General features: G+C 34.6%; 4 protein-coding genes across 5 annotated transcripts; 2 read left to right on the top strand and 2 right to left on the bottom strand.

Annotated features, from left to right (window-relative positions):
• LOC18613222 (GABA transporter 1) lies at nt 6337-9464 on the bottom strand. 2 transcript variants are annotated; one of them, XM_007050342.2, is made up of 7 exons: nt 8979-9464; nt 8563-8685; nt 8268-8362; nt 7961-8147; nt 7693-7823; nt 7380-7595; nt 6337-6895 (listed from the first exon to the last, which is right to left on the bottom strand). In XM_007050342.2, exons 1-7 carry the CDS (start codon nt 9298-9300, stop codon nt 6503-6505), a joined length of 1467 nt encoding a protein of 488 aa, XP_007050404.2. In that variant the 5' UTR covers nt 9301-9464; the 3' UTR covers nt 6337-6502. The 2 variants fall into 2 exon arrangements, with proteins under 2 accessions (XP_007050404.2, XP_007050403.1); XM_007050341.2 differs by having other exon boundaries at nt 8563-8784; nt 8979-9053.
• LOC18613221 (signal recognition particle 9 kDa protein) lies at nt 9898-13299 on the top strand. The gene is made up of 4 exons (XM_007050338.2): nt 9898-10162; nt 10327-10395; nt 12369-12462; nt 12980-13299. The coding sequence occupies exons 1-4, from the start codon at nt 10091-10093 to the stop codon at nt 13054-13056; spliced, it is 312 nt and encodes a 103-aa protein (XP_007050400.1). The 5' UTR covers nt 9898-10090; the 3' UTR covers nt 13057-13299.
• LOC18613218 (probable WRKY transcription factor 21) lies at nt 29136-32002 on the top strand. The gene is made up of 3 exons (XM_007050335.2): nt 29136-30534; nt 30682-30807; nt 31496-32002. Exons 1-3 carry the CDS (start codon nt 29744-29746, stop codon nt 31635-31637), a joined length of 1059 nt encoding a protein of 352 aa, XP_007050397.2. The 5' UTR covers nt 29136-29743; the 3' UTR covers nt 31638-32002.
• LOC18613217 (40S ribosomal protein S15-4) lies at nt 34705-37470 on the bottom strand. The gene is made up of 4 exons (XM_007050334.2): nt 37307-37470; nt 36987-37135; nt 36826-36883; nt 34705-35150 (listed from the first exon to the last, which is right to left on the bottom strand). Exons 1-4 carry the CDS (start codon nt 37307-37309, stop codon nt 34902-34904), a joined length of 459 nt encoding a protein of 152 aa, XP_007050396.2. The 5' UTR covers nt 37310-37470; the 3' UTR covers nt 34705-34901.

Here is a 67056-nt window from a genome sequence, read left to right as displayed (position 1 = left end):
AAGGTAAATCACTAGCAAAATCAAAGAAATTTTACATTTGCTTGATCAAATCCTTGAATTCCAACACTTTCTCTTTGATTTTTCCCACCTAGGGTTTGTTCTTCCTTGGTTTCTCTTCTCTTCTGGTTTGGCTGATCACTATGGGAGAAATGGGCTGATTTTTTACCTTTTTATAAAGAAATAATAAAATAATAAAAACATGACACATGGCATTTCCTTATTGGTTCAAATTTTAAATATTTGATTTTTAGTTCTTTAATTCTCCACCGCACATTTCTCATGTTTATCCATTTCTATGATGAATAAAATCCCTTGGTCTGGACAAATGTTGAGGTGAAAATTTACCGATTTACCCCCGGGGTGGTAAAATTACCATTTCACCCATATACTCCAAATTATACCAAAATTAAAATTTTTCACTTCTAAACCTCAAATCATACTCCAATACTCAAATCATACTCCAATAAGTCAAATGGGGCCAAAAAAAATCTTTTTCAAAAATTCTCATTTTATCCCCAAGTGACAAATGACCATTTTACCTTTGGATAATGAAAATTTCGGTTTGACTCCAAATTGATCCTCGAACTCCGAATTACTATTTTGAGTCATCCCTGAACCGTGAAACTCTTAATTTCATCTTAAAATTCCTATTTGAACTAGTTGAGGCTTAATCGACTTAATGATACCATTAGGGGCAATATCGTCTTTTAACGATTTCTCAAACTTCCTAAATATGTAACCATTCTATTGAGCATATAAATGACGTCATAATTATTTTATAGAACAAGATTTGACAAATATTAAAGTCAAAGCTTAATGATTCTTTCTTTGATTTAATTTGCATAGGAATATAATGAATTGGTTAAGGGAGATATTTGTATAAAAACATCTTAGCATACTTATAAATAAATTAAAACTTTAGATTAACAACTCTTTCTCTTTAGTAAGTTACGAGAGAGTAGAAAAGATTCAAATGAACTGTTAAGTGAAATTGTAATCTTAGGCTTTTTCTCATTAATTTCTTAAGTTTAGATTGTCATTCTTATTGCTAGTTTAGATTTTTATTTTACTCCTCAATTAAAATTGTGTGTTTGGATAAGATTAAATTGTTTTAATTTTAGTAGTTAATGAATTTTGGTAATAAATCCTTAGGGGAACAATAATCTACTTTTTACTATATTACTTGTTAATAATACGTGCACTTGCGCAGTAAAATCAATAATAGTTTTTATCTCTAAAAATTAATTTAAATATGAATTTGCTATCATATAGTATATATTATATTTTATCCTTTAATTGGAAAGTGAATTTGCTATTATATAGCTACTAATGAAAAATCATGAACTCTTTCAATTCCTTGAAGCGAATATGATATCATTTAATAATTATAGTCATGGATATGAAAGTCGTGGCCGTAATAATTGCAATGGTGGTTATACTAATTATTATTCTAATTCTAAGAATACATTTATCCACTAGAAGTGGATGGATACTTTTTGACTCACTAGAAGTGGATGAATACTTTTTAACCTATAAAAAGTTGACAAATACCTTTTAAAAGTTGATGAATAATGAAGAGATACAATAACAAAGCCAAATGTTAGCAAAATAAAAGGAATATGGAAAATATCTTGTCATCACTGTGGCATGAAATGCCATTGGTCATGTGCTTGTTATACATCTAAACTAAAAAGAAAAAAATGATGAACTTTATCAAGGATCACTAAATGCTAAAAGGAAAAAATTATCGAAGTAAATTTTGTTCAAGATGATTTTAACCATGACTAGTTCAAGATGTTGTAGATTTTCTTGTCCATCATGAAAGAGGAATTAATTATTTGATTGGTAATGGAAATATCCAAGAATGAAATTTTTTAATAGTTTGTTGGTTTGTTTTAATATAACTTTATCATGAAAATATTTTTATATGTTCTCATTACATTTAAATAATATATTTTATCATGTGATTTAATTAGTAAATTATATATTTAATATTTTCTTATGTCAACTTGTAAGCTTCTTATTATGTATCTTATCTTATTGAAAAAAAATATTGACATTCATCTTGTTGGATCCAAGGTCAATGATGCAAATATATGTCTAGCAGACATTGCTACAATGCATACTATATTTAAAGCTAAGAAATATTTTTCCCACTTGAAAATGGAAGTGTGAAACCCCAATTTTAATCTTGTGAAAATTTGGTGAGAACTTGAAATTTTATGATTTACATGTTGGTGATGATTATCTGAGAAGATTTCTTAAGATTTGATGTAAATCTCTCCATATTTTTGTGTTATATTCATGTATGAAAGATGGTTGAAAAGGATGTCAAATAGATGAATTTTACAAGTTTAGACTTGGAAGGTTGAACCCCAATGGGTAGGAATCGATCCAAGAACAGAACACTAACCTGGGAACTCAGAAAACATCAACATTCTGGTCTAGAGTCGACTACACAAGGTCAGTAGTCAACTATAGCTGAGAAAAGGAAGCCGTAGTCGACTATCAAGGCTACAAGGTCAACTATAAAGCTTTAGATTTGACAAATAAAAGCCCAATTCGAACCTTAGCCCTTATTTTTCACTCATTCAGCTTCCAAACACTCCCGAACACTCTCCAAACCCTCTCTCAACCTCTCAAGGATTAGGATTCAACTTTCCAGACTCGAATCTAAGGTAAGATTTGTCATTTTTAGATTTTAATCACAAGATTGTGTCCTAACTTTAGAAATTATTATTTTTAGCTTGTTTAGCTCGTTTTGAGCAAGGGACTTGGGGGGGTTTTTGTTCTTCAAGAAGGTTGTTGAGGTAAGAACGATTAAGGCTTCATGATATATGATTTAGGTTGAAGTATTGTGGAGTATTGGCTTAAAACAAAAAGTATGGGTTTTATCGGTTAGTTTTGAATAAATGGGTTTGTTGGAAAAATAGGAAATTTATGTCAGAAATCATTTTGTTAGGTTGCGTTAAGCTCATGAATCATAGAACAAACAAGGTTTGACAAAGTAAGGCTTAAAAGAACACTTTTGTCAAGGTCAATAGACACACCATTTTCAAACTATTTTGGTATGTAAGGTTGAAGCATGATTTTTTATGAGTATGGTTTCTCATAAATGTTTTGGTAAGTGAAACTATGTTTGTGGATGATAAATTATTTAAAATGGTTTTCAAAGCTACTATGTATAAGTTAATATTTTACTATGTATTAGTTTTCAATAAGGGGGACAAGTCCTTTTAAGTGTTTTATACTCAAACCACCACTTTATGAGATGTACATGAATGCTTGAAGCATGCCAAATTGCTATGATTATGTGATGATAATTCCACATTTTAGATGAGTTATAATGACTACATGATGTATGTGTACTGAGATGTATGTAATGTTGTTGCCACATATCATGAAAAGGAGAATAAGCACTTGATATAAACATATTAAATGCCACAATGCTAGGTGTATGATGTAAATTCCATATACTATATGAGATGATTAAGAATGCATGATAAATGCCTTGATGCTATGTCTATGATGTAATTTCCATATATCACATAAAATCAAAAAATTTTCTAATTTAATGAATTCTTATGTGCTGCTTGCTCTGATGGAAAATTAATCATAAAGCAATCACTATCTAAAGTTGGGACTGAATCCTTCACTTTTTTTCAAAATATTTAGGGTATACTATATGGATTCATACATCCACAATGTGGACCATTTAGATAATTTATAATTTTAATCGATGCATCGACTAGATGGTCACATGTGTGTTTATTATCAACTTGCAATTTGGCATTTGCAATCATTTGTTTGCAAGCACATTTTCTTGATTATGCAATCAAGACTATTCGTTGTTATAATGTTTGTGAATTTACATCTCAAGCTTTTAATAAATATTGTAAATTAGTTGGAATAACTATTTAATAACCTATTGCTCATGTTCACACACAAAATGGTCTAGTAGAATCATTCATTAAACACTTCCAACTTATTGTAAGGTCGTTCTTTATGAAATCTAAACTCTCAATTTTTGTTTGAGGGTATGCCATTTTGGATGCAGCAGCACTTGTATGCTTCAAGCTCACGAGTTATTATAAATTCTCTCTTATGCAATTGGTTTAGGGTTAAAAATCAAATATTTCTCATCTCAGAATATTTGGCTGTGCACCAGGTGCGGAAGTGCGTGTTCCAAGCACAGAAGCACACAAGGGAGTTCCAAGTGAGGAAGCACCTAGGGCGTTCCAATCACGGAAACGCCTAAGGGGTTCTAAGCGTAAAAATGCCCAAGGGAGTTCTAAGCATAGAAATGCCCACAGGAATTCCAAGTGCCTAGGGGGTTCCAAGCGCTTAAGGGGTTCCAAGTGCAAAAGCGCCCATGGGAGTTCCAAATGTGGAACCGTCCAAGGCCGTTCCAAGCACAGAAGTGCCCAAGGGCATTCCAATCACGAAAGTACCCAAGGACCTTCCAAGTGCGGAAACGCCCAGGGACGTTCCCAAGCATGTAACACATAACAACAACAACAACAAAATAAAATAAAAAAATAAATGCATAAATTTGTAAGCTATTTTTATTTTTATTCTTTAAAACAAAATATATAAAAGCGTTGCCTTGCTTATTCTATGTGCATCTTCTTATTTTATGCATAACACTCCTCATAAGAATTTTTATGCAGAGGCAAAATGTAGTTGCCCAATTTTGCCTAACAATTATTTTTTGAAGTATTATGTTACAAAAAAAAAAAAAACTACACTAAGGGTGTTACGAGCATGGAGGCTCCTAGGGGTGTTCCGAGCTCAAAAGCGCCTAGTGATGTTTCAAACGCAGAAGTGCCCCAAGTCGTTCCAAGTGCGGAAGATGGAACAACTATTTATACAGGAAAGTGAAAGTAACGCAGAATGAGTGGCAGGGTTTACGAGTTATCTTTACATTTGGGATGTTCTAGAGAACTTAGCTTAGTGGCTTAGATTTGGAGACAATTAAGAGGACTTCCTTTTAACATTTCCTTGAAGTATATGTGCTTTACCCTTTTTTTTCTTTCTTCCTTAAAGGTATACATGGTGTATTATCAAGTGTCACTACTCCACTATCCAAAACTAATGCCCATTACCCAGTTACTTGGTCATTCTCTTAATATCCCATAAGCCATTTTTCAGCATGTTTTTCCATGATAAGCATGTTTTCCATGATTGAGCTTCATATCCAATAAGCTATTCTTTAATGTGCTCTTCTATGGCAAGCACGTTCTCCATGATTGAATGTATTCTCCCAACTACTCTTAAGAAAGTATTTCTCCTCAGCATAAATATGAGAGTCCTGGAGGTTGGAGGGCAAGGAGAAAGAATCATAAATTCAGCAAAGACTATTCTCAAAATTCTCTAAAAGCTCTTCCAACTATTCTCTCTACTCAGCTCTTATCATCCTCCATCGCTTTCTTTACCGTCTGCCACCAAAGCACTTACGCTTCGAAGACTGTTCCAATCTTTCTCTGTGTAGCCTCTAACACATTTCATTTCACTTATTGCAACATGTCTTCTCTCTTTAACAGAAGAACCCCCTGCAAGAACAAATAGTCACTTTTAGTTGGTCATTAGTAATAAGGTCTTCGCTTCCCAGTGGCCCTAGCGCATAGATGCAACATTTGGCTAACCTCTAAATCTGGTGTGTTCACTGCTGCTTCCACTTGGGCTTAGTTGAGAACCGTGAAGCCTGAAGTTGTTTGGCATAGGTTGATCTGGTTCTCCTACTATATTCCTAAGCACTCTTTCATTGCTTGGCTTGCCATTACTGGATGGATTAAACACTCTTTCTAGGCTCAGTTCTTGGGGATTCCAAGTTGAGAATTTAAGGTGCTGTGGTGTAATGAGGAGGTGGTCTCGACAGATCATATCTTTTATGCCTGCAACTTCTCCAGGCCTATATGGAAAAGAATATTTGCAGGTTTATTTTGTTCAGAGATAGATTGAAGACTGGCCAGCCGAAGTATCATGGGCTGTTCAAAATTTCAGGGGCAAATCACTTGCTTCTCTTCTTCTTCGACTTGCTTGGTCTGCTATCCCATTTGGAGAGCTAGGAACACTTGCAGGCATACCAGCACAGTGCCTTCCCAGGAGTCTGTTTAAGCAAGTAGTTTATGACATTCAAATTAAAGTCAATAGATTGCCTGCTACTGATGATAAGACACAAAATCACAGTTTGTGTGATAGGAGGGGTTTTGCTCTTAAGCTTTAATGTTTACAATTGGTTTAAACACTGATTATGAACTTCTATACTCCCATGGCAGATTTTTTTTTTGTTGTTTCCTTGGGTGATGGAATAAAAATTTCATTATAAAAAAAAAATAGAATTGAAGATAGTGAATCATTTTTTCACTGTAAACCATCTAACAAAGCAGTCAATAGACTTTTTCGTCTAAATAGATATATAGTAGCATGCTTTTCATGCATGCTTATATGCATTCCCTTTTCATAAGTAATAATGGATTGCAAATAATGCAAATCCAGGATTTTACATGTCATGGAAGAACTTGTAAGTCTTGACATCTTCGACAACAAATCTGATTGCACCAATGCAACCCAAAACAGCAACAACTGAAAACCAGGCGGCTATTGCAATATTAAGAAGCTGGATGGAAAGGCGAAGTTCTCTGTTTTTGGGCATTTTCCCAGCTTTCAGGAATGCTAAAGCGGGGAAGACAAAGTCCAGCGGAGTGAATCCAATGGCACCACAAATGGACACAAAATCCACGAAAAAAGGCATAGCCGCAGCAACAAGAGTTACAAGAACAATGTAGATGGCGGTGAAGATAAGGCGGGCAAAGTGATTTCTGAAGGGAAAACTGTTTGTTCTGTTGGAGAGCATTCTTTCCTCAAAGTAGGCATAAGTAGGCCTGCAATATATCTAAACAGAGAAATTGTTCAACACTTATTCGTTATTAAACGAAAATAATTTATCCAAAACAACAATTTATATCCAAATTAAAAGGTTGTCTGACTTTTTTATCTGAACCCTGCCACTTTATGGAAGATCCTGCTTGGCATAGCTTTGAACATTTGTTTATGTATTTTTGCGAAGTACGTTGTTCTTAACAAGCAGTTGTCTGAATCTTAAACGGCATGTCAAGAATTAGTACTTTCTTTTTCTAGGAAGAAATAATCTTATGGGTACCTGGTAGCATCCTGATATCTGAATCACAGCAATGATATTGGCCATGACAATTTTCCCTTCATCCGGAGCAACAATTCATTTCCAAAAATCCAAATCAAATTTTTTTTCTTGATTTCTTATATGAGTTACACCACTTTCCCTTCCATTCTGATCCACGTAGCTCTGAATATTAACATATGTTTACTAAAAATTTAGAAAGTTATGCTTGAAAGGGTACCTGGTAGCATCCTGATATCTGAATCACAGCAAAGATATTTGCCATTACAATTGTCCATTTTGGGACAGTCAAAGAAGCCAAGATGTAAGGCTGGACTTCTGATCCAAATGCCCAGTATCCACTGAAAGCTAGTTGCCAGTAAGTTAAAACAATAACACCATATGCTGTTGACACACCTTTATACATATTTTTCACTGCAGGTTCCCTCACTGTATTCTGGCAAAAATTATCAGTGGTCAATGATTGCTAAGCGTGAAATGAATCAAAATTTATCCATACCACTACAACCCTATGAAAGGTAAGCCTGTTAAACCTGTATTTCTGGAAGCATTGCATCTCCAAATGAAAAAGCAATTGCACCAAGAGCATTGAATGCTGCAAATCTCTTAGCAGAGGAGCTTCCCTGCAAACCATAACTGACCGACTCCCTATCAATCTTTTTACCTACACAAGTATGAAAACTTTACTATTGGTACTAGAGGTAATATCAGGATCAAGTTTAGAAACCGAATCAGCTCATAAATGGATATCTAAAAAATAATAAAACAAAAACAAAATGAAGAATTAAGTCCCAAGTCTACCATTATATATTGTGACGCCCATGGTTGTGCCAGCAAAGCCAATTGTGCTTAAAGTGCATAACGCATTGACCCATCTTAGAGAGTGGATGTCAGGGAGCTGAGAGAGGAAAAGTTCGAAAGCCCCAAAGAATATGATAAAGTGTTGCAAGGTGAGTGTGCCATCCTTATGGTAGTGTTTGTAAACCGCCTGACCAATAGAAAAAATTTAAAGAAAGGAAAAGAAAGAACTTGAGAAAAAGAACGAAACACATATGTTATTGCCTTATTGGTAAGATCCCTGAAGAAAAATCAGGCCAGACTGACTGACCTTGAGGCTGCTACCAGCAGCAATTTGAATGGCAATATTATTTCCCAACGAAGCCACCTGCTGAAAAAATGCAATAGACCAGTAACCCCAGAATCCTTCAAGAATTAAAAAAAAAAAGTCAAGCAAATAGCATAACAGTGACCGGTCACTTTCAGCAGGGCAAATATCTAACTGAAAAGAAGCCTATATAAGTACCTGAATTTAAATAGTAACAACATTTACATAAAAATCACAAAAAGTAAAGAGAATGCAAGAGGAAATCAACAAGGAGAAGCAAGTATAGAAAGATACTGACCAAAGATACTCTGTGCAAGAAGCCGATATGTGACATGCTTCTTGCCATTCCACCTCCACAAAGAGGCAACTAGTAAGCTAGAATACCACGTAGCTAGAGTTGCAGCCACCAAACTACTTACACCTAGAAACCATCCCGCAGCAAATTTATGGTGATGACTCATGGGAGATTAGTAGAGTCCTCCTTATTCCATTAACCTTTTGAAGAAATACAACTAAAATTCTTTTTCAATAACAAAAGCAGCTAGTTAAGAGTTGAAGATGCGGATCAAATTTAGTTTCATCTTGACAGTATCAATTTAAAGAACTAGGAAATCAGAGCTGATCTTATCTAAAAGAGTAATTACTTTTAAGACTAGGAATAATTAAGAAAAGAGACATAGTTGAAAGAAGTAAGGACTAAGGAGATGTACTTACCTAGAGGCCAGCCGAGAGAAGCGAGAGCAAATGGCAGAGGAGCATAAGCGGCAGGGGTAGCAATGGTCGTGGCAACATGGAAAGCTGCGTGTTTCCATGTTCCTTTCCCAGCGGCTTCATGGCTTTTGGAATCTTCCCCTCCAATTTGCTTTTGTTCGTCTTCTTCGTGGAAAGCTGTGGTTGTCCGGTTTTCTGTCTTCGATGGGAGTGATGCCTGGTCTGAACTCATTTTAGGTTCTCTGCCTTCGCTAGCAACTGAGTTAGAATATTCTTTGGTGTTGAAGTTAAAAACAAAAGCAATACGACTTCTAAGAGCTTCCATTAATTATAATAAATTAACTATGAGAAGTGAGAAGGCTAATTTTTCTTCGTTTTTAATTCTGGGTTTGACGATTCTCTGGCATGCTACTGTACTAGAACCGGTGGTTAGTTAGTACTGGGTGCTCTCTTTCAACGCCAATTGCGGCTTTGGAAGGAAAACTTTCGCTAACTGACAAACTTAGCCAGCAACCTCACTAGCTTCTAGCAAACCTTGTAAAACCGGTAGTCCTTAATCAGTAATACGACACCGCATCATGCGCATTCCAAGTAACTCGTGTCGATATAAAACCGCAGCGTTTTGCTGATTTTCTACAATTGAAGCAGAGCAGATGACATAGTCTCAAGTCACTCACCTACTCACACTTTCGATTTAAAAAAATATTTTTATTTATAAATTTAAAATTATCTCATTTTTATAAAATACTAAATTTATGTTATTTTCACCCATTTAATTATCTTATCTTAACATCAATATCTCCTATAAAAAGTTTCACGAAAAATTAAATAAATTTTAATAATAATTATCACGAGCGCATGCTTTTAATCTAAAAATAAAAGAAATTTACTTATAAACTTGAAATTCATTTAATATCGTTTCAACGGGAAATCCGTCTTTCCCTTCGTTTCTTCGCTGTCGTGGCGAGCTTCTATTGGCATAAAAAACACCTTTGACCACAATAGTCTTAGTGCATAAAACGGTTAAAAAAAACAACTCTGCTTCCCTTAGAGTGTGACGACGCTCCTTTTGCGGATTCTCATCGAAAATCGGTTCTTCTTCGATTGACGGCGCAATGGTTTACATCACATCGTGGGACGAATTCGTGGAGCGAACCGTACAGATATTCCGTGCCGATCCTGAATCTGTAGGTTAACTGTACTCTCTCTCTCCTACTCTATTGTCATTGTTATTAAATGGAAATTGAAATTCTGGTCTGATTAACAGTTAGGGTTTGTTATATATCAGTCATGATTGTTACTGATTTTTTTTGAGGGTCTATTTTTCTGGATTTGGATCGGGGGGACCTAGACTCGGTATTGCATGAAGTACCGACATTGTGATGGCAAATTGGTTTTGAAAGTTACCGATAACAAAGAGGTATGAAATGCATTGCACTGTTGACTTTATATGATTCAATTGTTGTACTGAAGTGTTAATTGATGTTTAGTAGCCAACAAATTCGGTTAGATTTGGGGATTCATTAAGAAATTGTCTGAGAATTTGAGCATCTGTTTACCTTCAATGGATTTGCTCATATGCATATGAATATGTGGATAATGTACTTGAGATTGTATCCGGTTTCGCTCTCTTTTGTGTTTTTTCTGTTGATATGTTGTTTCTTAGTTTTAAAAGTTGTATAGGGAAACATTCCTCTTTTGATAACAGTTTAGATTATTACTGTGCCTTTTAGATTCAGAAATTTGATGGCATGTTGTTGAGGGAAGTAGAAACTGGGAAACTCTGATCATAGATTATGGAAGAGCAAGGTTTCTTGAAATAGCCTTATGAACCTGATCTCCATAACTCCTTGGTGAAGTTGGCACAAACATCTTGTCTTGTTACTTTCCTATCTTTTTGCAGTCAAGTTATCTAGAATATAAAGCACAAGTAGCAATTAAACTGATTTTTTTTTCCTGTTTCTGGCCCCAAATTAGAGAAAATGCTACTAGATTTGACTTTTTTTTAGTAGAAAAAATGCATGAGTAAATCTTGCCAGTGCCTGCCGTTATGCTATGTTTGTCAGTTTGTAAAATTCGTCGAAGGAGAAGAAAGGCAAGGGAAATTGCATAAAAAGAACTTTAAGGAAGCCGCTTCAATAAGGTTATCGTTAACTGGTAAAGTGATGCAGTTGGCCATTTATCAAATTCTCTATTATATGGAGAAAATTTTCCACATGACTCTTGCCTTGTTTTGGGATCTTTTAAAATTCCTCAAGAATTATGCTTGGTTTACATGAAAACTTAGTTGCTCAGTTGTGTTTAGATAAGTTTACACAAAGTGTGAAACTGATTTCTTTAACTCAAAAATTTTAGTCTACTTGAAACCATGAATCTAAAGGTGATGTATGGCATAAAAGTTTTTTTTTTTTGAAAATCGAATGGCATAAAAGTTTAACCCTGTCAGTTATATCCGACCTACGTGTCATTAGGTGATCAGTTCATAGTTTCAGGATTCAGGAACCTATATGCTTTCTCCAGCTGTTTGATATGTTTCCTTATTTTATTTGGGTGGATTTTTGGCTTAATCCTTTATATACAATTTTTTTTTTTTAAAAATGCAAGTACAAATTGTGTCATGTTTGGGCACTGTATTAACCAACTCATTTAAGAATCATTAATCGATATTATTGTCACTTTGACTTGGAAGAAGTACGTACTATCAATAATTGGCACATCTTATCAGAATATCATTATAGCTTTGTGGGTTTGAAAGGTTAGTGAGAATTTGATAATTGAGGAAAGATGGCAGAGAAGGATCAATCTTTAAGTCAATTTGAACTTAATATCTCAAGCGTCAGTGATACAAGAGCATAATTAAGGCCTAGACCGTGGTGCTATTAGGATAATGGTTGAATGGTGAAGGATGTAATGAATAAGAATCCTGCATTGCTTGGATATCTCAAATTTGATTGTAGAAGAGCCTAATCGGAGCCTGCACCTAGCAGCTAATAGCTTCTGGACAGCACCAAAGGCCCAAAGCAGTCTAGGGGTCTTATATAAAAGTTAGTATAGTCAGTTTGTTGGGATAATATGATACATCAGATGATCACAATTAAATCTCAGTGCTGCTTCTGCCCCCCTCCTAATGTCTTACAATAGTATCTCTGCTACCTAAATAAGATATTCATACCTTGTGTATGTGCACGGCCTTGAGGTTTTCTTTTTTCACCTTCTACTGTCTTTTTAGCCTTTAGATTTCTCAAGGAAAAGAACTGATCAGTTGTAATTTTGGGACTTTTGAATGGGAATCTATGACATGGATTTGAAGTTATTCTGCTTCTTTTATGTTATATGTTGTATGCTATCGGGGTTTGCTCATGAAGTTACTCTGCTTCCTCTAATTGTTATTAGTGCCTTAAGTTCAAGACAGATCAAGCACAAGAGGCTAAGAAGATGGAGAAACTGAACAATATATTCTTCACTTTGATGGCTCGGGGACCTGATGGTATCATTCTTTATTGCTTTGTATTCAAAATCCCTCATCTGTGTTCAATAAGTAGCAAAACGCAAGTCATTATTATTCGATGGCAATTAAGTACATTCTATTCTAACTTATTCCTCTATAGGAGGTCAACAAAAAAAAGAGGGAGCTGGGGAAGAAAAAAGAATATTTTTATTTCTGTTTTTTTTTTTATGACCAAAAAGAATATTTTTCTGTTTAAGAATGCAAGGAGTTTTCTAGGATGTCTATACTCCTGCAAGGAATTGTCTCTTAAATGTCTTAAAAGTTAAAATGATACAAAAATTTATGGAGTTTTTGTTTGACATGCAATGAAATCCAAAATCAAGAATCTAATTGGATAAAAGAAACCCTGTCAAATAGGTACAATTGAAGTTTGGCCATGGAGTTTACTTACTGTTATGAACTATTTTTTCCAACATCTTTTATATCATTTATCGGTGTGTGTTTTGGTTTTCTATCTGGATGTTTTAACTAGTTAGCATTCTTGCTTTTGATGCAGTGGACTTGTCAGAGATTACTGGGAAAGAACAGATGGAAGCACAGCCAGCAAAGAAGGGAAGGGGAAGAAAACAGTAGCTTGATATGCAGGTAGACATGAGGTTTTTGAACAAATATGATAGGACCCAGTGAATTTTAGAGAGAAATTTTGTGACTTATGGTTTGAAAATGCTCAGATTGTCAAAATTTTTCTGAAGATATTAAGACGAAATATTATTGATTTTCTGGATTCCCTAGAATGCAGATTCACTTTCTGTACAAGTATATCATTATGTTGCCTTTCAAAAAATAAGATTATGTTCCCTTTTGGGTTGGATACAAGTTCTCAATCCTTCACCAAACACCTCTGGAAAAGGAGTGTGGACTGTGGACCATCTCTGTTTTTGCTTATTATACAGGGTGCAGAAATTGTCATGACCCTTGAATTTTACACGATTCTCCATCTGTAAATTTGGATATTTACTTAAAAGCGTGGCATGGAGTAATGCCAAACCCTGGGAAACAACTTGCACCCAATAAATCTGCAAAAGTGCCAAAATCTCTTTTCTTTTCAGTAGTCACACAGTAACTGTTTATTCGCTGTACTCGAGTGTGAATGTGTTGTCAAATTGTAGGCAGCTTTGGATTATCCTTCTTCTGAGAAACTGAGTTCAGACTGGTAAAACCTGACTTAATAATTATGAATCGCGTTGTTGATTGATGGTGCGAAACTCGAGGCATAAGTGACGTACATGAATTACAGGGCACAGCCTCCACTAAACTTGCGTGGTGGGTTCTGCCTCTGCAAGATAATTGCGAGACTCGTACCCAAAACAAGTTAATAAATTACAAGGGGTTGAAAATGAATAAGAACTGCCCCTGTGACACGGCCTGCGAGTCCAACCCAACCAATCATCGGGTTAGCATGCAGACAGGGGTTTCGGCAGGCATACACGCAGTAGCCACTTGGACGACACAGGTGAGATGCTCCGCAAGTATCTTGCGCACTGGCGCCCCAGCGGGCCTGGCACGTTAAACCTGGCGTGCTAAGGCCGCGCCCGCGATGGCCGAGTGCAGGTCTCCTACGCGTAGGCAGGTCGCATGGACAACTGGGCCGCGCATGCTTGAGCGCCTCGCACAGTCGGGCCGCACGCTCAGATGGGCAGCGCGTACTTGCGCTTCCCGCTCATCTGGGCCGCACGCCTCCTGCACCCCACCCGTGAGGAAACCCTAGCGCCTAATCTTTAAGTGCTGCTTGGAAGGGTGCCGCGCAGGCAATGTAGCCCCAGCGCCTAAATTATAGGCGCCACTCGAGGGCTTGTTGTACGAGCCGCACATGCTGGGTGCACTTAAGACTGGTGCGCCCCGCGCTAGCAAGCTGCGCATCTTTGGCACTCGTGAGCCGCGTGCCTCCGCGACCAGCACATGCCGTGCACCGGTGGGCCATTCCCAGCGCACCACAGGCTGCCCATGCGGGAGCTGATTTTGTGGAGCCGCATGGGCTGCAAGGGGGCCAAATTCCTTTAGATTGAGGTTAAGGTTGGATACTTACTCAGCAAGTTAGGAAATATTATTTCTTCAACTGTATCTTTATTCTTTTGCAAATTAAGGAAACCTAAGCTAGTTTATTTTTTTGTTTTAATTTACTTGACACCAAGTAGACCATAGGCTTTAAATAACCACTTTAAGTAATTTTTTGTTTTCATCAAGTAATTTATTTTTGTATTTAAATTTTAAGTATTTTATTTTTTATTATTAAAATAATAATACTTATTTATTCACTTTAAGTTTGTTTTCATATTTATTTATTTCACGTTTTTGCATATTTAAGAATTCCCGTTAAGACTTGTTTAGTCGTGCATACACAAAACTAAATCGTCGTACGGAACTTGACTAAATTTTTAAGCTCATGATACCGTGCCCTCCCCTGGCATTTGGGTGAAATTCATACCAAAATATCCCTCCATGCAATCATATTTATTAACAAATGGACAAAACATATTCAATGTCCCATCAAATCTTGTTACTACCAGCAATTACAATCGTTATGTTTTGCATGGGTGGGAGACAGGCAAGCCTTGTTGTTCCCACGGTATCTCGTCCGGTTTCACTAGCAAGTTCATTACAAGAGCAAAGTGAGAATGCAAAGAGGGAGGCTAAAGCCAAAGCCCAAGCATGCAAAATAATTCAGCAAAAATTCTAATCATGCCGTACCTTTAAAGCTCGTCTCTCCTCAGTCCTCAGATCCCTATGCATTTGTCCACTACTATACTTTGCTTTTATCTGGCTAAAAAAGATAAAGGCGTTTAAAGTTCATGTGCCAAGAAAAGCTTGTGAAATCCCAGTACTTTTGTCCCCCCCCTGAGAATAGTACTACTATTTGCAAAAGAGAAAAAAAAAAAGAATTGAAAGTTCGTGGAAAAATATTCTCCAATTAAAGAGACAGATGGACAGAATGTTTTTGGTGGGTATAAGCAGAGACAAAGTGCATTATTTCTTTATCAAGGGGGTATGTTGAGAGGTCTGGTGGGGCTTCCACCTTCCAGGAAGCTCTGGTTTGGAGTCCAAAAATATACTATATTCTCCTAATTTGGTGATTTTATTCCCATGGTGACACTCACCTGTGACTTGTGAACATGTGGGCTAAAGGGTTTTTGTGTCTGCTTCAATTCCTTAATCTATAAAAAAACATTGAAAAGGAAACAGATTTCGACCAGGATTTGGATGAAGATTTGATTAGTTGTACAAGGAAACAGGCTTTTAACGAGAATATTATGCTTATCGATATAACCAAAGGTGATCATTTCACGGTGCAATACTGCTCAAAAAGGTGTTGAGGTCATGGTGAACTCGTCGATTTATGTGTTTACTAGCCGATGATAAAAGATTTTCTGCTTTCATCACTGTGCTTTTCTTTTGTTTTTCCCCACAAAGCTATTAGCACAGCGCAAAGTTAAAAACTTTTGTAATTAAAAGCAAAAACGGTTGCTTTAAGTCCTTGATGTAACTCGTGTGAATTACCCCATGCTTTATTGCTAATGATTATATGCTTTCTTTCCTTTTCTTCTTCTGTGTGATCCTCAAAAGAATAATGCTATCAACATGTTGCGATAAAAGTGTTGATGAGTTTGAAAATTTTGATATCAGATCATAGCTTTTGCCTTTAAAGCTATGCAAAAGATGAATTTATCACTTTGTAAGGACAGTTTTCTTGACCTGATAGCACCTCATAGATTCTAACTCCGTCTCCACTGCAACGTAGGTAAGAGAAAAGCCAAAAATAAAAAATTCCTTCAATTATGAACACTTTTCTCAATTGATAAGTTCTTTACTCTTTAATATAACTAAATGACTTTTTAAATCTTGATTTATTAAATAAGGTCATAAACGTATACATATAAACTTTTAATTTAATGAAAAATTAACAATTATCAAATTCAATATTATTTTCTATCCCGTGATTTAGTTATATAGTTACATGATAATTGATTTGATCTTTTATCTTTCTCATTTTCTTTTTTTGCTCTCATCCTTCCTTAAAACAACATTGTGTTGAAGAGGTTATATAAACCTTCCTATTTTCTTCTTCCTCTCTATTCGCGCCTTCCTTCTCCTTCTCTCTCTCACCTTTGCTGCTTTGTTGCAGTTGGGACTGATGATCAACATCGGCTATCGACAATTGATCATCGATAATCTACAATCAATGACCAACAATCTTGAAAAAGTTGGCTCAATCACTTACTTTTACTTGATATGAAAGGTTCTTATAATACATACAGCCTTAGTAATTGTTGCTAATCAAAGAAAACAGAAGAGCAAATCTCATTAGTTTTCAAAATAGCAAAGAATTAGGAAACAAAAGAGATTTCAAAATAGCAAAGAATTAGGAAACAAAAAGGAGAATCTCGGTAGTTTCCAATATGCCTCCTCAAGTTGGAGCATGGAGATTTCGAATGCCCAACTTGCTAACCAAAAACTGAAATTGTTGTTTTCCCAATGCCTTGGTGAAAAGATCAGCTAATTGATTGTGAGAGGCAATGTAGCGACTGACAATTAAACCTCACTGAATACAATCACAAACAAAATGACAGTCAATTTCAATGTGCTTGGTACGCTCATGGTAGACTGGATTATTAGTAACATGCATAGCTGCTTAATTGTCACAATATAGCTGGATAGGCAAAAAGTGAGAAGCAGTCAAATTAGAAAGTAACTGGTGCAACGAAAGTAACTCATAAGCAGTTGTAGCCATGGACCGGTATTCAACTTCGACGGAAAACAAGAAACAGTGATTTGTTTCTTACTCCTCCATGAAATAGAAGATTTGCCAAGAAAGATAAAATATCCACTTAATGAACGTCGAGTGATGGGGCAACTGGCCCAGTCAGAATCACAATATGCTATAAAGGAAAGATTACTCTGGAAGATAAAATATTCCTTGGCCTGGTGCAAGTTTAAGATATCTCAAGATTCATAGAGTAGCTTGTCGATGCCCTTAACAATGTTGGTGCATGAATTGAGATAAAATATGAACTGAATAGCAAATATCAGGCCTAGTGATTGTCAAATAAATCAATCTCCGAATTAATCGACGATAAGGACCAAGATCGTCAAGTAAGTCGTTATCATCTAAAGCTAACTTATGATTTTGTTCAATGGGAAAATGTACCAGCTTGGAAGCAAGCATACTTGCTTCTCGTAAAATGTCCAATGTATATTTTCGTTCAGACAATGCAATACCATCACGACAATGAGCAACCTCCAATCCAAGAAAATATTTAAGGTTACCAAGATCTTTGATGGGAAACCAAGCCTTCAAATATTGCTTGAGAGCTTCTGTATGTGAGATGTCCTTGGTGGCAATAATGACATCATCCACATAAGCAAGAATAGTCGTGAATGAATTGCCCTTGTGATGTAAAAATAGAGAAGTATCAACTTTGGATTAAGTAAAACCAAACCGTAGAATGGCAGTAGTAAATTTGGCAAACCATTGTCTAAATGCTTGCTTTAAACCATACAGAGACTTACGAAGCCGACAGACACGATCATCACCTGTAGATAAATAACTAGAGGGAGGCTTCACGTACACTTCTTCATTTAAGTCACCATGGATGAATGTATTATGGACATCAAGTTGATGAAGAACCTAATGTTTAACAGCTGCAACTGTTAAAAGAGTGCTCACGGTGGTAAGTTTAGTAACTGGTGCAAAAGTCATAGTGTAATCTAATCCTTCCACCTAAGAATATCCTTTAGCCACAAGACGTGCCTTGTAGTGTTCAATTGTCCCATCAGATTGATATTTAATCTTATATACCCATTTACATCCTATAGCTTTTTTTTCTGGAGGTAATTTTTGTAGTGTCCATGTCTGATTTTTTTTTTCAAGAGCTTCAAGTTCATGCTGCATTGATGCTTGCCATCAAATATCTTTAAGAGCTTGTTTATAAGATATAGGCTCATCATGTTGAGTGATGGCCATAAGAAAACAAGTGTGGGAGGGAGTGAATTTAGAGTAGGAAACAAAATGGGATTAGGGGTAAAGAGTACCTGAAGAAACTGCCTTGGTGTTGGTGTAGGATGGACCTTTACTATTTCCTGGAAGATCAACATGAAAATCATTGAAATGAGCTAGAAACATTTTAATGTGGATTGGGCGAGATGAGCAGTTTTGAATTTGTTGTGTTGGATTCTTTATGGGGTCTACAGTTTCAAAAATTCAGGTTGAGGTACATTATGGATGCTAAAGAGTTCAAGTCTATTTTCAATACTTGAAGGTGAATTTAGAGGCGAAGAGCTATTCTTATCATTTTGTATTTCCTGGTCCATGATGGGTAAGGGAATAGGCATGGCAGTGAAAGGTTCTTGAACTGGCACAATTTGCATTTGATCATGGAATGGAAAAATATTTCATGGAACACAACATCATGAGAGACAAAGATTTGATGGGTTTTCAAATCATAGACTGTAAAGCCTGACCTTATAAAATACTTATTATGACATACATGTGATGGACAGTATGTTTGCATACTAGGAGAGTCTCGAAAATTTACAAAAGTCAGTATTGTACCTAAAGGTACAATAAAGTTGATTTAAGCCTCGAACTAGATCGAATAGAGATTTTATGGTGAAATTGAAAATTTTACAATTCAAGAATGATTTAATATGGTGATTCGGAGTTCGATGATCAATTTGGAGTCAAACCGAAACTTTCACTATCTAGGGGTAAAATGATAATTTTGCCACCTGAGGATAAAATTGAAATATTGGAAGAAGTTTTAGATCAAGATTGATCACATTTGACTCATTGGAGTATAATTTGAGGTTGATAAGTGAAAAAGTTGTAATTTCGATATTTTAGAGTATAGGGGTAAAACAGTAATTTTACGGCTTCAAGGGCAAATCGATAAATTTTCACCCCTGACACTTGTCAAGACCAAGGAATTTTATTCATTATAGAAATGGATAAACATGAGAAATATGTGGTGGAGAATTAAAGAATTAAAAGTCAAATATTTAAAATTTGAACCAATAAGGAAATGCCATGTGTCATGTTTTTATTATTTCATTATTTCTTTATAACAAGGCATAAAAACCAGCCCATTTCTCCCATAGTGGTCAGCCAAACCAGAAGAGAAGAGAAACCAAGGAAGAACAAACCCTAGGTGGGAAAAATCAAAGAGAAAGTGTTGGAATTCAAGGATTTGATCAAGCAAAGGTAAAATTTCTTTGATTTTGCTAGTGATCTACCTTACCCATGCATTTCTCCTTAATTTTCATGGTTGGATTGTATGTTTTCATGGGGCAATCATGGCTGACCGAATGGCTTTGGTGAAAGAAATGATGTTGGAATTGTTTGATTTTGAGTTATGTTGGTGTTTAGAGTTAATTAAGCATGTTTAGAAACAAAACAATAAGAAAAGAATCTATTTTCCCCATGAACCTTCAATGGCCGAACCCTATGTGAAGTGTAAAAGTAATGAATTGATTTTGTGATCAAGTAAATTGGTTAAAAAATTGATGAAATGATGATTTATGGTGAGAAAATAGAATGGTAAAATTTTTAGTGATAGTGCACCACAATGGCCGAAATTTTCAAGAAGAATTGTGAGGGTTGTTAGGCTGAATTTTAGATTATTAAAATTTTATTTAGTGAATTGAAATATTAGAAATGAAATGAAGCAATTTGGAGCCAAATCGGACACAATTGTCATTTAATCGGGTAATAGGCCGAATTAGGTTAGCACCGCATTTAAGCGGTAGTCGGATAAGTTACATATCATATCATGCATATACACCGAGCTTGAATTGATTTTATAATGGTCAAGCATTAATGTGGTGAATTATGTATTGTACATTGTGGATAGGTGGTGAGCAAATTATACTGGTAAAAGTACAGAAATTGTGCTTGAAGATTGGGATTAGGAGTACATCGACTCCTAGAATTGTGAGTAAACTTATTATCGTCTTAATTATCTAGAGTAGTTTTATACAATTGTGTGATTTTATAGAAAATGAGTTTAAATGGTAAATTGCTATGTTTTAGGAGAAATTGTGATTTTATAAATTTTCTGAAAAATTGAATACTGATTTTGAAAATAGAGTAATTGGAGACTGCATGTTTGTGTTTTAAATTATATGGTTTATAGCAATATGTGAGCATGAATGGCAAAGTCGGTATTTGTATCAAAATTATATATACTATGTATTCAGTCTTATGAGGCTAGATTGCGATAAATTACCATTTCATGCAGATAAAGATTTCATAAATCAGGTGGTAGATAAAATAATCCATAATCCCTGTAGTGGAGGTTCTATGGACCAACTTAAGAGAAAGGGCATAGAATCAGATATACCTTACCTCGATCAGAGAGTCGTGTGGAGGATGTCTTTAAAGGTAAAGATTTAAGTGCACTTCACATAGACCACCGCGTGAGAGTGAGACTCAGCCAACGCTAAGGCATGGCTAGAATTTCTGATGTAAAGACATTTAACAACCTTGATGGTCTCGGTCAGATGCCTAGGCCAAGGCATATCTGAGAATGATTTTGGTAGGAGCCAAGTTTTGTGNCACGAGCCAAAGTTTTAAGAAATTCATAAGCCAAGTTGATTACTCGATTTTTATGGATTGATTTTATTTGGTTGAAATGAGTTGAAAGGTAATGAAATTACAGTATGATGATTTATTTTAATTGTCTCCATTTACTCGACTTTAGATAGTTTAGATGGTATCTGTTTACTCACTGGGATTTTATAATCTCACCACCCTCATTTCCTCACATTTCAGGCTCAGGGAATTCCTTAGTTAGCTGACTTTGACAAGGATTTTCATTTGGACTCGAATCGGTAAAGTTGTAGGTTTCCAACTTCCGATGCATTTTTGGTTAGATGTGGGCCCACATGTAGCTGTAAAAGTAATTTTATGATTTGGTTTTTTTGTTTTATAGTATATATGAATATAATTAACTTTTACGCTATAAGAATTATTTACCGATAGCTTTATAAAAATTATTTTACTAGAAAATAGTTTATTTTATTGAATATTTTTATTATATTCAAATGGTTAAATTTTCACTTCAAATGAACGTTTTAGACACTTAATTTGTTTTTAAATCACTAAATATATATTTTTTGCTTACCTACTACATTTTTAACAAGTTTTGAGATTTTTAACGAAAAATGACGAAAATGCCCTTGTGAGCTAGAAAACAATATGTTATGTTCTGATTTGAAAATGACTCGTAATCTTTCAAATTACGATATTTGATAACTATTGCTCACCGGGGAAGTACAAAAATTGATATGAGAGCCTTGTGAGGTTTCAATCGACATTCGGAATGAAGAATATTTGTCGAGGCTTCGCGACGGTTATCATGGGCCCGATGAGGAGTTTCGGGTCTTGACATAGACTTTATATCCCCTTTTACCATAAGGATAACCAATAAAGATGCAAGCGGTAACACGCTCATGAAATTTATCTTTAAACCTAAGAATGACAAAGGCATAATAAAGACATCCAAGGACACAAAGATGTAAGTAATCAAATTTTTGAAAAAATAAGATCTCATACCCACTCTTTCCAAATAAAAGTGGAGTGGGAGCATAGTTAATTAAATATGTTGCTGTCAAGATACATTCTCCTCAAAATTTAATGGGTAAACCTGCTTGAAATCTTAAGGCTCTAGCCACTTCAAGAAGATGCCTATGTTTACGCTCTACTACCCCATTTTGTTAAGGTGTGGAGACACAAGAAAATTGACTAAGAATCCCATTTTGTTTACAAAATTGTTGGAATTGATGATTGGTGAATTCAGCCCCATTATCACTACACATTTGTTTCATAGGGCAACCAAATTGTCGTGTACCATGGCAATGAAAGATGTTAATAAAAAATAGACCTCGATTTTGTTCTTCATCAAATAAACCCATGTAGTCCTAGTAAAATCATCAACAATGCTTAAGAAATAATGGGCACTTGATAATGAAGGAGTATTATATGTACCCCAAACATCACAATGAATTAATTTAAAAGCATTTTGAGTTTTAATAAAACTGGTAGGAAACAACTGATGAGCTTGTTTGGCTCGATGGCAAGCATCATAGTACTTATTCATGGTTGTCACAAATTGAAGATTTAAGTTATCAATTAGAGATAATTTATCAAAAGACAAATGACCAAGTCGTTGATGCCATAAGACAAACCCTGTGTCATAGGTAGAGGTTGTTGAAGCCACATGAATGGTGATTTTTTGAAAATAATAAAGACCATCTCTAAGTTCACCCATGCCAATCAGCTTCCTTGTTGCTAGGTTCTGTAAAGCACAAAATGAGCTGCACAGTTCAAGGTTTTGGTTAATTTACTTAGGGAAATAAGATTGCAAGCAAAGGAAGGTATATAAAGAACATGGCTTAGTTTAATAAGAGGATTAAAAATCATATCTCCATATGACTTAGTTGAAACAAAAGAACCATTTGGAATTTTTACATGAGAATCAAATGGAATATTTCTTTCATTGGTCATGATACTCTTTTGGCAATTCATGTGATTTAAAGCACCTGAATCAAGAATCCATTCAATTTTGTCATTAGACAAAGCGATAGCTTTACGGCAAAATTAGCCACAGGATTTATGTTATGGGTTTTCTCAAGATTAAGCAATGATATGAGTTGTGTGTACTATTCCTTGGAGAGACCATTGATTGGTGACCTAGTAGAATTCTTTGTTGTCTCCATGGTTTTTGTATTTTTTGCTGATTTCCCATGAACTGATTTAGATTTGTCTTTCTCCCACTAGTTTAGATATTCATGTAAATCAAAACATATTTTTTTTTGGAATAGTCACAATACAACTTTGAGGTATCTCAGATTCCAGGCATAACACGAGTACTAGCAGATTTAGTATTAATTTTAGAGACAACAAACACAACACTTTCTATAGTAATTGTTCCTCTTGATGCAACAACCTGTTGCTGTCGTTCTTCTTATGTGACAAGCACATATACTCGCGTTAAGGAAGGTAACAGATCTGTGTTAAAAATTTACGATCGCACTACACCATATTTTTCATGTAATCCTATCAAGAATTGTTGAACTTTTTCTTTCTCTTTTTCAGCCACAAGAGCTTTGGCAACTCCACATATACACGATGGGATTTGGGAATAAGTGTTATACTCATCCCAAAAGCCTTTCAACTTTGTGTAATAAACAACCACTGATAAATCTTTTTACTGTGTGTTCACAATATCCATTTTCAATTTATGCACATAGGGTGCATTCCCTTTAGAAAAAAGCTCTTCCAAGTCGATCCACATCTCTCTGACAATATTGAAATATGCCATACTGTCATGAAGAGATGGATGAAGAGAATTGAAAATCTATGAGATAACCATGGAATTACTTTTTATGCAAGTTGCCGCATCTGGTGAATTAGGTGTAGGGCGAATGAGGATTCCATCCACAAAACCAAATTTATATTTGGCCAATAATGCATTTTTCCTGGCTTTACGACATGTTGTATAATTTTCTTCTTTGAGAAGGCACGAAACCAAGGTTATGCCTGGGTTATCAGATGGATGTAGTGTATATGAAGATAGAAAATCATATGTGTTTTGGTGGGTGTTTTGATTGATGATTTGGGTATTTATAGATGCAGAGTCATTGCTATTTTCTTGGGCAATAGTGATGAGAAGAAAGTAGACCCTAGTACTTCTGCCTTAATACCATGAAAAAGTTGGCTTAATCACTTACTTTTACTTAATATGAGAGGTTCTTATAATACATACAGTCCTAGTAATTGTTGCTAATCAAAGGAAACAGAAGAGCAAATCTCGCTAGTTTTCAAAATAGCAAAGAATTAGGAAACAAAAGAAGAATCTCGGTAGATTCCAATAAATCTACAATTATATTTTGTCAAATTTTGAGTTATAAGTTTTGGATTCTACGTTGTTAGCTACCTCATGGGTATGCATCATATGTCATTTGAGCATAAAATATTAATGGTTAAATACACAAATAAGTTCTCGAATTATACTAAGAAAGTCAATTTAATTCTTATTTTTTTATTGTATTCAAATGAGTTTTTAAATTTTTATTTTGAATCAAATAAGCCTCTCACACTAACCGTTAACTAAGTTCCATAAGTCAATTGTACAATTAGTAATTTTTGATGACACGTCATCTTCCATGTGGCATTTTGATGTGTCATCTTGATGACGTCAATGTGACGTAGTAAATGATGTGGCATAAAAAATTATTGATTAAGAATTAGGTTTTTTCCGTTTTACTCATTTAAATATAAAAAATTATTGATTATGGATTTAAAACAAAATTAAAAAAAAAAACCTAATTGTTTCAAGCTGATCATCATTGTTTCTTAACTTATTACCATTTTCTTAATTGAAGCAATCATTCCTAGAAGAAACCTTCACTTTCTTTAACATTCCTTAAACCCAACATACCTTATAGTTAGAATGTCCTCTCTCTGTCTGTAATGTTTATTCCTCTTTTAAAAATCGTTCTTTGGGTAATCTTGAATTTTCAAAATTTGTAAAAAGATGTGGAAAGAGAATTTATTATTGTTAGTAAATAAAATATAACACCATTAGCTTTCCCTTATATATTCTAGGGAAGAGAAAAATATTAGATTTTCTTACAGATTCTAAGGAAAAAAAGAGAGGATTTGAATTTCTTTTATTGTGGATCAATACCGTGTGTCTTTGCTAGTTTTAGTATTATAAACGTTGTGTGTCCTACCTTTAGTCTTTGCGTTTTTAGGTATTCTCGAATTTCTCTACATTAACTTTCAGTCAAGCAACAAGGGCTTCAATCAAACTAGAAAGGTTGGATTAGGTTTTTTCGTTATGAAAGATGGATAATAATCAGTTAAGAAACAATAGTAATAAGTTTGAAATAATTAGTTTTTTTTTTATTATTTGTTTTAAATACCTAACCAATAATTTTTAGACATTTAGAAAGGAAAAAACTCATTTTCAAGTCAGTAATTTTTAATACCACATCCTTTATCACGTGGTATTGACGTCAATGTCATGTGCTAGATGATGTAGCATAAAAATTGCTGATTATACCATTGACTGATGGGAGTTAATCAACAATTAATGAGAGAGACTTATTTGATACGAAATAAAAATTTAATAATTTATTTAAATGCAATAAAAGAATAGAGTTTAAATTAAATTTCTTCATATAATTCAGAAACTTCTTTAAGTATTCAGTTAATATTAATTAACATTTTATCTGATAATAATTAATTTTTCATTAAAATTAAAAAATTGTTTTGGGTACAGATCAAAGTTTAAAAGCTTGTTTAGGTACAATAAAATGTGAAAGCTTAGTTGAAAAACTAATTATAATTTAGGGATTTCTTTCTACTATTTAAGTTGAAAAAAAACTTAAAGAGAAAATAAAGATAATCAATTTCTGTCTTTTTTTTTTTTTTTTCATGTTTAGATTGAAGAATAGAAAACTGCAGTTAATTTCATAGAATCTAGGAAAAAAGAACAACACGCAATTAACTTCATATGATTAGGAAAGGAAAGTTTATTATGTACAGATAGTATACCTTTGGACTTACTCCTAGCTAAAAGAAAATGATGCATAGTGACAATTTATTTCGTATGCATAAACAATATTATTAAAATTTCGAATAAGTTCTCAAAATAAAAATAAAAAAAATCTATTTACATCAGTGTAAATCTTTTTTAGTTTATACGTTTTCTAATCAATAGCATATAAAAAGAATGTATTTACCCCGTTTTGACACAATGAAATTAAAATATTGAGTTAAGAGTAAATAGACAATGAGGCCTATTGGAGGATTTATAACATTAGATTGCAATGCAAAACTATATAATTTGTGAATGCAACATTGTTTAGGATTCCCAAAACATATTGTTAAAACAATGTACCAATTTCCATGGATGTTAGGTATGGAGAATTTAAGAATCAAGGGAAGTCCTCAAAAGTCAAAAGGGGATAAACAATACCTTGGTTCCTCGCAAGAGCATTTGTCGAAAATCAGGCAGCAATTGTGATGGAAAATAGGTCAGGTTTGGATAGAATAACTTTTCAAACATATTGGCCCCGTTTTGAGTATCATCCGTCGTTATCAATGAGACTTTAATACGTTGAAACGTATTTTCTTCTTCTCCTTCTTCTCTCCGCCATAAAGATTAACAAATGGCAGCTGTATCTTATTCCACTCATTATGTTGACGATTCAATTGGTCGAGTTCACTGGATAATGGCATTAGTTTTTCAGTCCAACATTTGGTTCATGAACACAATTTCCAGGATTTTGTACTTCTCTTCATGCTTTTATAGCACCTACTTATTTTTCAAGCCACATGATTGAGGATAAACCATAAAAAAAAATAGAGACATACCTACAAATAATGTAATTATATATATATAGCACAAGTTATAATTATATAGTTATATATGTTTTTTTTTTCATTTAAACCATGTGAAATAAGAACAATATATCATGAATCAGAAATAGTAAAAACAAGATCACATTCTCCACCTTCATAGCAGCAGTCATTTCGATGTTGGAAAGACACAAGAAATTTAGGGGCTCTGAATTTCAAGGGTTAAGATGATTATGCACTTTGAAATGCATGAAATGTTGAAACTATATGTCTACATCGTGCCTTTTATTATGTTTTCTACCCTGAGGTAAAATAAACCCTGACAGTAATTGGTATACAGTTACTGCCATCGTTTTCTGCCCTACATTCTTCATTCTGCTAGTCGTTTTTTCCTTTTCAAACAAACTACTACAATTTGCATATATTGTCCAATTTTAATTGTAAAATTGGTTAATTAATTTTATTAATACATTCAAATATTGGGCTCAATAATTTTATATTATATACAATATTCCTTTAATTAAGTCAATTATAGTTTTGCTGAAAAGGAAATGACCACATTGTTGCTATCATAGCAAATCCTCCATAAATAATAATCAGCATTTAAACAAACGCATTTCTAAAGGGCACAATAGTAATTTAAATATACAGGATGGGATGCCCCGCTTTCAGGCCTAATCCGAAATCTTGGAGTGGAAGTTCTTCCCCATTAATAAAGCCTTAAATAAATGTTAAAAGTACACGATTACCCCAGGCCCCCTAGCGTAATAAAAGAAGCCCACGGGACGGAGCAGAATGGGAAGTCAACGGCAGCGGGACCCACGCGCCTGTCAGTCACCGACCTCCGCGGTGCTACTGTTCTCGTGGCGCAAGTTAGCAGTCCGCCAAGAGCGTTTGGCGGTCAAAGGCAGCACCACCACCACGTTGGGTTACGTGCCAGACTTTAGGGGCGAGAACGTACACACGTGGAGAGACTCGATTGGGTGAGTCCAACAACGGCTATTTAGGATGCGGCTCCCGAGTACCTGTCTGGGCCCCACTTAGGAGGCGGACATTTTGATAACAAGAGGAAGAAAGGAAAAATAAAATAAAATAAAGTCTCGAAGCAAAGTAAAAAACAACCAAATAGTTTACAGCCTTTTGGCCCTCTGGTTACTCTTGCTTTGTTTTGTTAGTATATTTTTATTTTTATTGAAAAAAAAATTGGGAAAGAGACTGTGGGTTGGTTTTGCTATGTCCACTGAATTGAAAAAGTATTATTATTTTTCTTTGTTGTCGTTTTGCTTAACCTTTTTAACAACCACTTGGGGTCATTGACCTAAATTTGACTTAATAAGTTAGAATTGGGTTTATCTTAAGAAAGCAAAAATCTGCCAAAAAAGATTAGATATTTGCATTGTATGCATTCCTCTATATATGTAATAAGTAGTAGGAGTAGCACTTTTTCATGGGATTCTATATGTAATAATTAAGCTATCAAAATCTATGCAAATTCAAAAAAGGTTATGAGTAAGGGTCATTTTAGAAAGAGGCAAATGTCTGCTGCACAATGAATATGTATCATTTGTTTTCTGTTTGCTTTTATGACTTGTTTTATCCAAGCTAAATTTTCAAAAGAAGAATGGTCGCATAGCTTTTAACATTCTTCCACCTTGAACTCGTAAAAATAATATACACATATCTTCAAACGTTGTCCTTTAATGGGAAAAAAAACGTAATTGACTTATGGTCAATCTTTAAATATCATTCTGTCTTCATTTCCATTGCCATTGGGTATAAAAGAAAATGGAGGATGCGTGACTCTTTAAGATGAAGATGGGTGGTATCCATCGTTTCCACACCATAAAACAACTTTAGGAGGTCAGCTGGCAACTTTAGGAAAAATTTACAACAACCTGAGGTAAATAGTAGAGTAAAAAGTTAAAAACAAGTGGAAAGTAAGTCTAAAAGTCTCAATTCTTGACCAGCTTCTCAACAACTCCTGCAATTTGCAGTACAAGACAAAGCAAGAAACTTCAAAGCACATCTGGTTCTGGTAGAAGTAAAAAACTGGAGCTGAAATGTTTAGTCATATAAAAAGAATATTTAATTAAAAAAGGAGGGTGGAAGGAAAGGCACTAATTAAAGCCAGAAATGGCAGAAGAAAAAAGAATAAACCAAGGTCTTTGCTTGGGACCCACCTTCAAATCTGTGACAGAGACGGCAGTTTCATTGCCTCAGCTCCTCTTCTGCTGCTCAACATCCCCTCTATTTATTTAAATCTCTCTCTCTCTTGAATTTCTTTGTTCTACTTTCTCTCTCTACAATTTTGTTTTATGATTATATTTTTAAAATAATATTTGTAGAGTAGTATAATAGGAAGAAAAGAAAAGATGGGAGCTTTGTTTTGTTATGGCCGTTTGTGAATTCTCTCAAAGGCACAAACAAAGTCTTCTCTTTCACACCTTTCAATCTCAAGAAAAACATGGGAAGAAGAATCTAGGGTTTGACAACACCAAGTCCAACAAGGTCTGGTTTTTTTGTTTTTGGTATTTAGTCCTTTGTTTTCTCCTAGTGAAATAGTTGTTCCTGCTTTCATCCTTGTCTGTCTTTCTTTTTCTTTCTTTCTTTGTTTTAGTCAGTTTTTACAGGCCCTGTTAAATCTGATCTTCTTCGCCTTCTCTGTTTGAGAAAAGGAAAAAAAATGGCCTTTTAAGCTAAATTTTGTTCAAATTCTGTTGAAAGAGTCCTTTTTGGGTCTTTGGGTGATCTGAAAATTGAATTTTGAGGATGGCCCTACTTTTTTTCTTAAAGATCTAATATTTTAGTAAACTTAGCTGTTTCTATGGTATTTTTTGCTTTAGGTAATTTGGGTTTGGGGAATTAGTTTTTTTTTTTTTTTTTGGGTTTGGGAGTACCATGGAGGAGGTTGAGGATGCTAACAAGGCAGCAGTAGAGAGCTGCCATAGAGTTTTGAGTATTTTGTCTCAGCCTCAGGATCAGGTTCACTATAGAAATTTAATGGCTGAAACTGGGGAGGCTGTTTTTAGGTTCAAAAGAGTAGTTTCTCTTTTAAACGCTGGTTTGGGACATGCACGAGTGAGGAAGCTAAGGAAATTACAAACACCTTTTCCTCAGAGCATCCTTTTGGATAATCCACACCATACGGCAACTGATTATCCATCCAAGAATATGCAGCTTGGTTACCATGAAAGCTCAGTTCAGGAATTGAGTTCACATGCTAAAACTTCTCTCTATTTAGGAAACCCATCTTTGGAACTGAGTTCAAATGGGAAAAACCCTCTTCAAGTTGCGCAACAAGGGCCATCCGGGCACTACCTGTATCTCCAACAGCAGCAGCTGCAACAAAGGTTACAGCTCCAACAGCAGCAGCAGCAGCAACAGCAACAACAACAGCAGCAAATGAAACATCAAGCTGAAATGATGTTTAGGAAGCGTAATAGTGGCATTAACTTGAATTTTGATAGCTCTAGTTGCACACCTACCAGGTCATCGACTAGGTCATTCATTTCTTCCTTGAGTATAGATGGTAGTGTAGCTAACTTGGATGGTGGGAGTGCCTTCCATTTAATTGGGGCGCCTCGATCCTCAGATCAGGGTTCCCAACCGAAGAAGAAGTGTTCTGCTAGGGGAGAAGATGGGAGTGTCAAATGTGGAAGTAGTGGTAGATGCCACTGCTCGAAAAAGAGGTTAGATTCTCTTTCTCCCTCTTTAGTATCTCTATGAAATTATGCTTTTCATATTAATTCTTATAATTGCTTTTTTTTCCTTTTATGGAGAAGGGGACTGATCTAGTTTTAAACTTTTTTCCTTAATTGCTTGCTCTGTGTGGGCAGGAAACATAGAGTAAAGAGATCAATCAAGGTGCCTGCTATCAGTAGCAAGCTTGCTGATATTCCTCCTGATGATTATTCATGGAGGAAATATGGGCAGAAGCCAATCAAGGGTTCTCCTCACCCTAGGTAATGGTCATCATCTTTTTTATGTATCAGACTTAGGTGTGACATATTGTTTGTGAAATTTGGTGTTTGCCCTGCCCAGTTTGCTTGTGACATTTACAAATTGACGTGCGTACAGGAATTTTTAAATTGAAACTTGTGAACTCAATCATCTTAGTGTCTGTTATCTGATTATCACTTCCATTAGGAGAAAGTGTTACAGATTTGAAGTTGATAGAAGAAGAACATTTCCCCCCTTCTTTTTAGTAAACATTGTTGCAAAACAATCATTTTATTATGTAAACCAAAGTGATGTCAGCTACTCTCCATTAGATAGTAATAGTTCATAACTATGCTTTTACTGCACTGAAGGAGTGCCTTAGTCCCGTGATATTAGAAGGAAACTATCAAGCCTTGAAAAATTTCCACCCATGGTGAAGTGAAAGTTAGATGATGCTGAGAGGATGAAGAGGACTTAACCTCTTCCTTTCTTCTAGCAAGCATTTCACATAGTGTTTAAGATTTTGATTCTCTTTTAATCTTTCCTCACAGCAGGGCCAAAGCTGAATTAATTAGTATTAATTGAAGTAGAGATGCATGTACTCTTTTATTTCTTTAGTGTTTAAAGGAAGCTTGTGAATTTGATTTGCATTTAGTGGAATCCTGTCTCAATTGATCGACTTAGGAGGCTTTTTCTTTTAAACCGGTGCAGGGGATATTATAAATGTAGCAGCATGAGAGGTTGCCCTGCAAGGAAACATGTGGAGAGGTGCTTGGAAGAGCCATCCATGCTTATTGTTACCTATGAAGGTGAGCATAACCACCCAAGGTTACCCTCACAATCAACAACATAGATCTCACTGGAAACTTTTGTAAGATCGCTTCAAGCCTTTGGATGTTCAATCAGTTACCATTTTAATGGTTGGCTTGACTTGCTCCTGTACATATTTTGCATGGTTAAAGCATGGGATATATCGGAGCAGTTTGTTTTTGTTTTTCTTTCTCCTTTTTTAGGCTTAGGAGGGTTGGCTTTCCAAGCCTTTTTAACAATTTGGCAGCCGGCATTAAGCCTAGTGCTGGACCAAAAGAAATTGTAGAATTGGGGTTTAAACTGTAAGAACTCTTCCATCTTTCATGGCAATCAATGCTTGAAAGGAGTTGAACCTTTTGATGTGAATGAAATGCCATCAGTGCTGCCCAAGGTGGTGTTGGTATTGGAGGTTGTGGGGCTGCATATCTCTTGTCTGTAACACGCCTTTAATTGGAATTTATTCTACAAGAGGCTTGCTTGCTGATAAATGGGGGCGTGTCTACGCGTTAAAATCTTTGGAATCAAACTAAAATTGTCGAAATTTTGTCCAAGTGTAAAGCGTTGGTTACAATTTTAGTTTTAGTGACAATTCTGCAACCCTTCCAATCAACAGGATTTGCATATACAGCTGGAAACTCTGAAATGATATATGACCAGTGTCCGAAAGTGCTGAGTTAGAATCCAATTATGTATTATGGTATGGTTCTGAGCTTGTTGAACCAATCGGTTTCCACTTTCCATTTCTTGTTTGTTTCCTCTGACGTGAAGAATTATTGAAGTCAAATTCTAGCGAGCCCTTGCAACAAGGCATGTGAGTCATGTACGGCTCACCAACATGGACAACATGCCTTGACACATTGCAGTCGCATTCTTCTTCCTTTGTCATTACTCAGTCCCAAACAAAGACAGGAAACTCTCACTGACCTCCCTAGTTCTCTACTTTGTTTCAAGTTTCAAGTAGTAGCCGTGGCACAATAGTAGAATTTCCATTGCATTCTAAAGTATGGGATTAATTATATTATTATATAGTATATAGTTTGGAGAATCTTTGAATGGATTGGAAGGCACGTATATGATGGCAGTCAAAGTCTCACCTTAGGTTGAATTTGGTTAAGGACTCGATGTTTCAAACACTCGTAACGATTGCAGCAACCTTAGGAACTAAGTAAGATATGCTTAAAAGGTAATGAGTTGTGTCGAGCTAACAATTTGTTGGTTGTAGACTGGGATCTTCAATCAGGAGAGTCAACCTGTTAGGTAATTACATGATGACGTAAGGAATGTGAAATAAAAAGATGTTTACCAAGTCTGGTTCTCGGCAAGTAGGCTTTCGGAGTCTATTTGGGTACAACGATTGCACTGAACATAGAGCATAGAACATTTTCAATTTGTTTGTTAGATGACCCCAAAAGTTCCCAATTTTCTCTTCAAAAACAATAAAACTAGGTTTAGGGTTGATAGTTAACACTACACAAATATGATTTTAGGGTGAGTCGAGAGAGTTAATTTGTATTATCCGTTGTGTAATAAAATGGAATGTGTTACAAGAGTGATTACAGCATAATAGCCTCTTTGGTCTGCATGGGTCAACATCTCCTGCTTTGAGGAAAGGGGTTTTAAATTTGTGGCAGGACTTTTAAAAGAAAACCCCAATTGCAGGAGGAGAACGGTGGTTAGGCTTTTTTAGATAGAGAGGAAACTGGCGGCAGAAGGAAGGGGAAGAGAAGAAACGAGGAAAGGGAAAGAAAAGAAAGAGGAAGCCACTGCCGGAAAGGCTTAGGCCAACAAGGGCAACGGTGCCGGGGACTGACTAATGGAGAGAGGGTTTAGAGAAAGGGGTTGGCTGCTGCCAGTGGAAGAAGAAGAAGAGAGCAAAAATGAAGAAATGGGAAAGGGTTGGCAACTAAGGTTAGGTTAAAATTAAAATCAGTGGTTTTATGAAGGGTACAAAAAAAAAAAAAAAGAAGTGGGTTGGATTCATCCAAGTCCAACCCAGTTCAGGTTAATTTATTTTTTTTATTTGTAATTTCTTTTTTTATATGTGAATTAAAATTATGAAAATAAGATAAGAATAAAAAGTGAAACAATTTTTTTGATAAGTAATAAAAAATGAACAATTAATTGAATAAAATTGATAATGACTTATCAAAATTATTGAAGGATCCCAAAATTATTTTCACAAGGTGAATTAATTCAAAATAATTATAAAAGCATAAGATAATAAAGTAGTAATTAAAATTGAAGATAATTTAGAAAATTTCATCATTAAAATTAAAAATATTTTTATAAGTTCATTTAATTTTGACTTTTAAAAAATTTTCATTTTATTTTAATAATTTTATTGTATAAATTATGTAGCTTATCAATAATTATTTTATAAATATTATATTTTCAAAACATGAATTTTGTTTTGCTATTAGAATCATGTAATTAAAAAAATATGATTATATCAACATTAGCATATATTAAGATATAACAAATCAAATGTTTTTTAAAAAGTTTATTTAAATAAAAAATGTTGCTTAGTAGGACATCAAAAAATATTTTTAAAATATTGAATTTTTAAAAGAATTATCTTTAATTTATCATTATTACTATTACTTATAATATTTTTAAATTTTAAATTTATTATTATTATTATTATTATTTTTTTTTTATTTATAATATTATATAATTTAAAATTAATTTTAATAACAATTCATCGCCCACGCGAGGGGCACCACTCTAGTAATAATAATAGTAGTAGTAATAGATTTTCTTTTTCTCAACTCTCGTTAGATTGGATTTGATAAGAGACATTTTCTCGCCACTCTTCCAGCAAAGAAGATTTGATTCAATGTTAAATGTTGAGTGACATTTAAAAATTCATTCCTAATGCCACTTTGAATGTTAAATATATCCGCCACCGACTTATGTCTCTCTTCTCTGCTGATTTTGATTATCCTTGCGTTGATTTTCAAGACTTTTATGTTTCTTTAAACGTTATTTCCCTTCATATTATTCGCTTTCATGATGCTTTTGTGCAGATGGTACGTTCCTAATACTTAATTTCATTCACGTTTATTTGAAGACTCTGCACTATTTTGTAAAAATTTAAAAAGCCAACCAAAAAACTAAAAAAAAAAAGGCTTAATTTTTACTTGAGTATATTTGGGGGTGCAGAGGAAAGAAACGCAAAGCTTACTAAGTCTTGCTCTAACCTGACTACTCATCGTCAGAAAAGTAGCAGCACTAAACACACTGATCAAAATTAAATTAACAAAAAACAATTCCAGTAAGGCCAAGAATGAAGGCACATGCAGAATCTTCACTTAAGTGGAATAAACCTGGAGGAATGGGTGGCACCAATACCAGGCCTCCCGTGCTTCACAGGCTTGTAGCTGATGGAGAATTCAGCCAAATAATGGCCAATCATTTCAGGCTTGATTTCCACTTGATTGAAGGTCTTCCCATTGTAAACACCAATAACACTACCAATCATTTCGGGAACTATAATCATGCTGCGGAGGTGTGTCCTTACAGGCTCAGGTTTCTCACCAGGTGGGGCCTCCCGTTTCTATTTCAATACAGCATAACAACATTTCAGTGTATGGTGCTATCTACATTCACTTCAGTCATCAAACTTCATTGCCAGGGAAGAAAACAGTTCAAGCCAAATTTTATTGTAAATCACACATCATTAAGATATCCTGATTGACGACATATAGTGCTATCTACATTTACAGGCAACAAAACTGCAGCCAAAAATCTTCAAGCGACCAAGATGGTAAAGATGATGGTGCCGAGTAACTAAAAGGGCATAGGAAAAGGAAAGATAATAATGAAATGATTTTTAAAAATAACACATGATATCAAAACATGGCAATCAATAGCCGCTACCATTATAACTGCATTACACTTTTAGCACCTAGTCAATTTCCATGCATAGCCAATGGAGGTTCAGATCTGTCATCAGCATATCAAAAAACAGAAAACGGGGGCAGGGGGCGAGGTGTAAAGGGTGGCAAATCCAAATTACTATTATTGCTTGTTTCTGAGAGGACTAGAACTGTAGGACACTAAAAATATGTCCCAAAACCAGACCAGCATAATTCCTACCACTCTGGATTTATTTGTGCAATGAAAAACACCATCAAACTTTTCAGACTCAGTCAAATGTTGTAATGCCATTTACCAACACTTCCCTCAATATCTCATCTTAGGTATCAACTTCATAGCAACTCTTTTAACCAAAGAAAAGGGGGAAAACGAAAATTGAGCTTTTCAGCGGTTTGACAATTAGCTCACAGCAATGTTTCGAAAAACAGATGTACAAAAATTGTGCTGCTTCATGCTACACTCATTGCTAAAGATGGAAATGTCATCATATTGTGGAGGTACCTTTACATTTCCTCATCAAAAAATTGAATTGAAACTCAATACGACCAATGCTACCCTCTTATAGCTAGCAGGCTTTTTCTTATGTTTATTGATTTCTTTAATAGTAACCGTAAATCACCACCAACATCTAAAACGGTCACATGTTTTCCTTCCCAACAACAATAAATTCACAGCCATTTAACAACCCTAGGTTATTCATTCGTTTGCCTGGTTCAAATAGTAGAAGAAGCTTTGCAAGACCACGTTTTCCATACTGATATCACGATCAATCAAACCATCCCTTTAGTCAATATAATTATGAAAATCAACTTAATGTTCTAACAGAATAATAATCAACCATTTATACATAACTTCTCCCACAAGTGAACATGCAAAAATATTACATTGAAAAGATGGCATAACCAGTTTCCCAACTGATTGCTTGCGAAACACCAAAATCTATTATGCATACACATCAAGACAAAACAAACTAGAGGAGAAAAACAATTGGTGCATTGATAAACTTAAAGGAAATATGCTACCAAACAGAGTTGAGTACAACAAAACTGGTTTAGATGAGCAATCTAAACAAAGTGAAGAGAAAGCATCTCGTAAGAATTCTAAAACCTTAGATATCATCAATAAGATTTTGCTATATCTAGTTAATCTTATGAAAGAACAAAAAAACCAATTGCAACACTATATTACAGAAAGAATAGGAAAAAGTTATCCAAAATCATAAGCATTTCGCGTTTCTAATGATAAACATCACAAGCAGTATAGAGCAAGTGCAAATCCACACAGAAAAAGAAAATCTCATAAGAATAGTTTAATTCCTCATACAGTCGAAACGATGGATAAAAAGCACTCACCGCCTTACGCAATTTCTTGATCAGAGCCATTGGCTTTCTCTTCAAACCTCTCTGAAACCTAAAAAGAAAAAAGATAACTATCTTATTTTACAAATTAAAGGCAATAAAAACAAGCTTAAAGAAGAAAGGAAAATCTAATAGGGATGATAGTGAGATGTAACCTTCGGCGAGCACGAGCGGGGAAGAGCTTGACGAGCTCATCAGTGGACATATCCAAGAGAGCGTCGAGATCGACACCTCTGAAACTGAACTTCTTGAATGTTCTCTTCTTCGGTATCCCTGGGGCAGCAACATCGGCAACCACATCCGCCTAATTAAAAATGAACCCAAAAAGAGAGAGAGAGAGAGAGAGAGAGAGAGAGAAGAAAAGATATTGTTAAGACAGCACTTGGATCCAGAGAAAATTGAAGGAAACGAACTGGAAAATGCAGTAAAATTGAATGTAAAGAGAGATAAGTAGAGTGAGAGATGCTAGCAAGACCATGGCTAGAGACGAAGCAGTGAACAGCACAAAAATTCCTCAGCCGCCGGAGCGAGGGAGAGAGAGTCTGCAATTTTAGGGTTTGGGAATTGCAGTGTGAAATTTATAGCATAACCGAAATGGAAACGGGCATTTTATTCGAGTCACCCCGATTGGATCCGAATGGATTAAGGTCGACAAATTTTCCTCTTTGACCCTTAACCCGGCCGTTCTTTTGTTTTGATTCATTTTTTTAAAATGAATTTTCTTAAGCTTTGACACGATAATATCAAGATTTATAAATATTTAAAGTGATTAAATAATAATTTAAAGATTATAATTAAAAAATATTATTCAACTTTTAATAGTAAAAGTATTTATTATAAATATTATTTAATCTTAATAAATATTTTCAAGTTATAGTATTGCATACTTTAATACAAATCTCTTGATTTAGAAAGTACATTGAAACAATTAATTACTATAATATGGATTAATATTATTTCAATTTTTTAAAACTATGAATTAATATTTCTTGGCCAAAAAATAAACTATGGGTTAATATTATTTTTTTAAACAAGGAAAATCTACAAACATGCATAAATTGTTATAATATAGTTATGCATACTCGTAAATGTTAATCTTCAAATTTCTTTATTGAAATTGCAGTCATTAAGTTATAACTCAAAAAAAAAAATTGCTAGAGTGATTGCATCTGTTTGATGAATTCAAACTTCAAATAAAAATAAACTATTAAATAAATACTACAAACCCCTTGTTTACCACAATTACTTCTCCTTCTGTAATTTTACTTACAAAAATTTCTTATTTTTGGACACTATGTAATCATCTTTAGAAAAAGTGATATGTGCTATTTCGTTTGAATTTAGAAAGTACCTAATAACAAAGGAATGTAATCAAAATAATAGTCATAAAGTGATATAGGTTATTTTGATTAATAAAATAAATAAATTTATAATAATTTTGAAAAAGTTGATCTTTTATGCTAATTTAAAATTCAATATTTTACATAGAAATTTTCTTACATGTTATTAGGAGAACCTATATACAAAAGCATAAACGAGCATTTCTTATTTGACAACTTTGTTTTTTTATAATATATAAATAGATGATTTTTACATGAAGTAAATCATATAGATCTAGGCCATAATTTATTTCATTTTTCTTTTTTAATTGGCATTTCATTTCATTTCTAGTTAAAGAAAATCACGCATCGACGATCTTGGATGATTGGTCTAGGAAAAAAGTGTGGTTTAGGAAAGATGCAATAGAGGGAGATCAGATGGTAGTCCACCATAATCCCTTATTTAAAGATGCATTAATGTCCTCAGATGGTGAGGATTTATTTTCAGATGATGGAGTTAGAGGATAATTTCGAGGAGAGGGATAACAATGTTGTTGAAATTGAAAATGAATCTTTTGGGGTAGACAGGGATAATGCAGACGATTTTTATTTTGAGACAATTGATGGGGTGCCTTCCATTAAGATCTCGGATCATAAGCAAGCTGAGCTTGCTAAGAGATGGAATTGGTTGATTGTATTAGTCTTTTAAGGCATCCCATTTTTTACAAATTGCTTTGCTATAAAATGGTTATGTTGTGGTAGTCTAAGGCAAATTCAATGTTGTTGATCTCGATGAAGAAAATTATTTGATTAAATTCTCTATGGAAGAGGATTATCTCAAAGCATTATTGGATGGTCCATGGATGATTCAAGGCCATTATTTGTTGGTGAAGCCTTAATCGCCATCCTTTTCTCGAGAATCGTAGGATCTCTTTGCAATTATAGCTTGGGTTAGGTTTCCAAGGATGCCATTGCATTTGTATCATAAATATATTTTGAGACGGATTGCCTCTCTTTTGGGTAAGTTATTGAAGATCGATTATAAAATGGATTCTGAAAAAAAGGGAAAGTTTGCTTGTATTGCAGTAAAACTTGATTTGTTGAAATAGTTGCTCCCTAGATTCTACCTTAATGAAAATTTACAAAAAATTGAATATGAGGGTTTACTTAGGGTTTGTTTCAATTATGGGGTTTATGGGCATGTTAAGGAGACTTGCCCTAGGCAAATGGTGGAATTTAAAGTAATCGAACAAAATGTAGACATCATGGACAAATCTCAATTCGAGCCTTCACTCTTCGGTTCGTGGATGCTGGTATCATGTAGAAAATTGTGGGGTGGGGAGGTCAATCAAGGATTGGCACGACATAAATGGTGGTAAATGAGTTCATCAAAGATCTTGGTTTGTTGCGTTAGGAGTAGAAGATGAAAAGGGTTTGGTTTCAGATAATCGAATAATGAAGAAAGGTAAGGCTTCGAATCAAGGTAAGTTAGTTAAATAAAATACTTTGTTGGTGAACATGAAGGAGAATTTTCATAATAAAAAGAAAAACCTTTGTAAGGCTTCTAAATCCAATGATAATCATAATATGGAAACCGCTTTTAAGGGTCCTTGGCCTATTTTGAATGCAATAACTAACAAGAAGATGAGTGATTCTATGGTTACTGAAGGTGAGACGATGATTGATGATTAGAATAAGAAAGAAGCAAGAACAATCATGATTGTGATAGGTAAGATGTCTAATTTAGCATTTAAAAATGATAAAACTAGTCCTATGAATGAATCTAGTCTACAATCATGTGAGCTAAGAATTATTCCTCAAGCTATATCACTCGACCCTTGAAAACATTCAGTAGTTAGTGTAACGACCCCTTCTTGATTACTACTGGCGTTCGAGACTTTCAAGGAATTCTGCCAAGTCCCGAACAAGCCTCATTTGAGATTTCCATTAGATTCATCAAATACACATCCATGTGCGTAAGTGAATATTAATAATTGTACTACTGTTTACTCTATTCAAAATAATAACAATTAAATATCAATTACAAGGTTTTCAATAATTCATGTCATGAGTTAACAACATTTTTCAACATCCAGCAATTTCGTTATGACACATCATTAAGCAACGGAGTGACTCGGAACGTGTTATGAGATATCTTTACCTAATCTGCGATAGACCGTATGCACCAATGCTTACTTGTTAGGTTGATCCCTATCTGCAAAAAGGGAAAATAAGAAGGGTGTGAGTCTCACAGACTCAGTGATCATCGTCCCCTGAGCAGGCGAGGAGGGGAAACAAACATAAAGATGGAATGTTTATAAATCCATGAGTAAGCATAGAAAACACACTCTATAAAACTGAGAGATTTGTTTTTATACCTTGCAAGTCTTAAAAGTAATAAATCACAAATAAACAAATATGAAAACGGTTGTATTTAAGGTACTAGAAAATCTTTCAACTTCGATATCCAATCAACAGTAAATCCAATGGCAAGTGTAAAATGAAAAATCTCAAGCATAAAAATGCAAAAGAACCGATCACTAATGAATATTTTAATTTCACTTGTCATTCAATAGTAAATTTCAAGTGTTAATGCCATGCATTGTGTTATAAAAATCTACAAGTGAGCATCATCCTTGGGTAAGTTTAGTATAGCCCTTAAGCTTACTCTCTCAGACATCATCAGCTACTCGTGGGAACTGCCCACGCCATCATATGAATCAGGGCTTCAGGTCCCCCTTTACCTACTTGTGGGAACTACTCACGCCACCCAATATAAATCGAGGCTTCAGGTTCCCCTTTACCTACTCGTGGGAACTACCCACGCCACCTAATATAAATTGGGGCTTCAGGTACCCATTTTTCAATCAAATATTGATAATCAACAATCACTACTTTGTGCACAAAGACTACACTTAACCTGGTGTCGTAACAGGTCCTACTCAAAGTATCTTAATCACGTTAAAATTAAAATCATTGCAATTTAATGCATTTGCAAAACATAGCAGATCAAAAGCAATATAATCATAAATTGAATGTTATGCATAATTTCTTTCAAAGCATGACATATTCATCAAATCAGCATGCTAAGTGAAATCAATAAATTTTTTATCAAATCCTATGAATCAAATAATGACCATTGGCCCAAACATCACACAAGCTTGCAAGGTATGATTTTGAAGCGAAAATCCAGTCAAAGGTTTGTTTCCTCGTAATTAAAATCTTGTAGATATATACTTATGTATAGAATAATAAAAAATCGAATTTAAAATCCTTGATTGCAATCACAAACAACCTAGGGCTTTCTACCAATTCATGCTTTCCAAAATTTCATCAACCATCAAATGTAATATATATAATATATTTATAGAGATATAGTTTTTGAAATTTAGCACCCATTCACCTCACAATAATGGGACACTACTTCGCTATTGGTTCATGCGTGTATTTAGCTATTCTTTTTTCTTTTCTAGTTTTTTCTTTTTCTTTTTTCTTTTCTCCCGTTGTTGCCGGCCTTCTTTTCAGTCGGCGTTTCTATTTCTTTTTCTTTGTTCCTTTCTCCCCTGGCTCATTCGGCACCGTCGCTCCCCCTATCTCTTTCTTCTTCTTTTTCTTTCTCTCTTTTTCTTCCCCTCAGAGACGCCGCTCCCCCTCTCTCATTTTCTTTCCTTTCCCTTTTCTTTCACTCGAGTACCCACTCTCTTTCTTCTTTCTCTTGACTGGCCCCCCATCATTTTTTCTCCTTCTTTCTTATCTTTTCTCTCTTTCTTCCTTCTTCTAATGCTGGCTTAACTTTTCTTTTCTTTTTTTTCTTCTCTCTCTTTTACTCCTTACTTGCCGACCTCTATTATCATTCATGACTAAAAATATTTGTTTGACTCTTTAATTGACCACATGGGTGGTTGCCCATGTTGGTCTTCATTCCAATTTTTTTTTATAAAAAGGGTGTTACAGTTAAAATAGTTGAAGAGTTGAAATCTGAGGGAAACTCTCCTAAATTGCTATCAAACCGCACTTCAAGTCTAGTAGCTGAATGTATAGGGGCTATTATATTGCATGGAGAAAGAAAGTTGCTAGATAGGAAGAGAGTGGTTTGAGTCAACTAATCTCTGTTAAGAAAAAAGATGAAACCAAAACGCGTGAAGTTTAATGAATAGAAAAATCAGATTCCTAATGTTTGTTGAAGGAGAAAGCTCGGTTGAAAAATGTTGCGGTCAATTTAGTAATGGATATGGAGAGTACTACTACATGCATGTTGGAGACGGAAACCACTATGTTGGTTGATGGATCACATAATGACTTGTAAGTCATTTTCCTTTTATGGCGATTTTATTTAATAAATTTTAGAATTTTTGTATAAAATTATTAAGGAGCAAGAGACAGAAACTTTGTCAAAATCATGCATGATTTCGTCAAACAGTTCAAGTTGAGTATGGTGGCTTTGGTAGAATCGCGTATTAGTGGTGTTTCTGTGGATGGAGGTATTAAAAATGTTAGGGTAGTAAGCTCAATGCGATAAATACCACGAAGGGGTGAATTGGTATTTTAAAATTTTCTTTACAAGCTCAATGAAAAATAACCTCTTTTTGAAAAACAATTTTTCTTCTTGTGTAAAAAATAAACCATGTGATTTTTCTTTATGCAAATATCAACAATAAACCACAAGGCATTAAAATAAATTAAGACATAAGAGTTTTATAGTGATTCGACTTTTTCAATGCTTACATCCACTCCCTTGACTCACCCAAGAATTTTCAATCCATTAAAAGGATTCTTGCTCTTTAACAAGATCAAGCGATAACTCTTACGCAATGTAAAAAGGGATTCTTTGCTTTTTAATGAGATCAAGTAACCCTTACACCGGCTTTTCACAAGATCATGTGATAACTCTTACACAATCCACAAAAGAATTTTTTCTTTTTAACGAGATCAAGTGATAACCTTTACACCGACTTTTTCACAAGATCAAGTGATAACTCTTACACAATCCATAAAGGAATTTTTTCTTTTTAACGAGATCAAGTGATAACCCTTACACTAACTTTTCAAGGTTATGTTAGAACCTTTACAAATATGTATACAAAGGAGTAATAGCAAAGATTTACCTCACAAAGGTTGAGTGCTAAAGGTTTAAGCTTAGGCATGAAGAGAAGAAATAATCTCACAAATATCAGCTACAAGTTAGAGAGCTTGAATGGCTTTGGTTGCTTGTTGGAAGACTAAGATGAATGCTAGAAAGAAAAGATAAGCTTGATTAAGATGAATGCTAAAAAGGAAAGATAAGCTTGATGGTCTCTTTAGAGTTTTTTCACTTTGGTGTTGCCTTCTTTTACTTCAAAATGTGTCAAGGGTGGCCTTTTATAGTCTCGAAGATGTTTGAAGCCATTAAACACAAGTTTGAAATAAATTTGGCCATTGTTGAAGCTTGAGGGTTGACTATGGTTATTCAAAATCATGAATTAGGGCTTCTATACTCGACTCTTGAAGTTTAATACTCGATCTTTTCCTAAATGCTCATGATTTTGAAGTTTGCCCAAGTGTAGTCGACTATGATGCCTTCAAGGTAGACTATGGCTCTTTAAAACTTCTAATTTCTCAAGTGTTTTACCTTGAGATCAACTATAGCCTCTTTAAGGTCGATTGTGGCTGGCCAAACTTTACTTATGCTCGCAATTTATCTCAAGGTTGACTATGGAACTTATAAGATCGAATATGGTTTCCTGTTTTTGTGATTTTTCATCTTTTTTTCCATAGGGTCGACGATGAAGTTCGTAGGGTTGACTATGTCTTCTGTTTTTCACAATTCTTTAATTGTTCATCAACCATTCTGCCATAGGGTCGATTGGTGCTTTTTTAGGATCGACTTTTGACTTGTGTCTTTAAGATTCTTGGACTTTTTGGTTCTTCACTTTAGCTATTTCTTTCATGCTTCTTTCTTATAATCAAGTGTTAATCTAAAGCATGTTTGCTCAATATTTACTCAACTCAAGACTTAATGATAACTCTATTATATAGAGTTATCATAGGGTACTTTTTGGAGCATAAATTCTGCTTATTCTTTTAGTTTTCTGCATAGCCCTTAGCAAATTTTCATGCTTTTTAGTAGAAGTTAACTTTTAAGGTTTCTAGTGTCATTTAGACAATTTTAGCTTCATTTTTTTTTTTCAAAATCCCTTAAATCAACCTCTAACTATTAAACCTCTTAATGTTGAAGGAATCTTTGAGCCGAAAGAGAAGCTAAAAGTGAGGACACAACAACTCTGCACTAGGCAGCTTGAAGAAGGAGAACATGGAAGCAGAAAGCTCAAAGTTGCAGCACCAAGAATGTCTAGGTAGAGAGTTTCTCCTTGCAGCGAGAAACCATTCTCGCTACATCAAGAACCGGGCACTAAGGTAGGAGGATTTTCACTACAGCGAGAATCCAATCTTGTTGCAGCGAAATTAAAGGTGTTTGTAAAGCCAAGGCAGCTTCTAGCTCGCTGCAACGAGAATCCAATCTCGCTGCAGCGAGAACACGTCAGAAAAAAGAATATGCTTAGCTCGAGATTCTAGTTCAAGGCTGAATGAAGAGAGGAGTATAAATATGAATTTTTGCATAGAAAAAGAGGCAAATTCGGGGGAGACACTTTGAGCAAGAAGAGGAAGAAGCAAAACGAGAAAAAGAGAAGAATCAAGAGCTGGAGTTTGTAAAGCTGCAACAGAACATCTTCCTCTTTCTCTAGATTTGAAGCTTTCTCTCTCTATCTCATTTTGTAAAACAATGCTTTTGTTTGCTGTATTGTGTATTCTCCTTTTTGAAATGTTGAGCTAAAATCGTTAATCTAGGATTATGGTTGACTTTGTTATGTAGTTTGGATATTGATTTGGTTGGTTGCTTAGTCTCATTGGAAACATTGATGCTTATTCAAATTTAAATTTATTTGCCCATTTATTGGATTGATCACCAATTAAATGTGTTAAAGTATTTAGATGACACTTGAAAGAGTTAATCTAAATTAGACCTAGATTTGAGTAATGTGTGTTCAAAACACTTAAAAAGGAATTTTAGTGCTTTGATGTGCAATTAGGGTAGAAATATATTTAATTACCACACATAGTCTATTTGGAAAGCCTTGGCTTAAAGAGCTTAGTTTAGTTGTCTCCTATAGACATATAGTGATTCAATTAGATTAAGTAAATGTGTAATATCTCGATGGAGAATTCAATATATCTTAAGTTTCTAGACTAACATCAACTTTCATTGAGATTAAGTAACTAACCAACCCCAATTCCAAATGAAATATTAGAGGATGCCATAATCCTAGAGTATTAGATCATTGATTTCACTGCAATTTATCCTTTGCACCACTTAGATTAGTCTTAGTTAATTAGATTACATTTTTTTTATCATAGTTCAAAATTTGTTACTTGGATAAAATTAGCTTGTTTTAATTTTAGTAGTTAGCACAATTTTTAGATCAACTCCTTGAGGATCGAAACATTAACTTATCACTTTACTACTTGTTGCGATCGTGTTCACTTGCACATAATCTTTGCTTGTATGTTGCATTCCAATTGAGCATATCTCATATTGCATAAGCAAGAGAATTATTTTTACAAACAACACTTAATGCTTTGTGATATTTTCTAATCATGAATTTGCTTTTCAAATATTTGTATAATCTTAAGAGTATCAAAATATGATATTAGACAATTTCAAATGCTTAAGATCAAATTCAAGATATTATACAATTTTGTCAAATCAAAATATAAGATATTCAATGCTAACAATCTTCCCCTTTTTAATATGATAAAATCATAAGCATTTTTGCATTTGAAATCTCTTGAAAACTCTCCTCTTAACTCCGTTAGTCTTTAAGCCCTTGTTTGAAAACTTTTAAGTTCAAGGGAGAAAAGTTTTGAAAAATGATATGAAGTCTATACTCTCCCCCTCAACACATGCATGAAGTTTCAAGAAGTTTTCAAAAAGTTTCAGCTTTATCAAGAGTATACAAGGCCATTTCAACGTGCTCATAAACCTTATATCCCTTTTTGTTATATTAAAAAGGAATAGAAATGTGAGCTTTAGTCACTAAGACTTAAGAGACAATGGTTAATGAAAATCATAAAAAATATATAAACAATAAAATCAAGGATGTCTAACCATCAATCCAAAGTAATAAGACATATATTTTCATTGAATGTATTTTCAACCAAGGCATGAAGAAATATATTTCATCTAAAGCAAAAAGCAACAAATCAAGACATATCTCCATGCAATATATATTAGTGTATCAACATATAGATATGTATCATTAATCAAGAATGCCACACACACACATACACATATACACACATATGAGCAAAATCATGTGAGCATTACAACCATTAAGTTCATGAAGGTATAAACATCTATAATCAAGTGTATGGAATATAAAGTATCCACAAGTAAACATACATAATAAAATAAGCTAAAGATGAACATGATATAAAATGCATGAGTCAATAAGGTGCAAGTCATGTGTTAGGTGAACAAAATATAATGTAGCAATAACACATATACTTTAATGTATTTATATAGATTATTAATCAAATAGTTAAGAAATGCACCACAAACGTTATAAACAAATAAAAGCATTAATTAATTGAACCCATTTTAAACATAAAAATTAATCAAGCAAATATACAATGCATCAAACACATTATATATTTAAAAGATGGTGAGGAACATACTCATGGTGTATTTCATCATTTAAGCACAAGTGTGAGGCGTTGATAAGTACAAGGTTAGTATGGTGTTTGAAGGATATAATCATTTGTTGAATCTCCATCAAACTCATTGTTGAAGATTTCAAGTGCTTATGAATTATATGACAAGATCGATAATCAACTCCCCATTAAACATTCATTACCCTCAATACCAACAAGATGAACATAAAACATCAAGGTGAAGAGATAAAGTATGCATTCACATTATAACACAATCTTACCTTCCTTTGAATCGATCAAAAGATCAAAGAATTACTAGGCATTTGGGAATTAATCATGAATGTGATAATTGAGTTTTTAATTTGATATTCAACATGTAAGTCTAATACTCAAATATTCATGGAGCTGGAAAACTATGAGTATTTAAATAGATGTTCAATATGTGCATCAAATACAAGCAAGTCCAAAATATCTATTGTTATCAAGCATCATTAAGTGTTCATTGCCAATCTATATTATTAATGAAGTATCACCAGGGCATTTTGCACTTGTTGCATGTAGAAGAATATTTTGAACAATTAAGCACAAATATGATTTCACTTTTTAAAGAGGATATATAGTCATATACCAACATATGCAATCATGAAGTTCAAGGTACATGCTATTTTTTTATTAATTCATGATTCACGAGTGATACCAATTGTCATTAAATATTGGAAATATGCCACTTAACTCATGAATGTATTAAAAAAATGAGCATCCAATAATCAATGAATGCCAATTGTTAAGATTCAAGAAATAAGCATTCAATCAACGCTCATTAGGCATTTATTTTTAACTCAAGATTTAAGCCATTTGTCATTTCAAATTTCAAGTTATTCATAGTAACCTATAAGCTAAAGTTGGATGCACATAAGATCTTTAGATCATATAATCACTTAAGCTCATGGAAGACATAATGACCATTCAAAGGCATAATCAAAAGATATTTCAACTATATCAACATAATATATAGATCATAATCAAACTTGACAATCAAATTTATATTCAAACTCATAGCTTAAGTCAAGTTTTGATTTTAAGTAATTGGGTCAAGCAAGATTAATTATCATGTAAGCCTGTGACATGACCAAAATGATAGATGAACTAAAAATAATTTTCATAAAGTTCTATGAGTTCAACTTAATCACATTCATATGCATAATCAAGAAATAAATTTTGAAACTTTTAATTAAGCACAAACATAAGATATTTTTCAAGAATTGATTCTAGACTAAACATTTAATCATTAAAATTCTTAAGAAATGATTTTTCAATGTAAGCACATGAGTTTCACATTACTCAATTTTGTTCAATTATGCTCCGATGATTTATGAAATGTATGATTAGAATAATGAAATATATTTATCCATACCAATGATCATTTTCAACTATCTCACAATTATGAACTAAAAATGCCTTTTTGACTATTTAAAATTGTAAATGACCATGCACATTTAACAAGAACAAGTTAATGAGTACCTTCATCATAAAACAAACTTGTTTAATCCATTAATCAACATAAACTCATGGATGACAAACATTTTTCTCATGTAAGCTTATTATACTTTAAAGATACTAATTCAAGTAGTCAATGTTGGTTCTGTGGGCTCCATGTGTTTTTTATGAGAACAAAACATTTCTTCTTAATTGATGTATAACTTCACTACTGAAGTGTGTAGGATAAAGTTTAAATTCCCTTAATAAATGTGATGACTAAAGGCAAGTCAAGAAGCTTACTAACTTAGAAGCAGAATTAATCAATTAAAAAGGCAAAGTAAAAAGGGCTTAGTGAAAACAGAACATTGTTAATTGATTGACAAGAAGTCTTAATCAAGTAAGACAAATCTAGGCATTATATATAAATGAGATAAGAAAACTTTAATCAATTAGCACAAGACTTAATTGATTAAGAGGATATTGGAAACAAAATATAGAAGCTTGTTAATTGGTTAAGCAAAGAGGTTAATTAGTTAAGCTTAAGGCTTGAGGTACCTAGAAGTGCCAAATATAAATTCAAAGTGTAGTTGACTGTTGAAAGAGCGCTAAATGGGAGATTTCAAATTTGAAAATATTTTAATCAATTAATGTTTATTTCAATTGGTTAAAGTTGAAAGAAGGGAAGCCTTAATAAGTTAAAAGAAGAATTAACCAATTAAAAGAAGACTATTGGTTAGAGAAGTTTGAAAATAGAATGTTTTTAATCAGTTAAAGTTTCTTTTGGCTAATTAACACAATAAATAGAGTTGCCAGACAATGCAAGTCAGGGAAGGCTTAATCGATTAAAGCTTGTCTTTAACCAGTTAATGGAACACTATTTGCCCATTTTAATTTGAATGCTAGAAGACAAAATAATAGTTAAAAACACAATAGATCTGTTCATAACGGCTAAAAATTATCTCTAACAAAAAAACTGAGTCTCTAAGTATAAAATGAAGCTCCAATGGTTAAAGAAGTAAGAGAAAAGCTACCAAGATCATTTTTTGAGCAAAAAACTAAAGAACCTTATTTTACACACCTATTTTTCATTCTTATTCTTATAAAAATGTTTGATCTTGATTGCATTCATCGTTAATTAGCAAGGGTGATCACGTGTATTCCTTTTTCTTTTTATTTCTTGGTTGATTAAAGTGTGGGAAACACTCTAAGATTTATTGTAAAGGATTAGAGCTTGAGTTAGAAGCTCACATTGTAAAAGTTTGACGGAAGTTGTTGATTCCACTAGTTTAATGAAATTGGGTTGAAAATCCTTGATTGAAAAATCAATACAGTGGATGTAGATCAAGGAGACCGAACCATTATAAACACTTGTATTTTGTCCATTTCCCTTAACCTTTCCTTACTTGGTATCTTTTAACCTTAGCAAGTTTTAAACCTTCCATCTTATTTTATAAAGAGTTCTTCAAGTACAAAAAGTTGCATTCAAAATTTTTAGTGCTATTCACTCCCCTCTAATACTCCATTAGGACCAATAACTAGTATCAAAGCCTAACCTTCAAAATTAAAGCTTAACATCCTTAAGGGAGATCCAAATGGCTATGCAAAAGTCTATTGTTTTTTAGATTCAATTTACAAATAGGCCTCTTTTATTTGATGGATCAAATTATAGTTATTGGAGCACTAGAATGTCCATTATATTAGAGCTCTTGACTATGAAATGTGAGATGTATTTACAGAAGGATCTTATATTCCCACCTCACCTAGTTTTGTCACGGGAGAGAAAATTCCCAAACCAAAGACAGATTTGACTGAAGCAAAAGTAAAAAAGGTTTAAACCAATTTTAAAGCTATTAACACTCTCCATTGTGCATTGACTCCCATTGAATTCAATAAAATTTTTGGTTGTACCATAGCTAAGGAAATTTGAAAAAAACTTAAAGTCATTCATGAAGGGACTTCTTAAGTTAAGAAATCCAAAATTGCCTTACTCACCCATAATAATGAAATATTCAAAATGGAACTTGGTAAAGACATCTCTACCATATTTGATAGGTTTACCAATATTACAAACAAGTTCAATCAACTTGGCAAAATCATCCCTGAGTATGAGTTAGTTAAGATATTGCTTAGATGCCTCCTAAAAAGTTAAATACCTAAAGTCACTGCCATATGAGAAATTAAGGATCTAAATGTAGTTACGCTTGATGAAATCTGTGGCTCATTCCTCACATATGAACTTGAAATGAAAGAAAAAGAAGAGGAAGAAAAGAAAGAAGCTAAAAAGAAAAAGGAAAACCTTGTTCTGAAGATTAGCACATTTGAAGAAGAATGAGAAAATCTATTAAGTGATGATGATGAAGAGTTAGCCATGATAGCTAGAAAACTCAAAAAGCTCATGGGACAAAAGGAAGAAGGATTGGATAAAAAAATTACAAGAAGGATAAAGGTTCTTTTTGGAAAAACAAGCACAAGGGTGATCTTAGTAAAAAGGATGAAATGGTTTGCTTCAAATGTAAAAAAAGATCCATTTTCATTCTTGTGGTTTTTTTAGATTAGTTTCAATTAAAGTGATCCATGGCTTAAGAGATTAAAATTTTAATATTCTACTACGTATAATTCATCTTAGTCTTAGCATGATTTGAATTCCCTTTAGTGGTATCAAAGCCTCATTTAATTGATTTAATCTAGTTTTATGTTTAGTTGTTGAAGATTACAAAAACTATTTTTGTTTATATGTCGATTTGATGCAAAGTTTGAAAAAAAATTTTAGAATAATTTTGAATGGATTTTTCAAATTTGATTTATGTCTCAAAAGCCCTTTAAATTCTTGATTTATGGATTTAAAATCTAGATTTAATAAGTTCATAAGGATTTTATGGATTTGTTTTAAGAAATTCAAATATGAAAAATCTGGCAGCATAACGTAATCTGTTGTGGAAATTCTTTTGAAGGAAGTAGAGAAGGAGTTTGTGCATGAATTTTTTAGAGTAGAAGGTCAAGAGGATGATCACAACCTCTAAAAATTTACAACATTTAATCATCTTGTTTTGCTAGTGATCTGATGATGTTTCTGCACAAATAGTATTTTGGAATTTTATTCTTGAGTGACAAGGATTCTTGCAAAATCATGGTTGTCTGTACTCCAAATTTGTTGAGCTTTTAAGAGTTTTTTAACTTGATGTTTGAGGCATGGGATGTTTTTGAATTTATGCCAAAATCGCAGCAAACAGTAGAGGATGGAGCTTCAAAGAATTTGAGACAACATAGGTGATGTAGCCCTAATAAAATTACACTACCTTATGCGATTTTTTCTTTATATAATTAGGAGTTGTATTAATTTGGTTATGGCTTAGATTTGAACTCCTAATTGTAGTTGAATATATCCTAAAGAGTTTAGGATTGGCCCAAATCAGATTCTAAAATCAAATTGGTAAAGAAATATGACTCTTGGTCATAAAGATCTAATTTTAGTTGGAGTAGGTTTGTAAAATCAAGGACAACAAAGATTAAATTTTTCTAATAAGATTAAAAAGCCTAATTGGATTAAGATTGCTTATGAATATTAAATTTCTAATATGATTAGGATTCCTGTTGAGAATAAAGTTCAGCTTTAAATTCATTGTTCTAAAGGTTTAGGATTACTACGTCTATGCTCAATTGAATTCCTAATAGGACTAGGACTTCTAAATCAGTACAAGACTTGTTATGGAATTAAGACATCAAATTATTTGGATTAATATCTTCAAAGGTTGAGTGATATTATTGCCAAATGACATATAAGATCTTTTATTTGAATTAAACATAAGTTTTATATATTCATTATATGATTATGAATGTAAGAGAATGATTATAATGATTATAGACTTAGACCACTATAATGCGCTATGGATGGTTATGGTTGAATACATTTGGTATTTATCTTATAAACAAGGAATGTGTGCCCTACCTTTCCTTTATTTTGTTCAGGAGTTGTAAAATTCCCTTTTCATCTTACTCCCTTCAAATGTAACTTGACGTTTCTTTACAAATATGTAATTAGAATTCATAGGATTAGATTAGGAAGAAAATTTTGTAATTCTAAGAACGAAGAATGAAAGCGCTAAGAAGACGTGAAGATTCAAAAACTACAAGATATGGTGATATTTGTATGTAATCCCCTAAGATTTGATCAAACTAGTTTCCTTTGATAACTTAAGAAAGCTAGATTAAATAAAGTCCATCTATGTAGTTGGCATGTGATAGATTTATTTTTGAGATATATAAATGCTATGCATGCTATGTATGATGAGATCTAAATTACAACAATAAAACCCTCATTAAATAATTGAGTCACATGCACAACAAGATCAAGTTACCTTCCACCATATAGCAAGATAACCAGGCTGCTTTTTTAATTGAAGGCTTGTTGAGTCACTCAAGGCCAAACTTTTACATAAGTACGCTTGAGCTGTAGATGGGTCTTACTCAAGTAATACTTTGTCATTCAGATGTGTTACACTTGACCACATGGTATTAAAGGCAAAGTGAGGCGAAATGCATATGATGCATTTAGATAATGAGTTGCCACCTAACTGATTTATGAGTTGCATGGAGATGCAATCGATAAACTATGTTATCTACTTGATTAGGCTTATTGTGATTTGTTAAATTACTCAAGGTTGCAATAAGTTGAAAAGGGTCTTAACCACTAGAATTGCCTAGTAGAAATCTTCGTGTAGTAGTGAAGCCTATTATTAAGAAAAATTAGTGGGGGAACCAATGCAAGATTTAATACCTTGTGTTAAATTGGTTAATAACATGAAATACTAATATAATTACTTTTTCTATATTTGTAGGTTGTTAAAATAGGTATAATAATAATCGCTACTTTACTTAGCATACTTGATGCCATCAACCCAAAATATTTGGATTGGTGTATCACTTTGAGAAAAGTTATCAATAAATGGAATGATGCAATCTTGAGAAGTAAAGAGATAACTTTAAATATGACTGAGCTTAACCATTCTATTGTTAATCATAAATCTTGGATAATAGATTCATGATGTGGATGACATTTATGTACTAACATAAGGGCTTTAAGGGATAATAGAAGGCTTGGCAAAAATGAGGTAGTCCTAAGAGTGGGCAATGGTGCAAGAATTACATCAATTGCCATTGGGACTTGTGATCTCATTTTATTGTCAAGATTAGTATTGAAGTTAAAAGAATGCTACTATGTACCAACATTAACTAGAAATATCATTTCGATTTCATATCTAGCTAAGAATGATGATTTCGAATTTAATATGAAGGGTAGTCGTTGCACTGTCATTCTGAAATGATATCTTTTATGGATCTACAACATGTCATGGAGGACTTTATGTTATGGATCTTAATAGCCCAATACTCAATATAGATGTCAAGAAAGCACGGAAAGATAATCCAAACCAAACCTACATTTGGCATTATAGACTTGGTCAGATCAATGAGATAAGGATAGCCAAATTGCATAAACAAGGTTATCTAGATCCATTTGATTATGAATCATATGGAACTTGTGAATGTTATCTTTTTGGTAAGATGACTAAGACTTTCTTTACCAAAAGGGGTGAAAGAGCAGGTGTGCTTTTAGGGTTAATACATTCAGATGTATGTGGACCGTTAAACACACTAATTAGAAGAGGTTATTCGTATTTAATTACGTTTACAAATGACCATTCTAGATTTGGTTATGTATACCTTATGAAGTACAAGTCTGAAGCTTTTGAAAAGTTCAAAGAGTTTAAGATTGAGGTTAAGAAACAAACTAGGGAAAGTATTCTCACTCTTAGATCAGATCGAGGGGGAAAATATCTTAGCTAGGAGTTTCTAGATTATCTAACGGAACATGAGATTTTGTCATAATGGACTCCACCTAGAACTCCACAACAAATAGAGTGTTTGAGAAGAGAAATCGAACCTTGTTGGACATGGTTCATTCCATGATGAGTAAGGCAGACTTTTTGATATCCATTTAGGAATATGCCTTAGAGACTACTTCTTATCTTCTTCACAAGGTTCAAACCAAATCGATTGATAAGGCACCATATGAGATGTGGTATAGCAAAAAGCCAAACTTGTCTTAGACAATAATTTAGGGGTGTACGACTTATGTGAAGCATACATCGTTTGATAAGCTTGGAGCTAGGTCAAAAAAATACATTTTGTAAGGTATCCAAAAGAAACTGTAAGATACTATTTTTACAATCTCACTAAGTTAAAGGTATTTGTCTTGAAACATGCCACATTCTCAAAGAAAGAGTTTTTCTTGAAAGGACTAATGGAAGTAAAATAATTATTGAAGAGGTTCAAGAATCACAAATTGGCATCGTTATGAAACCTAAGTCGATGGTTAAAGCATTGGATGCTTAAATTGGTGCTCGAGAAACACAAGTGCTCTAAAGGTCTACAAAACAGAGACAAGCTCTAGAAAGATGCAATTTCTACTGGAAAGAGATGCTTTGCCAATTGACAAAGAGCTTACTAGTTATAAGGAAGCAATATCTAATATTGATTTCAATAAATGGTTAAAGGCCATGAAATTCGAGATGGATGCCTTGCATGTCAACTAGGTATGGACTTTGGTTGATGTACTTGAAAGGATAAAAACCATAGAATGCAAATGTGTTTTTAAGGGAAAGACTAACATGGATGGTAATGTACAAACGTACAAGGCCAGATTGGTTGCTAAAGGTGACAACCAAGTTGAAGGAATCGATTATGAGGAAACCTTTTCACCTATTGCCATGATTAAATCCATTAAGAATTTTCTTGCTATTGCCGCAGATTATGATTATGAGATAGGATAAATGAATGTAAAGATAACATTCCTTATTGAGAATTTGCAAGAGGAAGTGTATATGACACAACATAAAGGTTTTACATCTAAAGAGAGTCAACATAAAGTATGCAAACTCCAAAAGTCCATTTATGGGCTAAAGCAAGTGTCTAGGAGTTAGAACATAAAATTTGATAAAACTATTAAGAAATATGATTTCATCAAAATCTTGATGATCCATTTGTTTAAAAAAAGGTAAATGAACAAGTAGTTATATTCTTAGTGCTTTATGTTGATGACATACTGTTAATAGGAAATGATATATCGATGCTACAAGTTGTCAAGAACTAGCTATCCAAACAATTCTCCATGAAAGATTTGGGAGAATCGACCTATATTCTAAGAAAAAAGATTTATAGAGATAGATCAAAAAGATCGCTAAGATTGTCCTAATCCACTTAAATAGATAAGGTGTTAAAGAGGTTTAACATGATCGAGTCCAAAGGATATGCATCTGAAGACACAAGAGGAGAGAATGAGAATGGACAGAATATCATATGCTTCGGTTATTAGGTCCATCATGTATGCCATGTTATGTACTAGACTAGATGAAGCGTATGCTCTAAGTGTCACAAGCAAATACCAATAAAATCCAATTGAGAATCACTAGATTGTTGTGAAAAATATCCTTAAGCATTTACGAAGAACTAACGATGTTTTCAGTTTATAGAAGGGCTGAACTCCAAGTTAAATGATATGGAGATGTTACATTCCAAACCAACAAGGATGACAACAAATCACAGAATGGATTCATATTTACCTTAAGAGACTGTACAATTAGCTAGAAATGTTCCAAGTAAACAATGATTGTAGATTCTACAACTGAAGCTGAATACATCTCTACATCTAAGGCAGTAAAAAGAAGGAGTTTGAATCAAGAAGTTCATAACTAAACTTAGTGTGGTTCCTAGTATTGTTGATCTTGTAACTTTATACTGTGACAACAATAGAGCAATTTGTTGGGATGAGCCTTGCAACCAATTGAGATTAGTCAAGGCTTGGTTCCAATCATGCAATGATATCTTTTTTATTAAATGATTAAAGATTTTTCTTCATCAAGAAGACATTAATTATAATGAGTTATAAGTCTAATTAGATGAAGTCCATGAGATTAATATGCCTTTTAAGGGAATTGTAATGGGTAGTAGTTATGAAATCCCCATGCATCAAAGCATAATCTCAAAATGTTCTTGGTCAATGTATCATTGAGATTGGACATCAATAATACTTAGAGACTAGTACATTATATATTCCTTACTTTGGAAGTAAGCAACCAATCTCTTAGATTGCAATATAGAGATACTTGGAACTAGAAAGTAAGTGTTTGCTTAGGAGGGTAAGTTCACTAAACATGACTTATCATGAAAAATGCATTTGGTAATACAGTCTAGTGTCTATGCAACACTTCTCATGTGTTAGTCGTGTAAATACTCCCTAGCCTTAAGACACTAAGTTGTCTTATATATAGAATACTATACTTTAATTTCATCTCTACTGGTGCCTAATCAAGGATGCTTAAACAGGATGCTTTTGGGTAAAGTATGAAGCATGTGAAGGCAAATGAGTGATCAAGATAAGAATCATCACCTCAAATGTTTTTAGAGGACATATCCTATTAGTTCTTGGTTAATATTAGCTTATTGAAGACCTTAACCAAGGCAACTTGGAGATTATGAAAAAGATTTCATAAGTCTCTATAAAGCTAATGTTATAATTGCAAGAACGAATATGGAGGTCAATAAGAGTAGATATTGTACCAAGCTCTTATCATCTTTGGGATATATGATAACAAAATGAATTATACAAATAGATTGTATGTTGAAAGGTTGTCAAAGAACCCTTTAACTCTATTAACAATTGGGTGGCTATGATGTTTTGCTAGATACCAATCTTAGTCTATGAATTGATTATAAATAAATTTATTGAAACTTATAGTATTAAATTAAGTCATTAATCAATTACATCGCCAACATGTTAGGAACTTAATGGGTTACACACAATGATTGCATTTGAATTAAATTGGAAGAGTGATGATTTAAGTTAAATGTAAATCACATGCTAATTAGTTAACTTCTATAAAGAGTTTAATTAAGTTTTGGGCATAATATATAAATAGTTATAATTATAATGCCAAAATTACAATAATATAAAGGAAATTCTTTCAATTTAATTTTCGTTGGGCTTAATTAAAATAGTTTAATTAAGTCATGGGCCTATATTGTAATGTGTTAAATTTAGAGGATTTAATTGCAAAATTAAAGTTAATTTTAACCTAACTATATAAATCACATTTAACTATTTCTCCATATATGAAGAAAAGGAGTTGTCAGAAAAGAAAAAAAGGGGTTTTTTCCTTGTGTGCCATCACCTATTTTGCGAAGAAGAAAAATTATTTTTGAAGCAAATTTTCAAGTGTGTGATTCAGCCATCCTTGTGAGAAGTGAAAAAGGATAAACATTTTCCTCTTTTGCTGGTACAAAAGCATAGTTAAAATCTCTCTCATTTGCTGAAAGTTTCAAGTGAAATCTTGTGTACTACCATTGGAGGCTAAGAGCTTGATTAACTAGGGCTTTTGCTTCTTGTGGTGTTCGTGAGTTGTATTACGGAGATTGCTATTCCAATTAGAAGAACATTGGCAAGGTTAGCATCAGATTTTATGATTTTATATGCCATTTTATGTGTTAAAATATCACCATGGTGATCCTTGGGTGGAGGTACGTTTTGTTTTTTTAAGTTTTTTTTCACTGCGTAAATTTGAGCATACCATCCATAACGAAACCCAACAGTGGTATCAGAGCCATCCATAGCTTGATTTTAACATATTAAGATGTTTAACAATTGTTGATGCCTTGTTTGAAAAGGTTATGAGGTGTACGGGGTTTTGGGGGAAACAAAGAAGTAAATTTTAAATTTTACAATATATTCTAGTTATTTTGATTTTTGGGTAGATTTTATTGTGAATTTTTAAATCTTACTTTTCACCATACAAATTTCATTTTAATGTCAAATTTTTAAAGATTAGTGAGTGCATAAGATGCAAAAATTAATTCTACAATTAAAGTGGTAATCCGATGATATTGTGATGAGTTTTTTATGGGAGAATCTGATTCTACCCAACTTTTGTAAATGTCTGGTCTTCAGCTTTTAAATAAGGTTTATGTGAGACCTTGACCTTTATAGACTCGTAGTTAGTGATATACGCGATATCCCTAATCAGGGGTAATTTCATCATTTTCTTAGTAAGCCCATAAAAGTAAGATTTCTAACAATATTATGGCTTAAGTAGGCTTAAGGCATAAATGGAAGATGAAATTAGAGGTAAAATGACAAGGAAACAAAAATTTTGATGATTTTCACAATAGGGGCAAAATGATCATTTTTCACCTCGAGTTAGAATTTTAAGTTTTCATGAATCCGAGCAAGTCTAGACCATTATGGACCTTGTCCCAATGTCAAAAGAGCAAAAAGATTGCATAAAAGATTAGAGGAGAATAAGCTAATTTGTGGAGGGGCATTTTAGTAATTTAAGTGGAATGGATAAGATTGGCTATAAATATCTTTCTTCCAGTAGCTTCTTCTCCCATTTTCAAGCAGCTTCTTCTTTTTCCTCCTTTTTCTCTTTCACGTTGCTTCCAACCTCCATGGAAGCTTGGTATGGAACTTGCATAATTTTCTCTCTCTAGCTCTAGTTTTCATACCTTTGAGCCCTTTTGACTATAACCCTTGTATTCTTTCGCTCTCTTACTTCAAAACCCTTGATAAATCTTATTTCCATACTTTCTCTCACTAGTTGGGCGTTCTAGAAAGAGAAAGAGAGAATTACCCCATTGATTTGGAAGCTATTGGAAGAGAATTCGACTACAAAGGAGCCCTAGGGTAAGTGATGAACTAAGCTTGATTTTTAGCTGTGAATAATGGCTAGTAATTGGGATTATGAACTGTTTTATTGTTGAGTATGTTCATTCATTTTATAGTGATTAAGATAGTGAACATAGATGGCTATTTAAAGTGACAATTAAAAGTTAGTTAAGAGATAGCTTTTAGGGTTTATAGTATGTGAATTAACATAATGGTGATGTTAATGTGATGGTAGGTTCCAAGGAAGCCCCACCATCCCATTTGGACAATTAGGGGAAATTAGAGCCAGTAAAAGGCTCAACAATATACCGGTCGTCTATTTGACTTGATTCGCATGAATGCTATTAAAGTTTTCACTCTTCAAATCTTTTGTTGAATATAGACCCTTTCATAAAGTTATTTACTAATGTGGGGTTTACATGAGGGGTTTTAATAAAAAGAAAAACAAATGGCATTGTTTTGAAAAAGAATGCATCATGATTTCGTTAAACATTCCTTATGGTATGCTTGTTCCTTTTTTTGTTCACTCACTGGGTTTATCCTCATTGTTTTTAACTTCATGTTTTCAGATCACGAGGCAATCGGTAACTAGGACAAGGTGTCCTCGTAAACTTGTATCCATCTTTTGGTAGGTGTCTCGACATTCAGTAGCTGTACATTCGTTCGAGTCCCTCCGCTGAAAGTCGAGTTTTCTTTTGTTGTGTATAGACAAATCTAATGTAATTATTAAGATACATGTTGTAGATAATGTATATGCACTTGTTTGGTATGCCAATATGAGGTGGCAATGTTTAATAATATTTTGATTCTAAGTTATGAAATATGACATAACAGTTTATGATGGAATGATGAACACGTCAGATTAATAGGCTTGCTTGGGCTTAGTGGACTACGTCCATTGGGCCCATGCACCGGTCATGGCCAGAAATTTGGGTCGTGACAATGTTGGTATCATAGCTCTAGGTTTGTCTAGGTCCTATGACTTCCTTTTGTTGGTCCAGCGGAGAGTCGGGTCTTTATGTGGGAACTTTGGTTGTGAAGTGTGAATCGCAACACATTTTACAACCAAGTGACCACATAGATTCCCTATCTTAGAAACCACCTTTTTCCTTAAGTATGATTATAAAATGTGTTAATAATAGGTGTTTGCTCTTGTCTAGGTAAGAATGTTGCCTAAGACATGAGCCGCCTCAAGACGGATGAGGGAGCAAGATGCTTCTATTGAGATGGCAGATAGGCCACAAGCATCCACCCTATGGGGTTGGGGTAGACGTGGCAGAGCCACTAGGTCAGTGAGGGCAGATACTCCCGTGAATAGACGAGAGGAGGGACATTCCTCGGGCGATGTGGATAGACAGCCCACTAGGGGCATTACATTGAGGACTTGGCAGCAAGCCTATAGGGAGTTAATCAGGTTGTAGAGATGATGGCAGTCCGTATGGACGATATACAGATGACGGTAGAGGGGAGACCTACAGTATAAGAATCCCCTAGCTCCCAAGGACAGGCCGATCTTCAACATCATGAGGTTGAGAGAGGTCACTTAGAGATTTCTCTTTCTGATTTCCTGAAGCTTAAGCCTCTATCATTTTCAGGATCTGATGCATCAGAGAAACCCTAGGTTTTCTTGGATAAGATGGAGAAAATTTGTAAGGCTTTGGGATGTTTCAGTGTTCGATCAGTCGAGCTAGCCGCTTTCCAATTAGAGGATGTGGCGTAGGAGTGGTATAGCTATTTATGTAGAGGCGGACAGATGAATGTAGCATCGTTGGCTTGGAGTGAGTTCAGTGCAGCCTTTTTAGACCGGTTCTTACCACTCAGTGTACGTAATGCCCGAGCCAGGGAGTTTGAGACTTTGGTACAGACTTTGAGCATGACGGTGTCTGAGTATGACATCAAGTTCACGCAGTTGGCTCGTTATGCGCCCTATCTCGTTTCTACCGAGGAGATGAAGATTCAGAAGTTTGTGGATGAGTTAGTGGAGCCATTATTTAGGGCTGTGGCATCTTGAGATTTCACTACCTATTCTGCAGCAGTGGATTGCGGTCAATGCATCGAGATGAGGACCAGTGAGAGTAGGGCTGCGAGGGATAGAGCAAAAAGGGCTAGGATAGAAGGTTATCAAGGCCGTAGAGATTTTAGTAGTGGTGTTTTATCTTCTAGCCGTCAGCGTCCACGGAGGGATTCACGATTATCCCAACAAGGGAGTGACTTGCCTAGTACTAGTATTGCGAAGGGACAAAGAACCTTTAGTGCTGAAAGGCAACAAGATTCAAGGCAGGGAAGTCAACTTATCCGTCCTTGCCATACTTGTGGGGGATGACATAGAGGAAGATGCCTTCATGCTACGGGAGTTTGTTTCAAGTGTGGACAACCTGGACACATTATGAGGGATTGTCCGATGGCTCATCAATCACAAGATTCTACTCATGGTTCCACCCAGCCAGCTTCATCTGCTCCTTCAGTCGCCGCCTCGTCTGATAGGGAAGCTAATTGATCCAGAGGTAGAGGTGCTGGTACTTCCTCTTAGGGCAGGCCATCTAAGTCCGAACGTTAGAGTTCTGCTAGTAGGGGCCAAGTAAGGGTGTTTGCTTTAACACAGTAGGAGGCCTAAACATCCAATGCTGTGGTATCAAGTATTCTCTCAGTTTGTAATATGAATGCTCGGGTACTATTTGATCTGGTGCTACTCACTCTTTTATCTCTTTATGTTTTGCATCTTGGTTGGGTAGAGATCGTGTTAGTAGAGAGGAACAATTAGTGGTATCTACTTCTTTAAAGGAGGTATTTGTGGTCGAGTGGGAATATGAGTCCTGTGTAGTGCGAGTCAAGGACAAAGACACTTCGGTGAATCTAGTGGTGTTAGACACCTTAGACTTTGATGTGATCTTAGGGATGGATTGGTTATCACTCTGCCATGCTATGTGGACTGCTATCATAAATTGGTTAGATTTGATTTTCCCGATGAACCATCATTTAGTATTCAGAGGGATAGGAGTAATGCTCCAACCAATTTGATATCGGTCATATCTACCAGAAGATTATTACGACAAGGTTGTATAGGTTACTTAGCTGTGGTAAGGAATACTCAGGCAAATGTTGGAAATGTAAGCCAAGTGTCAGTGGTGAATGAGTTCGTGGATGTATTTCCTGAGGAATTACCGGGTTGACCTCCCGAGTGGGAGATCGAATTTTGCATAGATTTGATTCTCGACACTAGACCTATATCCATACCCCCATATAGAATAGCACCTGTAGAGCTTAAAGAGCTTAAGGATCAATTAGAAGATTTGTTGGATAAAGGTTTCATCCGTCCTAGTGTATCCCCATGGGGAGCACCGGTGCTATTTGTGAAGAAGAAAGATGGGTCACTTAGGCTGTGCATTGACTACCGATAGCTTAATAAAGTGATGGTGAAGAATAAGTATCCTTTCCCAAGAATAGATGATTTATTTGATCAACTACAAGAAGCACAGTGTTTCTCTAAGATAGATCTGCGATCTGGGTACCATCAATTGAAGATCTGAAATGAAGATGTACCAAAGACCGCATTTCGAACAAGGTATGGGCATTATGAATTCTTGGTGATGTCATTTGGGCTCACGAATGCTCTTGCAGCCTTTATGGATTTGATGAACCGAGTGTTCAAGCCTTATTTGGACAAATTTGTGGTAGTGTTTATTGATGATATTTTGATATACTCGAGGAGTAGGGAAGAGCATGAGCAGCATCTTAAGATAGTGTTCCAAATTTTGAGAGAACATTGATTATATGCCAAGTTTTCCAAGTGTGAGTTTTGGCTTGAAAGTGTTGCATTCTTGGGACATGTGGTATCTAAGGATGGGGTACAAGTTGATCCAAAGAAAGTTGAGGCAGTGAAAAAATGGCTAAGGCTAACATCAGTTATGGAGATTAAAAGATTTTTAGGTTTGGTTGGCTATTATCGTCGTTTTGTAAAGGACTTCTCTAAAATAGTCACCCCTTTGACTAAGCTGACATGTAAGGATACAAAATTTGAGTGGTCTGATGCTTGTGAGGATAACTTTGAGAAGTTGAAGGCATGTCTGACCACGGCTCCAGTATTAAGCCTACCGCAAGGCACAGGGGGTTATACGGTATTCTATGATGCATCGCGGGTTGGTTTAAGGTGTGTATTAATGCAGTATGGGAAGGTGATTGCGTATGCATACAGGCATCTTAAAGGCATGAGCAGAATTACCCCGCACACGATTTGGAAATGGCAGCAATCGTGTTTGCTTTAAAGATTTGGAGGCATTACTTATATGGTGAGACTTACGAGATATACATGGACCACAAAAGTTTAAAGTATATATTTCAGCAGAGGGATCTTAACTTACGGCAACGTAGATGGATGGAGTTGCTCAAGGATTATGATTGTACTATTCTCTATCATCCTAGTAAGGCAAATGTAGCGGCAGATGCCTTGAGTCAAAAATCGATGGGAAGTCTGGCACATATCTCCACAGATAGGAGGTTCTTGATTAGGGAGATTCATAGCTTGGGAGACATAAGTGTGCATTTGGAAGTTTCAGAGGCAAGTGCATTGTTAGCACATTTTAGAGTGTGGCCTATCTTAATGGACAGGATTAAAGAAGTACAAAGTAAAGATGAGTTTGTGGCTAAGGCCTTAGAGGATCCTCAGGGAAGGAAAGGAAAAATGTTTACCAAAGGCACAGATGAAGTGTTGAGGTATGGAACCTGACTTTATGTGCCTGATGGTGACGGGTTGAGGAGAGAAATATTGGAGGAAGCTCACATGGTAGCCTATGTGGTACATCTAGGGGCTACAAAGATGTATCAAGATCTGAAGGAGGTGTATTGGTGGGAAGGACTTAAAAGAGATGTAGCTGAGTTCGTTTCCAAATGCCTAGTTTGTCAGTAGGTTAAGACCAAGCATCAGAGGCCTGCAGGCTATTACAACCATTACTAGTGCCTGAATGGAAGTGGGAGCATATTGCCATAGACTTTGTAACGGGTTTGCCTTGAACTAGTGGGGGCTACGACTCGATTTGGATCATAGTAGATCGGTTAACGAAGTCAGCCTATTTTCTTGCGGTTAAGACTACTTACGGGGTTGTCCATAATGCTCGAGTTTATGTGGATGAGATAGTACGACTGCATGGTATTCCCATTTCTATAGTATCTGACAAAGGAGCACAGTTCATCAGTAGGTTCTGGGGAAAGTTGCAGGAAGCATTGAGCACTAAGTTGGACTTCAGCACAGCTTTCCACCCTCAGATTGATGGACAGTCTGAATGGACGATACAGACATTAGAAGATATGTTGAGGGCCTGTGTGATAGACTTTGGGGTCAGGTGGGATCAATATCTACCCTTAGTGGAGTTTGCCTACAAGAATAGTTTCCAAACTAGCATTCAAATGGCACTGTTTGAGGCATTATATGGACGGAGATGTAGGTCACCTATTGGATGGCTAGAGGTGGAAGAAAGGAAACTTTTGGGGCTTGAGTTGGTGCAGGACGCCATTGAGAAAATACGCATGATCCACTAGAGGATGTTAACAGCACAAAGTAGACAAAAGTCATATGCTGCTAATAGATGGAGAGACTTAGAGTTTCAAGAGAGAGATCACATATTCTTGAAGGTCTCACCAACTAAAAGGGTAATGAGGTTTGCCAAGAAAGGAAAATTAAGCCCTCGGTATATAGGACCTTCAAGATCTTAGAAAAGGTTGGAGCGGTGGTTTATCGTTTGGTGCAACCACCAGACCTCTCGAATATTCACCCCGTGTTTCATGTGTCCATGCTTAGGAAGTACAACCCGGATCCCTCTCATGTAATACGGTATGAGACCATCCAACTAAAAGATGATTTGACCTATGAGGAGCAACCAGTAGCTATCCTTGACCGACAAGTCAAAAAGCTTTGTTCAAGGGAAGTAGCATCAGTGAAAGTGTTGTGGCGAAACCACACTAGTGAAGAGGTAACGTGAGAAGCCGAGGAGGAAATGCGAACAAAGTATCCCCATCTCTTTAATACTTAGAGGTACATTACCTTATAGTGAATTTAAATTTGGGGATTGAATTTCTTTAAGGGGGGGAGAATGTGAGACCTTGACTTTTATAGACTCGTAGTTAGTGATATACGCGATATCCCTGATCATGGGTAATTTCGTCATTTTCTTAGTAAGCTCATAAAAGTAAGATTTTTAACAATATTTTGGCTTAAGTAGGCTTAAGGCATAAATGGATGATAAAATTAGGGATAAAATGATAAGGAAACAAAAATTTTGATGATTTTCACAATAGGGGCAAAATGGTCATTTTTCACCTCGGGTTAGAATTTTAAGTTTTCATGAAACCGAGCATGTCTAGACCATTATGGACCTTGTCCTAGTGTCAAAAGAGCAAAAAGATTGCATAAAAGATTAGAGAAGAATAAGCTAATTTGTGGAGGGGCATTTTAGTAATTTAAGTGGAATGGATAAGATTGGCTATAAATATCTTTCATCCAGCAGCTTCTTCTCCCATTTTTCAGTAGCTTCTTCTTCTTCCTCCTTCTTCTCTTTCACGTTACTTCCAACCTCCATGGAAGCTTAGTATGGAACTTGCATAATTTTTTTTCTCTAGCTCTAGTTTTCATACCTTTGAGCCCTTTTGACTAGAACCCTTGTATTCTTTCACTCTCTCACTTCAAAACCCTTGATAAATCTTATTTCCATACTTTTTCTCACTAGTTGGGCATTTTAGAGAGAGAAAAAGAGAATTATCCCATTGATTTGGAAGCTATTGGAAGAGAATTCAACTACAAAGAAGCCTTAGGGTATGTGATGAACTAAGCTTGATTTTTAGTTGTGAATAATGGCTAGTAATTGGGATTATGAGCTGTTTTATTGTTAAGTATGTTCATTCATTTTATAGTGATTAAGATAATGAACATAGATAGCCATTTAAAGTGACAATTGAAAGCTAGTTAAGAGATAGCTTTTAGGGTTTATAGTATGTGAATTAACATAATGGTGATGTTAATGTGATGGTAGGTTCCAAGGAAGCCCCATCATCCCATTTCGACAATTAGGGGAAATTAGAGCCAGTGAAAGGCTCAACAATATACCGATGAGTGGACTTGCATTTCAAACTTGTTTTGGGAAATATGAATGATTTTGTCCAACTTGTCTTTGAAAATGTACCTTGGGAACAAGCCTTTGGTGAGTGATTTTATATTGTGAGAATATGCTATACAATGGGTTATGTGTTATCAAAATATGATAATATGCATGATATGCATTGGGTGCTTATTTGTATGTTGATGTGGACTCGGCTATGTGTGAGTAGGAATGCACATAAGCTGTTGTTGACCCGACTATGTACGAGTGAGCATGCACATAAACCGTTGCTGACCCGACTATGTGCGAGTGGAAGTGCGCATAAGCCGTTGCATATGAGATGATGATGATGGGAGGGTGTACATGGTGATTGATATATATATATATATACACATATATGGTATATGGTTAAAATGCAAAAATGTGAGCATTTGATTTGTTGAAATTTGAGAGTTTGCATGTGTTACATGTTGCTTTTGTTATTGAGCAGGATGGCTTTGTTTTAAGGGAAAAGGAAACTTTTTTCTTGATGTTCTGATTCTTGCTGCAGCGAGAAACTCTCGAGTTTTGAAGGGGTAGGCTAGCTGGAAACTCGCTGCAGCGAGAATCCATTTTCGCTGCAGCGAGAAATGTACTGTAGCCTCTCGCTGTAGCGAGATTCATTCTTGTTGCAGCGAGAAACTTCTGTTTTATGACCAAAATCTCGCTGCAGCGAAAAACTTTCTATTTTTCACCTCATTTTGATAAATTGTTGCCCTATTTTCCACTTCTTTGCTACCATATTTGAGCATGGATTTCCAACATTAAGGAATAAATGAATTAAGCTCAATATGAGGAGGTTTGGTGAGAAACCCTCGGCCAGTCAAGAAACCCTTGGTTAGTTGATAATTGAAATCAAGTGTCGTTGTAACAAAATTTCATTATCGCTGCAGCGAGAATG

Source organism: Theobroma cacao, chromosome 1 (assembly GCF_000208745.1).
Source record: "Theobroma cacao cultivar B97-61/B2 chromosome 1, Criollo_cocoa_genome_V2, whole genome shotgun sequence".
Classification (NCBI taxonomy): Eukaryota; Viridiplantae; Streptophyta; class Magnoliopsida; order Malvales; family Malvaceae; genus Theobroma; species Theobroma cacao.
The sequence above is the reverse complement of the archived record's forward strand: the minus strand, read 5'-3'. Positions and strand labels throughout refer to the sequence as shown.

Excerpts from the sequence above, each read along its gene's own strand:
- LOC18613217 (XM_007050334.2), bottom strand. Across the intron at positions 36,884-36,986 it reads CCCGCTCGTGCTCGCCGAAG|GTTTCAGAGAGGTTTGAAGA; the intron begins GTTACATCTCAC and ends TTTTCTTTTTAG. Across the intron at positions 35,151-36,825 it reads TCAAGAAATTGCGTAAGGCG|AAACGGGAGGCCCCACCTGG; the intron begins GTGAGTGCTTTT and ends GTATTGAAATAG.
- LOC18613222 (XM_007050342.2), bottom strand. The coding sequence starts at position 9,300 with ATGGAAGCTCTTAGAAGTCGTATTGCTTTTGTTTTTAACTTCAACACC. Across the intron at positions 7,824-7,960 it reads GGGCGTCACAATATATAATG|GTAAAAAGATTGATAGGGAG; the intron begins GTAGACTTGGGA and ends ATACTTGTGTAG. Across the intron at positions 6,896-7,379 it reads AGATATCAGGATGCTACCAG|ATATATTGCAGGCCTACTTA; the intron begins GTACCCTTTCAA and ends TTCTCTGTTTAG.
- LOC18613218 (XM_007050335.2), top strand. The coding sequence starts at position 29,744 with ATGGAGGAGGTTGAGGATGCTAACAAGGCAGCAGTAGAGAGCTGCCAT. Across the intron at positions 30,535-30,681 it reads TGCCACTGCTCGAAAAAGAG|GAAACATAGAGTAAAGAGAT; the intron begins GTTAGATTCTCT and ends CTGTGTGGGCAG. Across the intron at positions 30,808-31,495 it reads AAGGGTTCTCCTCACCCTAG|GGGATATTATAAATGTAGCA; the intron begins GTAATGGTCATC and ends AAACCGGTGCAG.
- LOC18613221 (XM_007050338.2), top strand. The coding sequence starts at position 10,091 with ATGGTTTACATCACATCGTGGGACGAATTCGTGGAGCGAACCGTACAG. Across the intron at positions 10,163-10,326 it reads TCCGTGCCGATCCTGAATCT|ACTCGGTATTGCATGAAGTA; the intron begins GTAGGTTAACTG and ends GGGGGGACCTAG. Across the intron at positions 10,396-12,368 it reads AAGTTACCGATAACAAAGAG|TGCCTTAAGTTCAAGACAGA; the intron begins GTATGAAATGCA and ends AATTGTTATTAG.